This window comes from Echiichthys vipera, assembly GCF_963691815.1.
Source record: "Echiichthys vipera genome assembly, chromosome: 16".
In the NCBI taxonomy this organism is placed as follows: Eukaryota; Metazoa; Chordata; class Actinopteri; order Perciformes; family Trachinidae; genus Echiichthys; species Echiichthys vipera.
Window position 1 is genome coordinate 21,027,117 of NC_139841.1, and position 59,273 is coordinate 21,086,389.

At 40.6% G+C, this 59,273-nt stretch overlaps 2 protein-coding genes across 6 annotated transcripts; one reads left to right on the top strand and one right to left on the bottom strand.

The window, feature by feature from the left end:
* Positions 1-2,721: 2,721 nt before the first annotated feature.
* On the bottom strand, positions 2,722-45,734 carry LOC310958804 (putative E3 ubiquitin-protein ligase HERC1). Of its 5 annotated transcripts, none has more exons than XM_083929919.1 (80): positions 45,672-45,734; positions 41,759-42,761; positions 40,559-40,654; positions 39,851-40,033; positions 39,505-39,717; positions 39,211-39,309; positions 39,016-39,112; positions 38,756-38,899; positions 38,426-38,553; positions 37,492-37,636; positions 37,146-37,317; positions 36,821-36,955; positions 36,522-36,687; positions 35,668-35,793; positions 35,005-35,229; positions 34,667-34,819; positions 34,456-34,588; positions 33,929-34,132; positions 33,537-33,758; positions 32,899-33,072; positions 32,277-32,391; positions 32,024-32,141; positions 31,606-31,807; positions 31,175-31,475; positions 31,024-31,072; positions 30,902-30,947; positions 30,045-30,298; positions 29,252-29,449; positions 28,953-29,073; positions 28,610-28,850; positions 28,361-28,527; positions 28,078-28,230; positions 27,901-27,998; positions 27,667-27,762; positions 26,193-26,360; positions 25,844-26,083; positions 25,656-25,739; positions 25,022-25,247; positions 24,148-24,430; positions 23,078-23,796; positions 22,139-22,349; positions 21,280-21,449; positions 20,566-20,649; positions 19,543-19,729; positions 19,309-19,436; positions 18,958-19,163; positions 18,495-18,754; positions 18,272-18,324; positions 17,994-18,191; positions 16,876-17,041; positions 16,534-16,783; positions 15,679-15,907; positions 15,329-15,582; positions 14,242-14,369; positions 13,972-14,099; positions 13,616-13,843; positions 12,742-12,869; positions 11,206-11,405; positions 10,976-11,090; positions 10,717-10,848; positions 10,472-10,570; positions 9,957-10,130; positions 9,585-9,869; positions 9,403-9,468; positions 8,508-8,633; positions 8,273-8,411; positions 7,888-8,069; positions 7,617-7,772; positions 7,402-7,524; positions 7,171-7,273; positions 5,904-6,073; positions 5,657-5,795; positions 5,404-5,573; positions 5,068-5,237; positions 4,704-4,869; positions 4,514-4,590; positions 4,141-4,393; positions 3,880-4,032; positions 3,346-3,651; positions 2,722-3,251 (listed from the first exon to the last, which is right to left on the bottom strand). In XM_083929919.1, exons 2-80 carry the CDS (start codon positions 42,728-42,730, stop codon positions 3,066-3,068), a joined length of 14,364 nt encoding a protein of 4,787 aa, XP_083786045.1. In that variant the 5' UTR covers positions 42,731-42,761; positions 45,672-45,734; the 3' UTR covers positions 2,722-3,065. The 5 variants fall into 5 exon arrangements, with proteins under 5 accessions (XP_083786045.1, XP_083786049.1, XP_083786048.1 ...); XM_083929923.1 differs by lacking the exon at positions 21,280-21,449 and adding an exon at positions 21,980-22,005; XM_083929922.1 differs by lacking the exon at positions 21,280-21,449 and adding an exon at positions 21,980-22,008.
* A 2,139-nt stretch (positions 45,735-47,873) lies between these two features.
* esm1 (endothelial cell-specific molecule 1) lies at positions 47,874-49,515 on the top strand (the record flags this gene model as incomplete). The annotated part of the gene is given in 4 exon segments (XM_083929932.1): positions 47,874-48,002; positions 48,004-48,358; positions 48,839-48,982; positions 49,190-49,515. Coding segments are annotated over 4 exon segments (723 nt in total). The 3' UTR covers positions 49,285-49,515.
* Between the last annotated feature and the right edge of the window lie 9,758 nt (positions 49,516-59,273).

Genomic DNA, 59,273 nt, shown 5'->3' on the forward strand with positions numbered 1-59,273 from the left:
CAGTGGAATATGTTATGCTCATTCAGATGCAGAGAGGATTGAATGTTGTCGATTTTCTAAGTAACCTACTGTTTATTCACTGCATTGGTGTCAGACCTTTGATCCGTCTGATATCAGGCAAGTTTATTTCTGCAATTCAAACCGTATTTGACTCTCCTTTAACCCCCACTCACTGCTAAGTAAAGAATTAAAAAGTTCCTTACAGGGCCTGATAATTACCTCATAGCAAAAAGGTCTAAATCCGACAAAATAATGTTTATTTCAAGGATGTTATTCCGGCCAGGGTCATTTCGTTTGTGACTGTATTTGTGAGGCTCCCCAAATGACTTCTGCATGTACACACATTTGCAATACGATTAAATATAATATACCTGAATTCACACCTGACCTAATAACAACCAGAAGACTCCAGTTTAATTCAGCCGTATAAAATGCCTTGCCCTTTTCACATATTGTGTACTTGTTTAGTTGATAAATGGATGTTATAGGCCTATTTATATCTGCGAGGGCTCTCCAGAAAAAGCCTCCCTCTCTCAGCTGCAGGGCTGCTGACTGCAGTTTGAATTCTGCCATACTGGCCACACCGCACACAGGGAAGCAGATGGGTAATAAGGTCACAGTAGACGTACCTCTCACAAGCACAGACAAATTGCAGACGCACCAGCTGTGCTGACTCAGGACAACATTAGACTCAGGGGAATTGAATTAAGATCTCTTTTGTAATGAGGGAAGTAGTTGGTTTGTGTTTTATCAGTGAATGTAAATGTAAAAAAGGCCCTTAAAACCTATTCATTCCTATGATCCAAACACTGTTTTTCTACATAAACGTACTATTTTCTGCCAAAGTTGCAGCAGATGTAGAAAAACAGAAGCAGTTTTCCCTTATTCAGAGATACATCTACTTGATGAGCTTTTGTACAGTTTTGGCCAGACATTCATTGTTCCCAGACGATGTTTCTACAGGTGATTTCCTCCAGTTTTTCCACTAGTGACACCATGAAGTTGGCAGTTTCCAATACAATACCTCCTCAATCACTGCTTGCAATTAAATTTTATACAGGCATCCACGGTGTCCTGAGGATGACATGAATACCTGCTTTACATTATGTTTATTTCTAATTAAAGAATGTGAATGCTAACACGTTAAACTAGGTTGTTAAACGTTAAAAGGTTAGCATTATCACGGTGTGAAATGTCATTGATATCTGAACTTTATAATACCTCAGTAAATGTCCTGCATGTTTCAGCACACATAGTACTAATAATGCAACAATGATGCAGCATGTATTACCTGAACCAAAGCCAGTTTCTTAAATTGACAATCCTATGTGTTTCTTATTCCAAAAAGATGAACCAACTGGATGATTTCTATTTTTCTTTTCAGTCATTTCAGCACAGAAACACACAAAGCATCATTGTGCATTGTGTAAGAGATCTTTCTCCTGAAGAAGGCTCATTTTGGGCAGTAGATTTAGAGGTGGACTGACTACAACATTAGTGTTTTCAATTCGATTTCTGTTCTTACACTTCTTTAGAGTTTAAAAAGGCCTTTAAGTCTAAAAATGTCCTGAAGTTCGTCAGTGTTGATCAGAGCATCCATACTCTTCAAAAGTTGAATCCGACTGTGGGTACATACCTGTTCGCCTGCTCTAGTCCCAGTTTGTGTCCTTCTACTCTCATGTAATCCTCTCAGAAAAATGCTTGAGATGCTGAAAATCTGTTCTTGACCAGGTACCATTACCTCCGAATTACACACGCGGTAAGCAAACATGTTACAATGTTACCCACCAAGTTAGCAGTACACATTTTCCCAGAGCTACTCCACTTTAAATGTTATCTTTTTTTTTTAACCAGGGGTTTGGGCTATAACAATATCCCGCGACTTTTGAGCATCGAGGTGGTTAAACTCAAAATGATATTCAAAAGGCAGGCTTTTAATTGTGGGCTGTAGAAGATAATCCACGTACTTCTTCCTTTCTAACTTCTGACAACTACGGACAACTAACGGCAACAGTACAGCGACAGCCAATCAGATGGCAGCGTGGCAACACATTGCTTTGGGCATGCGCATTGTTGTTCAAATCAAATCAAATCAACTTTATTAAAATACATTCAAAATGTATTTAACAATACATGAACAACAAAGAAACAGCATGAAAACCCACACCTCCCTACCCCACAAATAACCACACAGAGATACACAAATGCACATACATAGCCATACACACCCACACACACTCTAGCTGTCACTGAGGAGACATGGCTGGGCACCGAGATCTGAGGTGAGGAAGAAGCTACCTTTGAGGGCCGCACACCGAGAGGATGGTCCATGTTTTCCCGCACTCCAGACACTTGAACCAAGCAAAATTTAAAACAATAATTATTCAATATTATCATTTTCCAATTATCTTTTCAGTCGGTGGGGCCGTTATTCATAATGTATTTACAAATGTTGATGTATATAAGGTATTTTTCAGGGGGAAAAAATCATCTTGGATGTAGATATATTTAAAAAAGAAATACAGGGTGGCCAGTGGCTGAGTGGTTAGAGCAGTCGCCCCATGTAAAGAGGCTGAAGATCCTCAAGGCAGTGGCCGCGAGTTCGACGCCAACCCCCTGTCTCCCCCTCTCTTTCACCCCATTTCCTGTCTGTCCTGGATAACAAAAGTCTGCCAAAGAAAATAATCTTTAAAAAAGAAATACACCAAAATCCTTATTTAAACACTCTTTTATTTTACAATAATACTGCCTGTGTGGGACAGGTCATTAAATTATTACATATTTTCAAACAAACAGGCACATTAACTTCTTTATTGTGGCTTATTCACCTATATTTTTTTAAATCTTATTTTGTATCCCTGTAGTTTTCATCAGAGTAAGCACTGTAATAATTACAACACCTTGCACAGTTGGGAAAACCAAAACTACACATATCTTTAAATCAACCAACATACAAACAGTACACTACCTTACAGGTTTGGCGAATAAAAATCTGTGTTCAGTGCATAATGTGTATGGCATGGGAGAAGATACATTCGTCACCAGGTTGACCACAGTTGGTCGCTTCAGTCCTCGGTTTCAGAACTGTCTGCTGGGTCGGTGTTGTGGGTCAGCATGTAGTTGTCCATGTCGATGGAGGGGCAGTTGTGGATGGAGTAACGCAGACGCTCAGCGAGGATGGCCTGGCTCGTGTACGGGGGCAGGCGAAACAGGAAGAAGCAGGTCTGCGCAGTAGGGAGGCCGTTGACGGGCTGAAGGGAATGACAGTGAAAAAAATAAGGGTGTGTACAATTAAAATGTTTGTTCTCCTGACAGGCTAGTTATTTTTGTTAGCGATGATCTCACCCTGTCAACCTTGATGATTTGGAACTTCTGTGTGATATCAGCTGGGTTGGAAGGCAACCTGGACCGGCCAGAGACGAAACGTAGGAAAAGCACTCGCTCCTCGTTGGTGAACTCCTCCAAGCTCTGCCAAAACCAGCCAATAAGCTGGTGGCTCTCGGTGATGTCACGGTAACGCACCAGCTTCTTCAGCATCTCGACAGAGACCTCTGGCAGGCCACAGACCAGCTGCTCCAGCTGCTGCGCTGTCAGCAGGGAGAGGAGGGGCACAGGGATGATGGTTGACATGCCCTCTCTGACTGCTGCCACCTGGACACAACACAACAACGTCAGCTTTGATACTTCTGAGGATGAGATAAAGGGAACAACAACAGCATAACAAACCATCTGTCTAGTGTGCACGCATGGAAACTGGTGGGCAGGTTGTGTTTATTACAATGGATGAGTTACAGTAGAGAGAAAAAGAGAAGTTTTTATTATACAACAATAACCCTAAGTAACACCCAAATCATTTTCAAACAGTTCACTCCTTCAAACCTGTGAATCCATTTCATGCAGCCTGTGGTCCAGAGCTCTCTCCACATATTCAGTCCGGTTGGCAAAGGTCAGGGAGATGTTTTGACCTCCAGGAACTACAGGTACCAACCTTCCATCTGCACTGTGTGCCATAAAGGAATCCAGTGGGATCATCTTCAGAGGGAGATATGGAAGGAGTAAATATGGGTTAACACTGAAAAAGCATGTGAGGGGTTGGGAAACAGCAAAAGTAGTAGGAGTAGGTGAACTCTCGCATCTCACCACGTGAAAATTATCCTCTGTGATTCCACTGTTCTCCAGGTGAAGGATGCCTTGGAGGGTGCGGTAAGTTAGCAGATCCACCTCCTCCAGGTCAGGCCCTCCCAATGGCATCGAGCAGAGCTGTTTCCACACCCAAGGAGCCAGATGCAAGTCTAGAGGTTTCTTGGTGCGGATAGCCACAGCCATGAGGATGCCCAGGAAGCGAAACTGGACTATGTGATCCTCTGAGAGTGCTGCTGGGTTCAACAGGAACCTGTGAGAGTACACAGCCAATGCTAGAGGTAAAGATTATTTTGGAAAATGTTGTTTTTTATGCTTCAAAAGGTTACTGCTTTTATTGGGGACTATCAAAAGATAACTACAAAATGTGCACCTGTCAGTGTTACTGCCCACATCTGCGAAGCTGTTGGGGGTATGAATCAGAAGATCTACAACACCAGACTGCAGCTCCTGGTGAAAACACATTGTAATCTGTCAATTTACAAACAGCAGAGAATATTTCAGGCTGCACTTTTAGCCACCTCCGTTGCTCTTGGACCTTTTCTGATTGGTTTTCATCCTACCTGGCACATCTCAGTGATGGTGTCATCAAACACTCCTCCGGCATCGTCAGCTCCCTCTCCGACAAGCTTGACCTTCCAGGCTCGTGATGGAAGCCTCAGCTCCAGAGGATTAAGGTTCACCACTTGCTTTGCAATCTGCACAAAAATTGGCTTGCTCGAACGGCCCCTGGGGGAGTGTAAGGGAGGTCACATCAATCAAAGTTTTGATGAACAAATACTATCAGATTTTAAACAAACTAAAAATTTCAGCGGTGGCCAGTTGAAAACGCAGCCAGTTATTTTGGTCACCTCCTGTCTTTCCACCATCTGACCCCTGAAGACATTCAGATTCTGCTTACGGACTGAATACCATGCTCATCCTTACCTTGTGGAAATCCGCTTCACAGTGATCTGTGGCCCATATGTTTTGCCCTGGGTCATTGTTCTGCCAATGGAGCGTACTAGAGGCAGAGTGTTGACCTTGGGTGATAGAAGACCTCTGAGATCACCCCGAATGATGGCTGTCGTCCCTGAACTATAGCGTGACGTGGGCACCTGGATTGAATGCAGGACATGGAATAAAGTGGGAGGAAGTAATTGAGGCATTAGAACGAAAAAATAACACAGTGAAGCACACAGAAGAGATGCATGAGTATTAGCAGGAATTCAATTATTTGTTCCTTACATATTAAAAAGGGCAGAAAATTGGATCAAAGATTACCGGATTCTTGGCGTCTAGGTTGAGCAGCCTCCAGGATTTGTACATGAGATCAGAAAAGTGATAGAGTACCCTGAGGCGCATGCTGAGGACATCAGGGCTGCAGTCTTTCAGAGTGTTGTACTGGGGAGGGACTGACTGGGGAAGGCCTAGCTGGAAACTTCCAGAGCCACCTGGAATGAGGACAAAACCTATTCACTTTAATGGATCATAGGTACCAAGAATACTTGTGTGTACTGTCAGACTGTGTGTGTACCTGAGTTTTTCATCGAGGTAGAGGGGGTTGTCCACGCTGAACTGTGGCAGCGGCCAGCAGAGATCTGTCTGATGTTTTTCCCCTGGAGGCTTGTTATGAGCGTGGGATCCTTCACTGGGTTTGAGTGTCCAAGGCCAAGCTAGAGCACACATATACGAGACAAGCCTTTATGGTGCTTCTGATGAGAAGTTAAAGCAAACTACAGATTGCCAAAATGTATTATTTTCTTCAAGAGGATGTTGGTTACCTGTCCCTCGCTGTTACAGCCCCAGGCATAGACGTCTCCGGTGGAGGACAGGGCGAGCACATGTTCACAGCCCACAGCAATGTCTTCTATGAAGAGCCCCTCCAGAGACGGCACCACCTGGGGGCAGGATTTATTCTTCAGCATGGAGTCTGGCAGGCCGATCAGACGCTCTGAGTGATGAACAGAAGGATGAAAAAGTAACACACTGTGTTCAAAAAATAAACCAAGAAAATAGTTTTATTGTTCCAAGTAAGTTGGTAAATTGCATACTAGCATAGAGTTCAGAAATTTTACATCATGACAAACAGTCCAAAAGGCCTAGGAAATGAATACGTTTCATGCTTACTGACCGCCAGAAGCAGTGCTTTACACTGAATATATTCTGTCTGGCATGCGCAGGTATAGTATTAATATCAACAAAGTCACATGTGACCTCGGATGACCCCCGGCTTGGGTATAAGTTCCGGTGTCATCCACCAGATCACTTCCTTTTCATCTTCTCGCTTTGCAGGTAACGCTCGTTCCTGCGGTATCATTAGCTTTAGCCACTTTCACCATTCCTACCTCTGAGGAATATCTGAGGGAGTTGCACGCATGCTGGAGAGACTCTAAGGGCGCACTCACACTTTCCATCCGTACCGTGCCCTGTTGCTTTAGGGTCCTTGTACCCCCCCTCCCTCTCCCCCTGTGGCTACCCCCCATCCATTGGGCGTGGTTTTCCGACGGACTCCCTCCAACTCATCGATATATATATATATATATATATATATATATATATATATATATATATATATATATATATATATATATATATATATATATATATATATATATATATATATATACCGGTGACTCTGTTGGTATGAGTAATGGATGACCGCCAGATCCAGGTCACTCAGAATCTTGTGAACCGCGAGAAGATTCTGTAGGAAGTGATCTTGTGAATGACACCGGAACTTATACCCAAGCCGGGGGTCATCCGAGGTCACATGTGACTTTGTTGATATTACTCAACCTGCGCATGCGCGAGACAGAAGATGTTCAGTGTTAAGCACTGCCTCTGGCGGTCATCGAGGATTCATAGAACCGTAGTTACATTAGTAACTTTCGTTTTAATTACCCACTGTGTCAGATTTTTAATAAAGACACTGTGGCAGACAGCAATACAACGGCAAACTATTTTACACTTTTTAGATATATATTAAAATTGTATTAAATCTTTGATTCAACAATATTTTCACAACAGCACGTTTACAATAAAACGTACCTTGCCCAAATGTGTAAACATGTCCATCACAGGCCAACGCCACAGAGAACTGAGTTCCACAACTGACCTTCTTCATTCCCTTGTTGCAAAGCTGCTCCACTTTCTGAAAATAATAACAACAAAAATATGATTTCATCAATGCTATGAAAGCACTCAATTCAAATGCAAACAAGTGAATATATTCTTCAAGCAACAGATTCAAAAGAGGGAATAATAAGCATGTCTACTTACTTGGGGGTAGTATTTTGCTGTAGAGGAACCTGTTCCCAATTTGCCATAATCCCCATCTCCAAATGCCCACACAACCATTCCATCAAGGGACAGTACTAGTGTGTGGTTGAGACCACATGACACCTGAGAAAGGTTACCAAGTTAGCTTTGTGCAGATATAGTTTAATAATTTTCTTCTGCACAGTGGAGGCTGTATCACCATCTGAGTTTCTTACCTGTCCCACATGATATCCTTCGAGGGCAGCCACCCTTTCAGGCAGCATCTTGTTGGATGTTGACCTTTGACCCAGACGACCAGATTCACCACTGCCGAAGGTGAACAGTTTCCCATCTGCTGTTACCACAGCTGAGTGCCGAAAACCACAAGCAAGCTGGGAGGAGAAAGTTTCAGAAAACATATATATCAATGTCAAACACCTCAATTTTAGTTTACTTTTGGAACTTTTTGTCCTATACCGTAGGAGTTTAAAGCAGGTTCATCTCTACCTGAATGACCTCTTGTCCTTGTAAGGCCTCTATCTGTTTAGGTCTCCTCTGCCTTTCACTGTTGCCGTGGCCCAGTTTACCAAAATCACCATCTCCCCAACTGAACACTTCCCCAGTCTCAGTCAGAGCCATGGAGTGTCCGTCAGATCCACAGGACGTCACCAGCTGAGTCACCACATACCCTGCCCACAGATCAGAGAGTTAGTAAGTACTCATAAAACTAAATATACGAGTAAGGCCAAAGTATATTAAATTTCAATACTGCAATTAAAAATATTTGTGTTTCCTTCCTTTTTGTTGTGGAAAAAAACATTGTTTGAGGCAAGAATGAAAATTCAAAAGCAGAACAGCTGTCTTGTTCTTAGGCCCATGATGAATACTGTACCTTGAAAAGCAGAAATGATAGTGGGGACATAGAGATCATCAGAATTCCCCTGGCCCAGTCTGCCATATTGTCCTTCTCCTACAGCCAGCACTGTCCCATTGGACTGGACCAGGAAGGAACAGTTCTGTCCGCACACAACCTGAATGACAATGAAAACACCCACAAAAGGAGAGAGGAATTAGACAATAGTAGCAATTAAGGTCAAATTCTGTGTCCTGAGTGAAAAGGTTGCTACCTGCTGTGTCTGTAACAGAGAGGGTGCAAGAGTAGGCATCATGAGGTTGGTTCCCATTCCTGCCAACTGTCCGTAACGTCCGTTCCCCCACAAGTATACCTCACTCTTCCCACCTATTTGCCAGTCCTAAGAAACACAACAGGTGATATTATTACTATAACTATTATAACACTTTCCAGTTAAAGGAAAATATGTCATTGTGCAGACTGACGGTACATTAAAGGAGACATATTATGCTGCTTTTCATGTTCATACTTGTATTTTGGTTTTCTGCTAGTACATGTTTGCATGCTTTAATGTTTAAAAAAAACCATTATATTTCTCATACTGTCAGTGTGAATAGATTTGTATTCACCCTCTGTCTGAAATGCTCTGTGTTAGCGCCCGTTTTTCTGGGAAACTGAGTGTCTCTGCATCATCATTGCAACCAGGTAAAGGCTACACCGGCACTTTCTCCCTTTATATGATATAGTTGTGACATCACAACCATACATAGGTCTTGAATGCTCCTTTAAAGACAGTTTGTAAATACAGGCTGTATGCATTTCTCTGTGGTTTGAGCATTTATACTTTGAATGAATGAATGCTTTATTTCAAAGATATGGAAAATAAATTACACTTGAAGCACTAGTCATTAAAACCCTTTGTATGTTTAAAAAGAAGTAGGAAGAAGCATTAGCTTATTAATTCCTACCCCTTCTCCACTTAGTATCTGTTACTATAGGTTTTCTTACTTCCTGTGTATCCTGTTTTTTTTTCAAAACAAACAATCACCAACAACACACACACACAGTATTTATATAGCAACTCCACCTGCGTTATTTAAAAAAACTTCTTAATAATATGGGATCTTCAAAGAGAAATGCGTACTGTCTACAGATGGCTAAGCTGTTACCTCTGGTCTGGTGGTGGCCCATGACATCAGCTGTTCATCCATCCTGAAGCTCCACTTACTATTGTCCTAGAAGACAACAGAGATGTGACTCAATAGATAAGGACATTGCGGACACTTGTGTATAGTGCAGTCAATTCAGATTTTTTGAAACAAATAGCACAAGGACGACTGCCACCACTCACTAGTGCCTTGGTGATTTCAGTGACATCCACCTCCTGAAACTCTGAAAGATTGAAGGATTCTGGGAAGACAGTACCGCTGGCAATAGCCTCAGCGCTGCGGACAGTAGTGGCGTAAGTTGCGAGCCAGCTCCATTCTGACGGGCAGGAGAGGGCATCAGGGCTGATGTGGTGTGGAGGGCATGGGTAACAGCACAGGTGTTTCTCTAAGGACAATCCAACAGTCATGGAGGCTAGGCTCTGCAGGAAGGCACTGTGGACTAGCTGGTCACCGGCAGCCACATGGGTCTGCATTAAGAAAAGGAAATTCAAAATCATGTCTCATCTGAGGCCCTAAAAATGACGCGAAAACAATGTTAAAACGTATATAGTGACCCGCTCATAGCTGAACTGCTCCTGCAACAGCAACGGCAACCTCTCCAGGAAGACGGCCAAACAAGGTGCCCGATTTAGACCCAGGATGTTCTGGCTTCTGAGGACCATACGGCAGGAGGCTAGCACATGATTTTGACTGATCCAGTCAGGGGTGCAGCAGATTAACAAAACATCCTGGAAAAAAAACAATGACAGAACACAACTGTTAAGAGACACAGACAAGAGGAAATTACACCTCTGGTAAATTTTGGGTACCTTTTTACAGTAATACACTAATAGGTTAACATTAACATTAGGATAGAATAAGAAAAACACTGTGATTCTCTGGCTTCCCTTAAGGAGTGGTGCAACATTTTGGGAAATATGCTTATTTACTTTCTTATCAAAAGCTAAATGAGAAGATTGATACTTCTGTATGCTACATATTAATTGAAAGCCAAGCGACAGCTAGCTTAAATTAGCATAAATAATGGAAACAAGCCTTGGAAATTGTAGTTACGAGTGATCGGAATTACCTTCGACCTTCCAAAGCAGACAGCTACACCCAAGTTTGGTATCCAGGTAGTACTGACAACTGAACCCAAACCTGTAACAGTCTGTAAGACTGAACCATCCTGCAAGATGCACAGCAAAACAGAAGGATTAAAACTCTGAAATGAGACTCCTTACAGATTTATGTTAGAATACACAACAATGTTTTAATTGTCGAGATCTTTGCAATGACATCAGGCCGCGCATGGAGTGAATGACGTTTTCTGACCTGTAAGGACCAGATGTTGAGCAGTCCTCCTATTCCTCCAGAGACCAGAGCCAGTCCACTGGAGCAAAACGAAAGCGACTTCACTGCCGTAATGTGGCCATGAAGTACAAACACACACTTTGCACTCTCCTGCTGTAAATAGAAACAGAGCTGAATGATTACATGAGTTAAAAATCAGAGGCAACCAGTCAAAATCAATTTAAGGGTATAAGTTTGACCAGAGCTGCAAAATGGAGATCTACAGCGGATCCAAACTAACCTTGACATCAGTGCTTTTCCCCTGGCCCTGGGAGCTGTTCAATATGTTGGGCAAAGATACAAAAGTACCCCCCTGTGGCACTGTCCAGACATGCACAGAGCCATTCTGACAACCTCTATTAAATGAGAATATAACACATATTAAGATAAACATTTAACAGATTGACCCTTCTTTTTCCCATTTCTTCCATTCAACAGAGAGAGAAAGAAGAATAACTGATTTAAACTCACGTAGCCACCATAAGCCTGGGATCAGGTGCTCTGCCAGCTAATGGGCACCATTCAGTGATGTTAACGGTGCTGGTGTGAATGAGGGAGTGAAGGGTCACCCAGGTGCCCCCAAAACGGCCCAGTATCTTCACGTCCTCAGATCTCCCCAAACAGAGCAGCAAGTGTCCTGTGGGGTCCCATTTTAGAGAACTCACACTATCCTGTAATATTAAGGGAGGAAGAGAGGGAGAGAGGAGTGGTCAATAAGAGAAGAGTGGAAAGTGATTCAATTTTGTGGACTGACTTGGGTGTGACTTGATGGCACCGACTCAGAGACCATGTCAGTGACCTGTGGACTCCCCCAGGGGTCAGTGTTGAGTCCTTTGTTGTTCATAATTTACATTAATGATTTATGTTCGGTTTCAAAAACAATGCACTTTATATTATTTGCAGATGATACAAACATACTTTGTTGTGGTAGAGATTTAAAGGCATTATTTGAAGCTGTAGAAAATGAACTGAAAATATTGAAGCATTGGTTCGACTCAAATAAATTAACTCTGAACTTAAAGAAAACTAAATTTGTAATATTTGCAAATCGTCCAATCAATGTGGAAACAAACTTAATTATAAACGATACAGAGATTGAACAAGTAAATGAAATTAAGTTTTTAGGAATAATATTGCAAAATAAGCTAAGTTGGAGAAATCACATAAATTATATAAAGGCAAAAGTCTGCAAATCATTAGCAGTCATTAGTAAGGTTAAAGAATATTTAAATGATCAAACGCTATATGTATTGTATTGTTCCTTGGTGCTCCCCTACATGACCTATGGTCTGGAGGTGTGGGGAAACACATACCAAACTAACACAAAACCAATCAGTTTGATCCAAAAAAGGGCAATGCGACTTATAAATAAAGCTGGATATAGGGAACACACAAATACACTTTACATCCGAAAAAAAGCCTTGAAATTCAAGGACTTGGTTTACTTTCGAACGGCACAATTTATGTTTAAAATAAAGAATAATCAATTCCCCATTCGGATTCAGAACCTGTTTCAGGAAAGGGAAAGTACCTATCTGCTGAGAGGGCAAGACGTGCTGAAAAAGCCCAGTGTTAGAACAAATGCAAAAATGCATTGTATTTCTGTTGTTGGAGTGAATGTTTGGAATGATTTGGCCATAGATTTAAAAGACTGCAGAACATTAATTTACTTTAAAACTGTTCTCAAGAGGAACATTATTCAAACATATGTTGATTGTGTTTCGCTGACAGCAGCAATAAATTAATTATTAGATATTTTCTTTTTGACCTGTGTGTAGCTGCTACCTAAGTTTATGTATTTTAAAGGGTAGGCGTTATAAGCTTTAGCTTCTGCCTATTCCCTTTTTTCAGACCTTATACATTTATTTTTTTTTTTTTTTTGTGTTTGTTACGAAATGTCTTTGTCTGAAATGTCTGAAAATAAACTGAAACTGAACTGAACTGAACTGAAGTACATACAATTATTTGTGTTTTTTGTTTTGCTCTGAAGTGTGTTTGCAGACAAACCTGAAATATAGACAGCACTACAGGCTGCTCATTCTCATAGATCTCAGTTTTGGCCAAAAGGATCTTTCCATTGGGGTATCCCACTGCAAAGGGCTTGTCCTCACTGTGCCAGGCGACACACTGGGGAGCTAGCAGGGATCAGAGGTGGGGATCAAGCTCTTTAATGAAAGTTTGTCATTTTAAAAAATAAAAGTTTGTCTCCTTGCTAGATGTGAAGATTGATAACACTCTCATATCCATAAGCTTAAAAATAAGTTTTTTTTACAGTTGATTTACTTGACCTTTAAATACAAATTTAACTAAAACTAGATACTTTTATAAAATAAATAATTGGTTAAAATCTAAATATAATCAAAATAATCAAATAATCTAATCAAAAATAATAAAGATATAATCAAAAATAATAAATAAAAATAAATTAGATCAAATGGGTTTGAATGCACTGCCACAACCTACTGGAAATGAAATATATATTCAACAGGTAAAAGTGCACCGCTATAATGGAAAGGGTGTGTTGTGAAACAGAAAGCGAGACCATAATTAGCTTTTCTTTTTTTAATTCATATTATCATTATCTTTGGAAGCAAAAATCATAATTGATCAAACGCCCAGACCTACCAGTAAACCTGCAACTTCATGTTTTTACATTTCTGTTTCTATACATTAAACAAACAAAATATCATATTTTAATTAGTGAGCTTTATTTGTGCTTTTTACCTTTGCTTCCAGACTGTATGCTAAGCTAAGCTAATCATCTCCTGGCTGTAGCCTTATTTTTACCCTGTAGACATGAGAATGATATCAATCTTCTGACATTCTGTTTAAGTAATTATGCTTTTAAACAGTAACAGTGTTTGTGTAGCAGTCGCCTCACCCTCTTTCCTGTGGCAATGGGTGAGTTCGGTGCTCTTTACATGCAGGTCTATCTGCTGCATTGTAACCTGCAGGCAGCAGAGGGAGCCATCCAGCCGTCCCACCAACAGGCTCTCAGCAGTTTTGTTCTTACAGGCTACTGGCTGGTCAAGAACCCACAAGCTGAAAGTCTGAGCCCAGCACAGGGCTGTGACCCGAGACAACTGAGCCTCCACATGACAGTGAGATCCTGTAAAATAACAATGAAATTCAATTTTTTGAATACTACTACTACTACTACTACTAATAACTACTACTTACTTAAAACTTCTTATTATAAGGCATCTTACAAGGAAAGAGGGAAAAAGCCAGACTTACCCCTGATGTTCATGATGGTGATGTGTTTGTTCTCTGGGGCGGCTAAAAAGTTTCCCCCTGTACTCCAGTATACAGGAGACATATGATGACACCTACCAGCCCTCTCACTGCTTGATCTGTCTGTTTTACTGGAGGGAGAGAGTCAGTGGAAGGAAACGTTTACAACTATAAGTAATCCCAGTTCAGAAACCCCTCTGTAAGATCTTCAGAAATGTCTTGGCCTGTAAAACCTTTACTGTACAAAATACTACTGAAACAAGCACACCAAACCTTGTGATGCAGGAGAAGGTGGTCTGTAACTCCACAGTGTTCTGGCTGATGCTCCACAGTTGCACCACCTTGTCCTGAGAGCATGTAGCCAGCAAACTCTGGTCACTGTTCCAGGAGCAGCTGGTCACCTGAAGGGAGCAGAAATAATGGAATAATTATTTGTCATTGTCATTTTACCTCTTTCTTATCGATGAAAAAGACGTCTAACTGACAAAAGAGGTGATCGCAATTGTTCACATGTTCAAACTTGTTGTCTGTTTTGTGTCAACGGAGCGTTTGGACCCGGAAATCGTATTTGAAAGGGTGTTACGTCAGACTATAGTTGGATAGAGGCTTGCCAAGTCCTTGCCAAGGCAACCTGGGCCCACGGACCTGTGCTGCATGTCACCCTCTCTCTCTCTCTCCCCCATTTCCTATAACAGTAATGCCAAACCAAAAACTTCTCATCAAGAAATGCTGGTCAATAAGGTTTCAGCAAAAAAGGGAAACAAATCAATAAATATTATTCTTTAAATATAAGTTATAATCAAGTAGGCCATTTATTAATTTTTAACAAGACCAGAGACCTGCAGATATATAAGCTATAGTTATGGGTTATTGGATCCACAAGTCTCAGCTTTCCAGTCATGCCCAATTTATTCAATTTCAATACCGTTTAGGGGGTTTAGTATGCAGAAGTGTTAAAACACTAAATTTTAGAATAATCGAAAATAACAAATTTGTACTGCATGAGAAAAACTGCCCGTTTTTTGCCCCAAAATGCATAAGATTGGCACAGAAGGACTGTAAAGGGGAAGATTGTAGGTACCCACAGAACCCATTTTCAGATATATTGTAATGGCCATGCCAGTTTTTCCCTCACCAACATTTTGCCTAATTTTGGAGCGTCAGTAGTAGATTCATTCTAGCTCTAAAACAGAGCCTGCTATAGTATTTACTCTAGAAAGACAGTGTGTTGGCTGAGATTGTCGGCATTCTTGTGGGTCTAACAAGGAGATGTATTTTGGTCAAGGGGGGTGGCATCTCCCCTCATACTCCCTCAAATTGCCTGCTGGTTTTAATGCAGATTACATTGCGAGTCCCTCACCTTGTTGTAATGTCCTTCCAACCTCTTGAGAGGACTTTTGCGTAAGTCGCCAGCCAGGTCACTGTATGTTTGGGGTCGATTAGGACTGTCCCTCCCTGTGGCAGCCAAAGCCTGCACCAGTTGATGCGCTGCCCACTGGCGGTGTTTACTGGTCAGCCTGGCAGACAGGACACATGCTGCCAATGCATTGGCCAGCTCCAGAGGGCCCACTCTGGCACTCAGGGACGAAGTAGACACCCCTTGGTTTCCTATATCTAGGTCACATATTTAGACAGCTTCTATGAATTAAAAAAATCACGAAATTTCAACCACTGAAATACTGTATTTAAAGATAAACTAATACTTCTCACCATTAGCATCATGTTCTGCCTTATCAGGGCTGTAGCAGTGAACACTCTTCTCAGTGAGCAGGGACACCAGATTTTGAGTGACCAGGAATGTCGGGGGCATTTGCTCATTGTAGTCCTTCTGTTGCTGGGCTCCCTGGGCTGCAGTTGTGAGACTGGAGTTCAGGCAACCTCTCTGCTGCGGGTCACTGATGGCCCCAATGTTCACCCCTGTAGCTGCTGCCATCAGGTCCTACAGGCAGTAATAGTCAAAATATATTTTCCACTTATTGGATCACAATTTCATCACATATGATTAGTAGGGCTAAACAATAAACAAAATGCTGATTAAGCCAGGGAAAGCTCTCTGTATTTCTCTGTATACTGGAGCTGTGGTGTCTGGTGTTTTTTGGCCAACTCCCTATTTGAAGGATGCCGATACAGCTTATTTGTACTCAGAACAAGTAGTTTATTAACACCAACAACCTTGTTACATGAGCTGTACACAATCTCCAACCGACGTTGCCCACTCAGTTACAGTTCTTTTAGCTGCTTATTCTGGTTCTTATGCTGTATATCCGTCTACCTGTATTACCTATTTCAGGGAGAGAGATTACAGCGCTATGACAGTGTTCGTGTCATCACTCTCACTGCCAGTGAGGAAAGACAAAATTTCTGCCGACCTAAAGTTACTCTCATTGCAGATATTAATTAACTGAAAAAAAAAATACAACAACCAATGATATCTAACCAGCTTAGTCCATTCTATTAAATACTGTACATTAAAATTATATTAAGTAAGCCCGAACAAAAGGAAGTATAATTTACTGATGTAACAAAAAATATATGAATTAGTGGATTGACCAAAGCAGACCTGACCTGAGTGCATATCTCCACTAGCTGCCTATAAGCAATAGGGCTGCTGGACACCACACTGCCAATGGCTGAGGTAAGGAAGCTGAGGCAGGTGGAGTTGTTGCGCTCTGTCTTCATCCCGTTCACACCTGACTGTGTGTCCACACAAGTGTGAGCTCTGCCCCCTGCTGCTAGAGTCATTAAGCGGACCAGGATACGGATATCAGCCAGACCTAAGGACTCTAGTCCGTTAGAGTGGCTGCACACAGATGCACTGGAGAGGAAGATAAAAGGGGACTCTTTAAACCACACTGAATTGGTGAAAAAAATATATATATCATAAAGGCTATATATTCTCAAACGTACCTGGAGGCAGTCTGAGACAGTGCTCTCATCACCATGCTGTAAGCTAGCAGAATCTGAGCTGTAGAGGTGACTCTTCTTAAAGCTTTTAGTCTATCGTGGGAGTCCCTTAGTGATACTGCCTGCTGTCCAAGGCTCAGAGAGATCTTGCGCTCAACAAGGGCATTCCCTGATGAGGAAAAACACATATACAAAGGTATTGCATTATGGTAAATCATTGGATAAATCCCTGATACATCTCGCTGAACTTGCATTTTTGCACACCATCTTGTGTGGGCATGCTCTGGATCAAATGGGGCAACTGGGGAGTGCATTGTGTGTGCTTCAGATGCCCAGCTATGAGAAATGAGTGGTGAGTCAGTAAGCTGCAGTAAGTTTGAGTGTGGTTAGATTCTCCTACTGCCAACAAGCACAGAGGGAATATGGATGTGTCACAATAAGGGGGCTAAATCTTTTATCAGAGATAAAGTTACAGAAACATTCACTGCAACATGAACATACACCTTCAGTCTTCGCCTGCTCAAGTGGATCAATGACCCAACACAGTGGCTTGATAGTGCTTATCCAGACACCTATACATATTTGATAGAATCACCAGGTATCATTAAGATGTAAAAAAACAAAACAACCTGTTAATAGCCACCTGTTAGATCTCAACTCAGCTGACATTTAGTTAGAGAGTCTGATGTTGCTATACTGCACGAATGTACCGCAGTACCCCCCTGCTCAAGCTAGCTGCACATCAGTAGTAACTGTCACTAGCATAATTTAGCGATCACTGTCAGTGAATATTCATGTATCAGATGTATCTCATGTGCCTCATACCAGATCTGGATTCTTCTTTTTGTTTTTTACAACCTGCCACACAACAGCTTTTCGGCATTTTTCTGTTTCTCCCAATCTTATTTTTAGTACTGCACTCATATACATCATAAAAATCATACATCATATGAAAAAATGGCCTCAAAGGACATCCTTTTTTTTTATAATCTTTGACAATTCTGTTTCAACTACAAAGATTTAGCTGGATTTAATATTTTGAGACACCTTTTAACTCAAAATAACTAAATTGCATTCAGGAAATGACAGGGCTTTGGTCTTTCTATACCAAAACATGATACCTTTTGGAGCTACTGCTCTCTTAGGGTCAGCTGAGCTGTAAACCAGGGCTCCGAGGGGATCTGGCTCAGTGAAGGCTATTGGGTCTGGCACCAGCTTCTTTTCAGTCAGCCCCAGTGGTCTCAGCAAAAGCCCAAAGTCCTCCAGTCCTGTCAGCTTGTCTGTGTCGCACTCATCCTGCTGGCTCATTTCCCAATCATCTGAGAAAACAAGCACCATTAATTTTTATAAAAGTCACTGTAAAACAATTTAAAGATTAAAATCGTTTAACCTTCCCTACCATCAGAAGTGCTGTCCAATTGGCCAATCAAATCTGATGTCAGACCTTTAATCCTGAAGCAAAAGGACAACAATGATAAATAACAGGCAATATAGCCAGTTTACTTTAACCGATTTAAGTCTTTATAAAAGTAAGAGAACAACAAACATTCCATCATTGTTGTTTGCTACAGTGTGTGTAGTGTGATGCATGTAGCCATCATTTCCTGTATTAAATACTATACCTTTCATATTTAGAATTTGGGTCACTCAGGTTTGCAGCCAGATACTTTTCCCTGCAGGAGCTGCAGAGGAGGTAGAATGGGAAGTTGGAGCCACACTCCCCTTTGAACCATACATCCACGTAGGCCCCCGTGCTGTCATAACCCTTACGTGCAGCACTCTGACCGCAACCTGGGTGACGCCGTTTTATGTGGTTGTTAAATTGCAGGGTGAGGGTGTTGCACAGCTCACACTTCACCATCTGACTGTGTTCTTCTCCGGCCTAAAAGAAGGGTGATAAGATACAAAGTGATATTTCTAATAATAAGGACGATGGGAGAAAGGGACAGGTTTACATGTCAAGCAACCTTAGTGATGACAGAGTGTGTGTGTGTGTGTGTGTGTGTGTGTGTGTGTGTGTGTGTGTGTGTGTGTGTGTGTGTGTGTGTGTGTGTGTGTGTGTGTGTGTGTGTGTGTGTGTGTGACCTCAACTATCTGGAGTGTGTCTATCTCCAAGCTGAAGAATGAAGGCGTGAGCAGGTCCTCATACGGTTCTTCATGGTATGGGTCATCCATGTAGCCCAACTCTGACTCCTCAGCGGAGAAGGGATGAAACTCCACCTGCTCCGGCCAATCACTGACCAAGGAGTGCTGTTGGTACAGCTGCGGGAGGGGGGTGGGTGATGGCAAGTCTGAAAAGATGGTGTTTGAAAAGTAAAATGCGTGGTTAGGCTTTTACAACAGCACAGGTTGATGACAATATTTCTATCAGGTAATAGAAGCTCTAAACCAGCATGTAGACATGTTTCTTTCATAGTTCAAAGCTGTAACTCTGACCTGCCCTCCGGAAAGAGGTCCTCTGACTTGGGCCTGAGCGTCGCCGGCGTGCTGGAGGAGGTCTGTTCCTAGTGAGGTGGACATCCAAGAAGTTCTCCCTTTCTATCCAGTCGAGCCCAGGCAACAGACTATAAACAAAATATCATGCTTCTACTGTTTGCATTGACAACAGTGCTAATAACATAATGTCTGTATCAAATGACAAAATGTCAGTATGTTCTTCAAATCCCTTACCTTTCATTGGGTTGACTGGTGGAACGCTCAGGACACTGTACTGTCTCTGGCCCATCCGGCGACAGGGTGTCAGGAGCACCCTCCGGTCTTGATGACTCAGGCAACTGCTGCTCCTCCGTCAGGGGGTGCTCCAGCATCCAGCTGGCCAACACCTCAATGGTTTGAGAGTCCACATGACCTGCTACATCTGGGAGGGACCACAGGGAAGTTTAACTGTCAGGGTTCAAAAAGAACAAATGGATCATGGAGTTTTGCATTTCTAATTTGTGTTGGACATCTTCACCAGATAATCATGCTTCTGTGTAACGTCTGAGGACAGACTGGTGCATCTGCTCTGACGATACAGAGTGCGTGACAGGGGTTAGTGTGTGAAATCTGTGAAGTAGTAAGTGAGGAAAGGCCTATAGTTTGACTAATTTGGTTGTATGTAATGTGAGTTTGTGATTAAAACAGGTGATGCTGAAAACATATTATTATATATACCCTTCAGTAACACATAAACTGAAACGTGACATGCGTGAGCAAAGAATCAGAATTTCTTCACCTTTACCTTTACCATGTGGTGAAAAGTCTTAGAAGCAGATATATTCTGTGTGCAAGATTTTAGTGAAAATTGGATTTGAATTTGTTCCTTTTTCCCAGGAGAAGGAGAGAGTAAAATCTGAAAACTATCAAGCAAATGGCATTGTTCCAGGAGGTCTCTACAGATAGTTTTGATGCAGAAAAATATGGGCTGTTTGAACACCCTACAAATCATGGTATACATATATAAACAGTATATAGTTTTCTTTTCAATTACCTCAATCGATGTCCACTGTGAGTCACAGTCACAACATCATGTTAATACATAAACCAATAATTTAAGAGTCTTCATACAATGCATTTATTCTATTCAAGAACTATAACATCTCTACTACAAAGGCTACAAAAGGGGCTGCAGCACACAGTGAAAGACAGATGTTTAAAATAGAAAGCACATTTAGCGAAAGCGTTAGTTATATCAGACACTCCACAAAGCAGTACCTGCTGCCTCCATGGCCCAGTAGATATGTCTCATAGAGAATCCCATTTCTAGCAACCGACTGGTGACAAACAATTGTGTCCGTTCTGGTGGTTGAGGAGAAAAGGAAAAGTACACAAAAAGAAAAGAAAAACAAACCCACAGCTCCATTTTGAAATGTTCATATGTGTACGGTAGTGAAAACTTTCAGAATAATAAATTATGTTCACATATTGTTCCCCTCCCCCCCAGTTTATTTTCCACTTTATCAGTTTACAGACTACAAAAAGCACAAAAAAATAACGGACGATGACATAAATGGTAGCGTTCAAGCATGTGCGGGCACAAACTGTGTCATGCATGCATGTAGTAGTTTAAATATCATATCTGTCCAATAGCAAAGAAAAAAAACGCATGCTGTTTTGAGACAAATAGATGAACGTATAAAACCATGCAAGATACAGACAGTTCCCACTGAGTAATCTACTCCTTTTACTATAACGCAGTTTTCCAATGACTTCAGTAGCATGTTTGAATATGAAGCTAGCATGGGGAAAAAGTTTGTTTAAAAATGAACTGACCTGCAGGACTGCAACGATTAGCAGAGCTATTCTCTTCAAAACAGTATGTCTCTAATTTCAAATTAGGAAAGACATTTAAATTAAGACTTGTTTTCTTTTCAGTGTACTGATGTTCGACAGCTTTTCCCCCATTAACGTCTCTGCGCTTGCTCTTACCCAGGCTGCTTCTGGCCTGTGTGCTGCAGGGACCTGGTTCCATGAAGCTAGTCTGCTGCTCTGTGAAGGCGTCACAGGAAGCAGAGCTGGCCAGGCTGAAGCAAGGGTGCAGCACAGGGGGAGCGCTAACCAGGCCCGTAAGCGTGGGGAACCGAGTTAAGACCATGTGCCTGGAAGGAGTGAAAATATATATACAGTAATAACACAGTGCAAGTGGTGCTATACTGCATCTGTTGAGTCCTGACCAAACATTTGAAATAGAACGTATCTGAAGGAATGAGGTGAGTTTTATTTAACCTGAATTTATACTTGGAGATGCCTGAAAATGAAAATAAACCAAGCACTTATCCTATCAATTATTTTAAGCTCAAAAAGCTCAAGGCCGTTATTTGTTGTTGTGGTGTCCACTCACATTCAGCGAAGGTGGTACAATATGTGATTTGTACAGTGAGTCAGTAGAGCTCAGTAGTATTCTTGTCAAAACTCTCCTCGCTGGAGGGCTTTGATTTTTTTTTCTGTTAGATTATATAGCACTGAGTCTGTTTGTTTGTTTGTTTGTTTGCGTCCTGAAAGTAAGAATAACACTGACACTGTCAGTGGACTGGGTTAGGAGAAGAACAAGCAGGCAGAGCTGCAGCTGAGGTTAAAGACAGTGCAGGCACAATCCTCACTCTCCTTTTTCATCAACACCCTAACTCACCCATTCCCTGGACTTCAGAAAAGCTGCTGCTGCCAAAAGATACAGGTCTGTAGCAATCAGTAACTCTAATGGTTCTGTCTGTGTTCATTCAAAATGTTTAGTATGAATTACTCAAGCAACTGTTAAATCATCATAATTATTAACTCATTCTATACTCACTGGAGGAGGCTGAGGGGAAAGAAAGGGTTGAAATTATCAAGGCCATCTGCCTGCAGGTTTGTTGGCAGAGAGGATGCCAGGTCAGTGTTAGAGGATGAGGCAGAGGCTCTGTTTGATTGGCCGAAGATGGCAGTGCCCTCTGAGCCCGCGCTGTACAAGGACACAGAGCTGGAGGATTTGGAAATGGGCTGCGATAAGTGGTGGCCAGATTCTACAAGGACAAGGGAGGGAGGAAGGTCAGGTCACAACCAATACTTTTTATTTTACTATATTTGTTTTAGTTTGACCTCGAATACAACAAAAACAAAGGTGATTTTAAGTCTGCCAGTCCAACTTCCCTCAGGAGAAGGACCGAACCTTGATTTTATGAACATTTCATAGCATTTCAACAATTTAATTTTAAAGCAATGTTAAGGTAGTGTTTTTTGCATACATACTACAGCTGCACTGATTAGCTGATCGACAGAAAACCAACTGGCTAATTCAACAGTTGAGTGTTTCAGCATCTCTGATTTGAGAATTTGATTACTTTTAATGTAAATAAACCGAATATATTTCTCAGTTACGGGCAGTTTTCATCATTTATTAAAAACAATTATTAATTGCAGCCTAAATGCCAGCCAAGACATTTCAGTGCAAAGGCCAGATTATTAAATAAGCATGCTGTGTAGCTAAGCAAGGCCTTATTGTCACTGTCTTGTTGATTTCTTAATTATTTCAAGATCACACCTGGCCAGTTGAAAACTAGCCCCCTGGCTATTTCTGGTATATTTACAGCAATGTTTATTGGTATGCACTGTATCTGAGAAAATAGGCAGAGTAAGTGCTAAATCCTAATTTTTCACTTAAATCTGTCAAAATACCAATTTTTCAAGTCTACAACTCTACAACACAGAGTAACTAACAAATATCTTTACTCAAATGAATAAATGTAGATACCTTTGTGTTCTTTGTCCTCCTGCAGTCTGTTCAGGGCTCCTTTGTAAATCATGACCTGAGCCCTTTCCAGGTCGACAAGAGACACGCTCTGTTTAATGGGACATGGCCTGACTGCCCACTTCACCATGCTCTGCACCACATACTGCAGCACTGATCTCAGCTCAGCACTCTCATCCCACTGTTTGCTGCTGGGCTTTGCTTGTTCAGGGTTTGTGCTGGAAACGGGACTAATTGAGGAGTTGGGAGGGTCATGTTTAGGCACCTGAAGCAAATCAGATAGCTTCTCACAACTAAAAATGACTGTCAGGGACTTCAAAGCTCCAATGAGTAGGTATGAGACTCTAACAGCTCTCAGTTCATGTGCAAAGGCATCCACTCTGGAGGTCTGGGGTGTTTGAGGAGGCTGGGGTGGTCCTGACTCCTGATGGTCACAGATCTTTGTGGCATCTTTGGTTGAGGTTGGTGACTGGAATGGGTCTGTCTCAACACTGTAATGCATCTCACTCTCTTTCATGTTGTCTTCTGAGTATTTCCTTTTGGGGTTGGAGGCTGGATGAGCTCCCAGCCATCCCTGCTCCTCCAGCAGTCCCATCAAATAAATTAGGTCTAACAACACTGTCGGTTTGAGGCCTCCGAGTGGGGTGACATCACAGCAGGATATGTCACAGGGCTCCAATGAGATGATCGGCATGTCGCTGGGTGACCAAGAATTCATGGAGCTTAGTTATTGGGAAGGATGGGAAGAACCCACAGATACAGCATGGAGTGACACCAGGACGGATTCAACAGGGGGGTTAATGGGTTTAAGAATGAAGAGGAAGAAGCAAGAAGAAAGTAAGATCAGGGGGGTAAATGATAAAAATAAATTAAGATGTTTGACTGATTACAGAGGAGGAAAAATAAACACTAACAGAAAAGAACTGTACAGAGTTATAGAAACACTGAAAGGACCAAGACAGAAAAAATATAAGAATCGTTTAATGGAAGTTGATGAGAATCCTAATTTAAAAAACACATGCAAACACATTGTATCATAAATAAGTGGGCATATGAATATATCATAGTAATACCTGACAGAGAGGTCTGCCTCCTCCCACTGAAGTTTGGCCAAGTAGCTTCCTTCTTTCAGGACTCCCAGCAGAATGGCCCTGCGCCCACTGGGCCTGTGAAGGCACAGGCCTCCAGCCCTGAGACCACTGTCCACTCCTCCGATCAGGGCCAGCACCGGCCACACTTCAGTGCAAAGAGCAGCCAGCTTGGCCTCCGACAGGGAGCGACAATGGGCCAACAATTCCCCCGTGTCGTCTTTTTCATTCTCCTCCTTCAGTCCCTCAAAGTCTGTGGGACTGAGGCCTTTAGGAGCATGTGAGACAGTGATGAGAAAACAAAGACTAAGATGTAATATCCATGAATAAAATATAATACACTTTTTCATCTGTTCTTACAACCAGCCGCCCATCCCTTAGTCCACTGCAGCCAAATTATGATCGACAGGGATTGCTAACCTCATATTTATTCCACATAATTGAAAGATAATGTGACCTCAGGGAGAGTACTGTATCTATTGTGACGAGGACATTCATCCAAGCCTGATGAAGGATGATGTACAATTTAGGAATACTGACTAGGAATAATGACTTTGCATTTTTTTGCACTTTCCTTATGTTCCTTATAATATATTTGCATACAAGTTTGGTAGGTTTATACTGTAAGATGTAAGATCTTTGTGGATTTCTTAGCAGGTCAGGTATCTGAGTTAAGACGCAGACCATGAGCCACAAAATTTCGTTGGTTTGTACCCGGCTAGGGACCTTTGTTTAGTTGAAAACAAATGAAGATGTAAAAGTTAACTGTGGTAGCAAACTGTTATAAAATTAGAAAAAAACAAGATCTATTTAAAAACAAGAAGGCTAAATGTACCTATAGGTGACCACTGCTACTCACCTGAACTGAAGCCTTCTAAGTCTTCCTCTTTCAGCAGGGGACCAATGAGTTCCAGGTGGGTGTGGATGTACTGGTTGATGTGCGAGTCCCACTGGTCACACTGATGGAGTCTACGGAGGAGTTGCACTGTTGACTCCAGCAGCACCGTGGTTCGAGGGCTGCAGAGAGGCTCTCCGGGAAGTAGATTGCTGGGCATGCCTCGCATCTGGAGATCCCGCAGTGACACCTGTGAGAAAAACACAGGCGTAAATTTTGTTGCGCTGCAAAAATGTTCTTGATATAAAAATTTTGTATGTGAATTTTCAGCAAAACTTCATGGAATAGTCAAGAAACCCGTCTCTATTTGCTTTACATGTTAATAGGCAAAATATCTACTTATTGTTGATGTTTGCTCACATTCACTCTGCAGTCATTACACTACACAGGTAGTTAGCAGTCTGTTCTCTTTTCAGTTATGGTGCATGGAGTTCCCAGGTCCCACTATTAATAAAATCCCCAAGGTGTTAGTTCTAAAATGTTTTCGTTCTTTTTTTACTGTGGCCGAATAATCAAAAATGTACCTACACAGGATTCAAAGATGGGGGACTTGCCCTGTGGAATAAGTGCCTATAGTATGCACAGCATATCAAAATACCTTTTCTCCAGGATTACTGCTGTAGAACAACACACAGGGGTACAGTTCAGACCCAACCACAACTTCAAATGCCAACTTTGGCTCCTAGCAGAAAAATCACAAACCCGCAGAGAGTTCAGTAAAAAAACAAAAAAAACAGTGAATATGAGTAAAAGCCCTGAATACTGACTGTGAATATTTGGACAGACCTTGTCGTTCTTGGCAAACGATATGGTGTGAGCCTCCATGTCCAGGATGCAGGTGATGGTGTCACCCTGGGTAAAGGAAGGAAGTGTTCGGACCAGTTCACCTCCATGGTACAGGTTGCCACTATAGGCACGATACAACCACATGTCAGTAGTCGTGTGGTGGTTGTGATCTTTGACTGGCCAGCGGGAGACACCAATGCATGTGCCCTCATTGCCTCTGTTCTCTTTAGTAATGTAGAACTGAGGAGATAAGTTTTGGTCAGTCTGTTAAACATGTTCTGTCAGGACATGGCTGATAAACCAATAAAGCTGAAATGCATGAGTTTTTTTTCTAGATACCAATCCTTACCTTCCAAATGAAACAGCCAGATGTGATGGCAGTGGTTGCCAAGCCATAACCTTTCCCTCCTGAGCCATGGGAGAGGATGTTCCCACTCTCCAAAGAACAGCAGATTATCTTGTGTGGGTCAAAAGAAAAATCTCCAATAGGAATACATTCATCATAGCTGCCAGGATTCTGCAAAACAAGAGTTGGAGAGAAGGCATAGTTTAGCAGCAATGTTCATCAAACGAATTAATAAATAAATTACATGTTGCAATATGCAATTACATGATATGAAAACATTTTGCAGTTGTTAAGTGTTTCACTTGACATAATTAGACAAAATCTATTAAAAACATGTATGTCACTAAAATGTAAAAATCCTGAAATACACAAGAATATATGAAGGGTTATAGATTTATAAAACAATTACTAGAAATAACTAACGAACTGGCTGACAGAGTTCCGTGATAAGCAAATCACATTTTGAATAGTTATCACATTATACTGGAGGTTAGATTTTATAGTCATTGTCTTTGTAACATGAAACTAATTAAATCTGCTGTATTTTTTCTTTCCTCTCCCACCTCTCAGCCAACCTCCACCATAAAGTACAAGCCCATCTGTTCTATCAAGTAGCCCCGCTGTTTTCAATTTCAATACTGCCAGGAGTGAATTTCACTTCTTTCTTAACAGGTTTCACATAATCTAAGTCTGGGATTACTGCATTCATTCATATTTGTCAAAACACAGCAACACCTTTTCTGATATTGTTATGAGGGTTATGATAGGCTGGTTATCTGAAAAACATTTTGAATTGTGATTACGCTGCGATGTGTTCTAATGTAGAGAACACAAAACTTTGGCCAGTAAGTAATTTATACCCTTTAAATTGTGTTTGCTATTATTTCTGCAAGGGTCTGCATGAGGACTTTGTGTAACTTTTACACACGTTTAGAGTTGGGATAGCTCAAAAGAAGAATAACCCTATTTTACTTGCACACTAGGAGACTGATCACAGTTAGTTGAAAGAGAGTATAAGTACAAAACTCACTGTTCTTTTAATGATGCATTTTATGCTGAGTTCTTTTTGTTCAATAAAATGATGCTGCCAATAATTTTCTTTCAGATTTCTTGAATTCAGCAATCAATTTTTTGTATTTTAGCTGTGAACTGAAAGCCACAGAAAGGCAGAACGGAGTACACGTTAAAATATCTGTTTTATTGAAAGTTATATCGTTTTGCAATATTCAACAACATTATTACATATTTTCCTCATATGCAGCCCTAGTATGCAGATTATTAGGCAAGACAGGCCATGAAAGCGCAAGGGAAATTTGTTTTACATAGTAATACACTGATATTATAGTGATTTATAGCAGTATCATACATAGGTAGAGGCTACATAGTAAGTCCATATAGTATTATTATTGAAAGAAAGTCTCATCCTATCAGTGAATCTAGAATATTAGTCCACAATTATATGAGACGGCAATTTTACCCCCTTTTCTTTTTCAGCCATCTCCTCGTGGTTCTTCTCAGCTAGTGGTTCCTTCCACATATAAACAGACATGAGCTGAAAGAGTTGTTTAACAATCTACGAGAAAACGGAGAAAAAGACAAAATGTAAGGGCTCATTATCACATTCACAATTTCAAACTCACATATTCTGAATGCATGAATGTCCTCTTGAACTACTTCACTTGCACGTTGCATTTGAATGTTTACATCATACCTGTTGAATTTGAACGGGTTCAGAACAAGCAGGTAGCAGTCTTTCTAAAACATGGAAGGCCAAAAGCTTAGTGCGAAGGTTCTGGAAGCATGGAGATCCTGAAGAGAGGACGTGGGAATTAAGAGGAGCCAAGGTGAAAAAAAAATCAATGCTGTTTTTCATCTTAAACGGTCTTACCTGAAGAGCACTTGTGTGAAATAATGGCCATAAGTGGATCAATCCATTTGACAAAAGTGGAAAGTCTTTTCATTACTCTTAACGATAGTACACGCCTCAAAAACACCAAGAAATCTGCAAGCTGAGATTCAACCACTTTGCTGCTTTCCACTCCTAAAAAAACAAAAATAGAACAAAAAAACAAAAGGTCTATTAAAAAACGGCTTTATAAAGACAATGCATGTTCTTAAAAAGTATATTTTACAGTGTGCTCTTTGTAGAAAATATTTCAGTGAAGTTTCACCAATTAGATTTGCGCTCTTGCTGCCGGAGTCCAGATCTGTTCTCTCAGCTGTTCCTCTCTCTGCTATCTGCTGTTGGTGGAAAGTATAAAGGATATTTTGGAGCTGCTCACACATCACTTCCATTAGAGCATGGGATACATCCACGGGCAGCAAATCCTCACAGGAGCTGAGAGCACAAGACAATTTGTTATTCAAACGTAAACACTAAAGAGTATTTTTTGGTTTTTATTTACACAAATAGTTCTCACCTTGCAGCCACAGTCAATATTTGAAGCAGGCGGGCACAAGCCAGTCTAACAGGTCCACTTAGCAGCATGGATCCAGATTTAGATGCTGCAAACCAGCCCTGGTTCATCATTGCACAGCTGTTGTTGGTCAGCATGGAAAGGATTTCCAGGATGCCACATTTGATGACCAGCACCAGGTCCACTGGTTGGTAGTCGAAATTCAGTGCAAACATTGTGGCTAGGAGAAGGTGCTGGCAGGAACCTGGGTATGACAGAAACGACATCTCAGCTGCATGCAAAATAAAATAAAAGAGTTGTACCAGGCAGTGGAAATTAAGATGTTGTGAAACAATAATGAACAAACCTGGATGTTCTCTTTCCAACAGGACCCTCTGTTTGAGGACACGGACCACCTGCTGGTAGAAGGCGTGGGCTGCAGATTGTAGCTCTCTCTGTGTATCCATAGAAACTGATTGCGTACCCGACTGATAAGAGGGATGTGAGGGTAATATATACAACAAAATGTTAATGTAGAACAAACAAATCAAATGAATACAGTATTTAGTAATTATCCTCTCTCCATCTGGCTTAAATTAAATATTCATGATTTCTTTATAGCTTTCCGAAACACAAACATTGTCATAGCATGATTATTCATTGTACCATGTAATGCTGTGTCTCATAATTGGCCCCAGAGTGAGAGTTGATGATTTGTGTTCCCAAAGAAAAGCATCCAGAGAGGAACTGAAGTTGCACGGAGTGCAACAATGCAGGAAACTGAGGGGAGAGGGTGAACCCACTGCTCTTTTCCTCCATCTTAGACAGGAAGGATGACATCTGACACAAAGCCTCCAGGCGCAACTGATCACAATAAAGGGAATAGTTGGCGGTTAGTCCTTAAATCATTAAATGCATTCAAAGACACAAATCATTTCTAGCACTGCATTTTGCAATTGCAGATTGATATTAATTTCCACCTATACTTGAGTCTATGTGGCCAATTACTTCTGCCATTACATTACTATAATGACTTAAAATGGACATATTATGCTCATATTTCAGGTTCATACTTGTATTTTCGTTTTTACTAGAACTGTTTACATGTTTTAATGTTTGAAAACACTGTTTTTCTCATACTGTATTCACCCTCTCGTGTTGTTGGCATGTAGCTACTTGTAGCAGTGTATGTAATGTGAGCACACAATTTTTTTCTCACAGGGATTACTTTTACATGTGTTACTCCAATATTTGAAGTTTGGGTTTTATATGACGATCCAACATTGTAACATTATACTGTATATATGACAGAAAAAAAAGGAAATGCATAATATGTCCCATTTAAAAACACCAAAAACATGAAGGAAACCAATAAATGAACAAATAACTGCATGTGTTACAGGGTGTTCTAACTCCTCTGCAGTTATAATTAACTGTGTGCAGATAAAAATCCTATTACCTCAGCTCTGCGTTGCTGCTGCAGTATAGCAAAAGCAATGGCCCTCGGATCTGCCTGACTAATAGTCTGTCCAGCCGGCAGTATTGGTGAGGAGGATGACGAGTGGATCAGGCTTCCGCAGACAAAGTGGAACACCTGGTTAAGAATAGGCAAAGTGTTGTTTCCGTAGTGGGACATACTGGTGGTTGGGCTGATACACTGTCGCAGGCGATCCCAAGCGTCTTTCATGATACCCAGAGAACAAAGAGGTAAGCCTGGAACAGACAAACCGAGAAGAATAAGTCTTTTCTGATAATATCTTTCAACACCTCTGACGGAGTTAATCATTCACTTTCTGTGTGTGTGATTTTTCTCACTTACAAAAAAATCAAAAATTTCCAAAGTTGTGCTCAGAGGAATTTTACAATAAGAGACTAATTTAAAAATGTTTTTCTAGATGCACCCTTTCTGTCACGCTACAGTTTGTTCCACTGGAAATAATGCAGACTTTAAGTGCAACAATTTGTGCTGACCTGAAGAGACAACTCTAACTTTGTTACAAAATAAGATTTAAAGCACACAAATGATGATGACACATTATTAAAAGTATTATTTGGACATTTTGGGAAATAAGTGTATATTCACTTTCTTGCAGAGCAGCAAGGCTGTAGTTGTCTGTTTCCAGTCCTTATGATAAGCTAAGCTAACTGATTGCTGATTTAAGCCTCTTATATAGGAAAAAGATACAAGAGTGGTATTGATAATTTAATCTAATTCTCTACTAAACTCTTCCTTCAGTCATACACTGAAGGGTATGACTTATTTTAAAAGATGCACTAATTGAAACACATATTTAGGAGTAAACATATTCCACCTACCCATTTTATTCTTGGAAGATCCCAAAGAGTTTTTGGATTGGTCAGACTAAGTAAGACAAAGACAATACATTAGCACCTATAAAGAGGCAAGGGGCCAACTTTTGGTACAGCACAAGACTCACCTGTTTCCGGCCATCTGCAGCCATCGCTAGGAATTCTGCCGTTGATCTCCTAAAAGTGGGATTGTGCAGACAGTTATTAGAGAGCTTAGAGAAAACTCAACTGCACTAAAAAAATATCATAACAAACACAGCTACCTAACACAAACTCTACCTTGCTCCGGTATTCATAGCCTGGATATTCTCCCTTTCGCTGGGTTCCACACAAGCAGGCCTGACCCCCAGCAGGAGGAAGAGACAGCGGGACACCACCAGATGGCAAGCTGCAGGGAAACCCAAGCTTTCGTCAGATTCCCTCTGCTTCTCCCACTGCTGCTTGAGATCCAGCTCCCTCTCTGGGCTGACGGGGCTCTCCATGCTGCCGGGGAGGGTGGAGGTGCCAAACGATTCATACACTGTCACGTTCTGCTGTACTTGCATGGCCTCCCGGGTGGCCATGAATGATTCAAGGACTTCTGCAGAGACAGGAAAGACACATGAGAATCAGATGTGTGTGTATTTCTGTCTGGGCTAGTCTTCCCCTGAAATTTTAAGTTACAAATAAAAGGAAATACATTTGAGCAGACATAGATATACATTTCTAACCTGTCAGGTACATACGACTGGTGCCAAATGTGTCCTCCTCTGCAACCACATCCTGGTTGTGATTTGCTGCGGGGGGTGGGGGCACCTGCACCTCTCGGCTGCAGTGACCTCCTGACTGTTGCTCGCGATCCTGTCCCTCCTGCTCCACCGAGGGACCTGGCTCTTGCCTGTCTTCATCAGGACTTTGGGGAGACTGAGTGGTCTGCAATACAAGAAATATGTTAAATCATTTTTAATAATTTATTTTATAATTTTTTTTTAATATAGTAGAAATATAAACAAACAAATGTGGGTGCAATAATTGTTAATATTAACAGAAGAAAACACAAGTTTTGCTGGAATAGTTACATAACAAATATTAAAATATATATATTGCATATAAAATTTTCTTTAATATTTGTAATTTTAGTAAAGGTACCTGTTTGACAGCAGTCTGCACCTGTGACATCTTTGGAGAGTTTTTATGGGCCAACAGAGTGCTCCTGATTTTATAAACGGTTTCATAAACCTCTAACAGCATCTCACAGGGCTCATATCTGTGTCAAGGGAATTGGACAGATAAAGCAGATAATTAGCATTGCTCTGCATGACGGTATGGACCTTACACAATTATGATTCAATAAAATGCACAGGAACATGCATTTTAGTAAATAGTACATTGTGTTACTGACCTGTCCTGCCAACAGGCCTCATTCTGCAGTCCAGTGTGTTTCAAAAGAGCAGCCAGACTGCAGCGACAGACGGTCTGCAGCAAACAGTCGCCTGAAGAACCTCCACTTTCCCATTCTGCTCTCACGTCAAAACAACAATAAGAGCTCAATTACAACAGCGTCACAAAAAGGAAAAACACACAACCTGAAATCTATGGTGTATTATGCAGTAATTATCAGAGCAAGTACATGTATACAGATGCAGATTATTCCTAATTCCGCTGTTTAAACAAGATAGATAGTTAATTTTCACCTGCAGGGTTTCCCCTTAACTACACTAAGTAAACTACAGCTACAGTGAGGCGGTTGGTTAGAAACTTAGATGTAATCATATTTTCAAATCTCCAGTCAGCTTTTAGCACAGACTTACATAGGACCCTTTGGAATCTATGTTCTATATATATTTTTTTTTTTTATCTTTAAACGTCACCTCCATGTTAGGGCCCTGCCTTAATGCTGCCGTCAGTCGGTCGATGACCCGCACCGAGCCCCCGTCAAAAAAGCCACTTGCCGCCGAGACTAACAACTTTTCTAGAGTAAACCCTGTGTGTTTATCTACATTATATACTTTCAAACACACTACCTTTGCTGTGAGCATACTCCTCCATATTCCGCCACAGTCCACCTGCAGGTCCTCTGGAGGATCCCAGCACCAGTTCCAGCAAAATCCTAGTTTCCTCATTCAGATTGAGCTCTGCCAGCCTGGCATCACTACTGCCCAGCAGCACCACCTCAGTCAGCCATGCCATGCTAGTGTCTACAGGACAAAGAGTCACATGGCACATAGATCAAGTGAGCCATTGAAAAGTAAAGTTAATTAATACATTTGCATAATAAACTTACATCTAAAAAGGTGCCCTTCAGTTAATCTCTGTGGTCTCATGGTGTAATATGTATAAACTATATATGTATATATATAGCTATATAAGGTAAACGTGGTAACTTTATTGTTTGTCATCCCCTTCAATCTACCCTTATGTTTCTTGTCTATCTCTTCTGTCAACTACCTAATGCAATTGTAAAAATTACTCTATACTGGTCTCCATAACATCCTCTTTGTCCATTTGCAGACAAGGTGGTTTTATTATTAGTGGTTCCGAACAGAATGTTGACATGTTGGTGCAACATTAATCGGGGGATGAAAAGCAGTTGGTATCTATTTGCAAAAACATTGGCTTAAATTAAAGCATGGAGAGCAAGCAGTAAAGTGTGTTTTCCTACCCAGCTGTTCAAAGTCCATTTCAAGCCCGTTCCTGAGGAGGACATTTGATAGCCAGAACTCTGATGTTTTCTCCTGAAGTGAGGGTGGCGGGCCTTGCAGCATACCACCAAGGCAACGGCCGACTGCCAACGCTACAGACCGTTCCAGATCCAACAGCCAGACCCACTTGCATTCCTCCTCCTGTTGCTGCTGTCCAAGGCATGTGGTTTCTTCACTTGTATCTGTAAGGGAAATCCCTTGTCTTTGTTAAACTTTTAAGAAGGACGTTAAGTGTAAAAATGGGCCATCCTTTTTTCTTTTTTTTTTTAAACGGTGTGTTACTGCTGTTACCAATTATAACAATAACCAAGGATGAATCAATGGGTTAAGCGTTGATTAAACTTCCACTGACCTAAATACGTTTTCTGAGCCTCCTTCCCCAGTTCTTGCTCCTCCAGGAGGCCTGTCTCTGGCAGCAACCTGTTGAAATCATTGAGTTGTTCCAACAAGGCCAGTAAATGGCTCAGGAGGGGTTGAACTGTGCCCAGGGGCAGCAGAAGCAAGGAGTACATTACTTGGCACAGCAGGCTGCCAGCCACTGAGCTGTACAACACCACTGGGACAAGGGTTGAGACGAGAGAGGGGGGGTTAGAGTGACTGATAAAAATAACTGAGAAATACAGACAGACAACAGATACAGAAGCAAAGTAGGAGATTTGAAGACTTTGAAACCGAGATGGTACATCTCAAGGGGTTATTCCTAATTAATAATTTCCAACATTGAATAATGACAAAAAAAGACAACATTATTAGGGAGGGAATTTTAATAATTTTGTGAATAAAAATAATCTGCAAACAACTCCCATAACAACAAAAATTATGTGGGAGAGTAGAGTAACTAGGTTATGATGACACAATGTCAACAGCCATTATTCTTACCATGCAGCTTATTGATGATTTGTTTATCTAAGGAACTCTCCTTCAACAGTTTGGTGGATCTCCTGAGTGTCTCAGCAGCACAGGGAAGCAGCAGGTAAAGATGCTCACGAAGCAACGTTACACTGCTGTCATCCTACAGAACAGCAGCAAATGCAAATATATGAGCTTTAAGTAAAATATGAGTTTGAAATATATGTAAATATTTATGTACCTCAGGACTGGAATGGATATAGCAATGGCCAAGCAGGTGTTTGTGAAGTCCAGACAGCAGCTGGTGGAAGTGACAGGGAGGATCAGTCTGTCCCTGGCTATCACTTGACAGCTGCTTGTCACTGTTTTTCTCCAATTCCCCAAATGCCCTCTCCTGAATGAACACACAAAAACAAAAAGCGTGTGGAGTAGTAGGAACATCAACAGTAGGATCATCAATAAGAAAACAGGCAGCAAGACTCAGAAAATACTACATTTGCCCATAAGTCAAAGTTGCAGTCTCTCCCCAATTCAACACACATAAGACACAAAGTCGCACCAGAGACCTCTTCTCCATACCGTGTAAAAGCCTATGCTGAGGAGCAGTGTTCTGAGCAGCACCTCTGCTAAGTGCAGAGGGTCATAGGCCTCAACAGAGCTGGATGAAGAGGGAGGCCGGGCGAACATAGCGGGTGTCACAGGGTGTCCCAGGGTTGTCACCTCCCCAAAATGGCTGTAACCTAGTAGAGACGCTACATGGCTCTGGTCCTGAAGGCTGCTGAGGACCATGTCTAACTGCAGACGCTGTGAAAGATACAGAGGAAAGAAGAAGAGAGAATAGTTTGGTATTTGATCATATAATGTGAGGTCAACAAAAACATCTCTGCTGGGAAACATAATTTCATAACATTCAACACATATTGCCTAGCAACACTCCAAGTAGTTGATGTGATTTTGACAGACATGCTGTTTGTTAGCTTCATCCATCCACTCATTTTATAACCAACTATCTGGATCAGAGTTAAAATGAAGAAAGCTATGCAGGAAATGAAGAACATGTGTCCTTTTTAATGCAGTTTAAATGTAATAGTGCGTTCTGTATTTACACCATTATCTATAAAGCATTCCTGAGTGATAATGTAATGTGTTTTTTGTGCACAAATTAAAAAGAAAACACACTATTTGTAATTGGCACGACTATTATAGGCAATGTTTAAAATGGAACTTAAGAGCTCCACATACCTGTCCTTTAGTGAGGACATTCAAGCTCTGGGGGCCCTGTGGGAGGAGGGAAAGGAGCAGTTCTGTTCTTTCCCTCAGTGGAGGAAGCAGCAGAGACGCACCAATGGACAGCGTGTTCAGAACTGCCTGAGGATAGACAGGAATGTCAACCCAATATGAAGACACTTGGATATCAATGGTTAGCACTTACTTCAAGCAATAGATTAAAAAAATAAGCACATATATGCTATGACAACCCCAACACATCAATTAAGGCACAAAACCGTTCTTATTAGGTGCGTTTCCACTATGGTCGACTTCTCTGAATGAGTCTATCTCACCAAAAACGCCCCAAATTTGCATGTTAGTAACTCAGGAGGCCATTTGACCAAGTAGAAAACGGCAGGGCCTCTATTGTCCCCTGAGATTTACCCGATTGCTGATTGGAACTAGCTTTCAGTGGGATGTGACGTGTGGTAGTACAGACGCCACAACAACACAGCAAAGTAGAGTAGACACTTTTATCCAGCGGTGTAGAAAAACGATCTGTGCACGGATTCTGGATTGAATTTCCGACGTCTGTCAACAAACACGCCTCGAATATTTAGGGTGGGTTTCATGTTACTTGTACATAAGTTGAAGTTGTGAATCATATGGGCCACCTTAAATCAAACAACTATTCTGTAGTTCACACTAGTAGGAAGAGCGGTGTGTCACTGTATCACTGAACAGCTGATCGGCTGATCACCGGCTAATGAAAACACACCTATTATTTCCATTCTTGCACCTGCAGACAACACCAACGATTCTTCCTGACATAACTCAGCATAAGAATTTTATACATAGAATCTAGTAGGAAACAGCCTGTTGTTTACCTGTTGTATTGAGTCTGGCATATTGGTATCTATGAGCCGGAAGAGCAGGTTTCTGAGGGGCCTACCCTGAGCCCCCAAAACCATGGCACCAGTGCCCCCAGCATGGGCCAAGGACAAGTGGATGGAGAGCAGCTTCATGCACAGCAATAGAAAGTGATGGTGGTCCCTAAGGAATATATGGAGAGAGCATTAGGAGTGTCCGTTAAGTGAATAGGAGGGAACATCAAGGTGCAGGTCCAAGGTATGTCCATGTAATGGGATGAAAAAATAGATTCTACTCATTCTAACTGATTTCATACCTTTTAGATACAAATGGGGCAGGGGGTGTGTCATCCCCGATGCCATCACAGTAACTTTCTAGGAAGTTACGCAGGTAGGTGAAGGTACTCTCTTCCAGGTCGACACAAAAGGGCCTGTGCCACGCCACCAGTTGTCTGGAAAAGACCAAGTCACTTAAAAAGAGCGGTGCAAGCACAGACATGTCAGTACTAATAAGACAGGGGGATGAGAAAACAACAGTTCAGCAGTATAAAACAATGCTGAACAGTCAATTGAAATGTTGCAATGTAGGGAAAACCGAATATATCTAGTAAACAGTTAGTTTCAGACGAGATGAGGCTTTACCTGTCGGTTGGAACAGCGGTCCAAGCCAGGCTGTGAGAAGTGCCAGCAGTGATTTGCTGGATTGACACCCCCTCTAGACCAAGCACTTTCTTGGGTTTGGTTATTGGTGTGGAAGTGTGGCCTTGCCCACACTGGCCCATGGTGTTGTTCCCCCAGGCATACACTTCATTCTCTGATTCAAAAGGACAACATTACAGTCAGAGCACAATCACAATTTGAATATCCCATTGAGAAACCTGTAAAAATGATAATTCCTACCCCAAATTAAAAAATGATTCTGCAAGCAAGGTTAAGATTTCTTTAAACTATAAACATCTGAACACCTGAGCTTTAACTGTTTTCTTACCATGCGTCAGAGCCAGGCAGTGGCTGTCTCCACATGAGATATCAATGATCTTGGTGATACTCAGGTCTTCTATGAACCTGGGTCTCAGAGAGGTTGTCTCAGAGGAACCACATCCTAGACACGAGCCACAGCCCCACGCAAACACCTAAATAAATAAGAATGAACACAAATTAGGGGCGGGAGATATGGCCAAAATCTTCTATCACGATATAGGTAATTTCATGTTTCCAAAATGATATATATAATAATAACAATAATAATATAATAAAATATAATAATAATATAATATATAATGCTATGCGCAATATAGCGCGTTTTCTGGTATTTCAGTGAATAAATAGTTTATATTTTAAGAACTTTAGTGCAAAATTTACATAATGTGCAAGGATCAGAACGTAAAGCGGTGTCAAAATGACTTCAATATTGCTGTAACGCAGCTCAGCAACTGTTTTTTTAACATCGCAACAGAAAGTATATATGATAAACCTATTTTGCGATTTATATCTGGGCACCCTACTGGGTGATACGACAATTTTGATAGTAAAAACCAAAACCACAGTTTTTAAATATTATACCCTCAGGAATTTCAGATAACCTTTTATGATAGTTTGAGTAAATGTGCTTATTATTGTCCATTTAGACAACATAATTGTGTATCCCAATATCTAAACATATTATTTCTTCACGATACGATTCCATTGAAAGACAATAAATTGTCATATTGAATTATCCAAAATGTACTTTATTTCCTTCCTTATTCATCTTTGTATTCCATTCTTGTATTTAGGATGTAATAAAACACAAAAACATTATTTGGACTAAACCTATCAAGAATTGATGAATATTGAGAAGCTTTTCATAGGGAGAATGTAGATTGAGCTGAGTTAGCTTAGCTAAGGTTAGTTGAAAGCTGACCCACAGTGCGGCATCTCACCTGTCCTGCAGAGGTAAGAGCCAGAGATGACTGGCTGCCAGCACACACTTTCCTGATGATGAATCCATGCAGGGCCTCTATGACCTTGGGGCGATAGACACGATTGGTGTCTCCATGACCTAGTTTTCCTGCAAGGGTGAGTCATATCTGAGTACCAGCATTAGTTCAAACCTGCTACTATAGTACTATTTTTAGTTGAAAAAATGACAGTGTGTTTTACTTCCAAGCATTTTTTCTATTCTGTATAGACAATACACATGTGATTTACACCAGTTAACACATAACTGCATTATGCATTATGGGCTTGAATTAGGCTGCATGTCAACATACCATTGTCCCCTCCCCCAAAGGACCACACAGTGCGTCCGTCCTGCGCCACAGCAATGGTGTGGGAGCTGCCGCAGGCCACCTGCCCTACGCCGCTTATGTCCTTCACTAGTGTGGGGACGTTTCGACTCTGACTGTCACTGTGACCTGCTCAGGTGAGAAACACAGTACAACAGAGGTTGCTGCTAACATACCAGAGAAGGGGTTTTACTAAAATTGTTGAGGCAAGTGAGCGCAAGCAATTTGAGAAACAAGGTCTGTACCAAGTCTGCCAAAGTCGCCTTCTCCCCAGGTATAAAGCTCTCCGTCATTAGTCACAGCAGCACTGTGTCTGTAGCCAGCAGACACACAAACAACAACCTGGCAGAGATACCATAATATATGTTAAATTATGTTAAATCCCACAGCTTTTCAAATATGTATGTATATGAATAAAGCAGCATTTTCTGTATTCTTACTTTGCCAAACAGCGGTCCTTGTATGATTTTGGGATATTTTTGTGTAGCGCTGTTGCCATGCCCCAGTTTCCCATATTCTCCATCACCCCAGCTGAACACCTGAAATAAATATTTTGAACATTTTAGAATTAATTACAAAGAAAGATAAGAATATGTCTGCCAATTAAAATCTCACTTGAGTGAGTGTAAATCGGGATTCTCACAGGCTGTTGTTATTTTTACTGATTTGACACCATTTTGTAACCAAAATGCAGACCTGTGAAATGTGGATCAGTAGTTGTTATGACTGGTTACCTCTCCCTCTACAGTGATGGACAAAGTGTGACCATCAGAGCCCTTAGACGAGGACACTTTCTTCATGTTCCTATGTGGCTCCAGCACAAGTTTCTTGGGCATGGACTGGTTGTTGGAGTCCCCCAGGCCCAGACGGCCATAGCTGCCTTTTCCACATGCTTTTACTGAACCATCTGCGGATACTGAGAATGTACAGTACTGGCCTGCCTCAATCTAAGAGAAGGACAAAGTGGGTAAAAGTAGGGACATTAAATGATGGGATTTAAAGTGGCATAATAATATTCTGGATAATAATGATTATTTTATTTTGGAAAAAAGTTATTCCTATCCTAATGGGTAACCATACCATTTGGGCATCACTGAAGCCCTGTGTCAGCTTCGGCAGCAGGATTTTCTCCAGAGTTCCCTCTGCCAGCTGGTGGCTGCTGTTGCTGCCCCACACATACACCATAACTGTGTCACTATCTGAACCAGGAGCAGCTGCATCAGTGCTGCAGGAGCACAGGCAGTAGGATGCTAGGTTACAAATCTGCCAAAAGGGAGGAGAATGAGGTCCATAAAGTCAGTTAAAGTATAACAGTTCCTAAAAGAGGGTAAATATGATGGTTGACGAATGGTTAACGGCCCCAAAAGTGAAGCCAAAACCTCTGGATAAGCCCCTGGTGGCTGGTTGCAGTATAAGCCATACATCCCACCCCCTTCATGTTTTTTGTTTTCACAAAGATGGTTTCTGTCATTTTGATTTGATCATTTCGATCACGCTGATGTTTGTTCAAGTGTTCATTTTTCTGGTTTTAACTAGATATTTGATGCTATGTAAACAGGGTGACACGTCATGACTGACAGACACGATCAACTCCCAATTGGTCAGGCTGGTATATGGACGGGAATTAGATGACGATGCTCCACTGCCCAGTCCCTACTGCACAGATTCTGGTTACAAATTACAAGATTGCGGCACCCCCATACTGGGATACTTTGGCATCACTTTTGTACAGTGGGAGGAAGCAGAGACGTGTCGTACATCTTTATATACAACTAAAATCTCTCTTACCTCCTCAAACAGGCAGAGCGCTGCCTGAGAGAGTCGACAAAGACCATCTGCATCTTTCTTCAGCACCTGAGTATTGACCGAGTCCCCACGGAAACCCTGGGAAAAAACAATTCTGTTCAGCCTTCAACATAATGTACGTTTATACTATAACCTGTGACTCAATGTGTGTGAATATAATGTTGGTTTGGACATACCATAAATCAGTTCTATTTTTACATTTCTATTTTGCCATTATGCTCACATTCTTTCTTTACCAGAAGAATATATATTTCTATATCACAACAAGAAAAGCCTCCTTTCAAAAACAGTAACAAGTCACTGCATGAAAAGGAGGCCAAAAATTTAGATTCTAGGCCTTAGATGTGGATCGTAAGTGTGTTTATATTGTGTGATCCCTCTGGGCTTTCTTTAGCTTTTATAGAGCTCTAAATTATGTGAAGGGAGGGCAAAATCAATCACAAGGTTGTTGGCAATACCCAGCTCTTGTCATTTGTCCAGAAATATTGCAAAGCTGATTAGCCTGCTAAAGCATGACTCAATACCCATACAGAGGGAGGCCAAGAAGACTGGCTCAATCTTAATCCTTATCTGCAGACTAATGCATCACTCCAAGCTTCAAATGAGTCTATTCAAATAAAAAAGAGCAGCCTGCAGTACAGCAGGGATGGATGTGGCAGTGAGGAGCAGTTTTCAGTGGGTTTATAAATGTGCATGCCAGCTACCTCATATCATTTGTGAACTAACCACAATGCATTAATGTAAAAGTCAAAGCAGAACAAACACAGACAATTTTCAATAGACAGTCATAATGAGATGTCAATATATCTGAATTCCTTTCACGTTTGTCTTTCTTTATAATGCATCCATATTAGAGAACACGCTGTTTAAATAAATAAAAGTTAACATTTCCCATACAATCAGAGCTGTGGTGATTACTTGTGACCATGATCAGGTTAAAAACGAATAAATCCAAATAATTGTGCGATGTAAGGGCAAAGGAATATAAAATGAGTTTGCATGTAGACGATAAACTTGCAACAATCTAAAAGTGCACACATCAATGGTGTTAATGACAAAAGTCATGGATGAGTAGAGTTAATAGAACATGCAGTAAAAGGAATATTACTCCAAACACACCAGAAAGAAAACTAGAATGCAACAACAGACAAAAAACAAAAAGATACAAATTTGAATATATACCGAATATTGCTTCATTTGGAGCAGCGTTTGATGGATGACATCAAAGCCCACACCAGCTGAGTGCTGGGAGCTCAGTGAGGAGGAGGAAGACAGAGTAGAGGTGGATGAGGACATAGAAGCAGCCAAGGATACCTCCACCCACTCCAGCAGAAACTTTAAAGAGCCTCTCTGCATGGCCAGGCCAAGCAGCAGCTCCAGCGCTAGCCTCCGACCAGTCGGATCCGCCCCACCAGTCCCACTGCTCACTGAGGTCTTCTTCAGGAAATCTGCGACCTGTGCCAGGCAGTCCAGCCCAACTGACGGGATCTTATTCTCATTGGCCAGAGAGAGTGGTGGTAGAGAAGTCAGCACAGAGGACGCTGTGGCAAGCACGTCATTGCAAAGCACCGATTCCGGATGCACAGAGGCTGCGTATCTCCAGTTCTGCTGCAGTAACGAGAAGAGCAGACTCAAACCTGTCCTCACACCCATCTCTATCAGAACATCTGTACCCGACTTGACTTGGGATGCTCCTCCTGGCAGGCAGGGCTCTGAGGCCAGCTCAAGTTGCCCACATTCGGTGCCACTGTCTGTGGACTGTGAGGGCAGCTGCACGCGGAATTTGTCATGGTATTTGTTGTGAAGTGCGTAGTAGATCCTCTGGAGGACTACCAGCCTGTGGTGGAGCCCCAAGGTGTAGGAGGTTTGCGTCAGCATCCGGTGAGCCAGCCATCTCTGGCTGTGAAGCAGGGACGACAGGTATTCTTCCTTCTCTGCTGAAGCACTGGACTCACACTCAAAGTCTGGCAGGCGGGGGCCGACGAGTTCTTGAACAGGCTGGGCCAAAGTCACCACTTCCTTGTTGTGAAGGAGCTTATTGTAGAGCACAGCAGCTTCATACCTCCTGGCTGTCTGTACACTGTCTTCAGCTGCCCAGGAGCTATTAAAGTGCTCCTGCCACTTCAGCAACACATGGGTCTGACAAGGCACCATGTCTGAGCATTATCTATACTCTGATATACACCTGAAAAACAGAGAGGGAAACGTGATTGAAAGAGTTAATGATGCCAATATGTTGGCAGATGTATAAAATTCACACTTATCATTCCCACACACTTGATTAACATAATGAAATGGCTCTTTTTTTTTTAAATCTCTCTCATAAAATTTAATTTACAGCTGAAAGCCAATGTTCTAATGCATTTTTCTGCCAAGTAAATTCAGAGTAAGGGTGTCAGCTTTCTCCTTAGTGTTGGAACTTTTCCATTATACAGTACATCCAGGTTTGTGGCAGAGGCCCAGTGGGTATCACTGAAATAGGTCAGCTCATCCTATGATAACAGTCAACCAACACACCCACATTAACCAGAGACTTCAGTCTCACAAGCTGTAATTCGACACAATTCAAAGGGAAGTATTTGGTATTAACATTTAAAAGTATCTGTTTCGTTAAAACAAGTAGCTCAAATCATTGGTAATTGGTTTGGTTCATCCGACTGTTAAGTCTGACGTGACGCCCTTTCAAAATAAGACTTCCAGATCCAAACGCTCCGTTGAAACAAAAAAGACAACAACGGCCTAACGTGAACAATTACCATCACCTCTTCCGACAGTTAAACACCTTTTTCATCCATAAGAAAGAGGTAAAATGACAATTACGTTGCTTTTTTAAAAACTCAGATCTGTTCAAACAAGGGGGAACACGGCACTGCGTTGTGGAAGAAATAGAGGGCTTCGACCTGCTTGGACCCGGAAATCATATTTTGAAAGGGCGTTACGTCACGACTTAACAGCCGAATAGCTATAATATCATAACTAAATACAATGGCTATGATATTTAAGTATTGTGCAGAATTCCGTATGACTCCGAGAAATAACCTTGCCGTCAGACAGAACGTCTACCTCTCTTCTATTTCTATTGTAAACCGTATAAAAGAGTAGATTTGATACAAGCATAAGCAACATGTATTTGTATTATGTGCTACAATGACCCCAAGATAAGTAATTCCTGTCAAGCAACACATACACAGGTTGAGGACAGACTAACTTGTGAAATCAGCTGTTGAATTGTAGAATACAAATCTCCATACTCTTGGGTCATGGGTGAGACCCCTATGATTAAAACTTGTACAAAATCACGATCCGGTATGCGTGAGAGAATGCTAGTTACAGGCTGCTAAACATGTGAGCATGCCCCCAGAGTCTACAGTCATCTCTCTTGCCTTGCCTGAGGCCTGTGGGGCTATATGGTTTCCATTCTGGCCAAAAATAACAGCGAGCATTGATATAGCAATGGGCTCTTCTGCTCAGACAACCACCAGCAAGCAACCAGCAGCAATGTAAGGCGCAACCATCACTGATTACAAACTATTAGGAATTGTAGGACATAAACGTTAAAGACACTTTTTTCTCTCTCTCTTTTCCCCTGCTGACTGTATTTTATCAAGCACCCATATAGCTCACCAAGGTTATTAATGACAGATAACAAATTGACCCAAATATCCCGGCAACTTACAAGTAAGCTATACAAATAAAATTAATATAAAAGAAAAATATAAAGGGATAATCTGTAGGCCCAGAGGCTAATTATAAAACCATTCACACATTAAAATTCAATATAAGTAATATTAGTGGGGGTGTGACATTTTACACAAAGTGTATCTGAATTTGAGACCCATGTTTTTTCCTTAAACTATACAGATCAGCTGAAGTAACACATGCTTGCAAGTACAGTTATTGTCCTTATAGATTATTGTTTTCTATTAGTTTTCCTATTCAGCGATTCATTTTTTATGTATAAAATGTTCAGAAATTGGGAGCATATTGTAAAAAGTGAGATTGTCAGGTGCTACATAAATAGTGTGAATGTATCAAAATGCTCAATCCACAGAGAAATGCAGCCCGTATTCAGAAACTGTGCCTTTAAACGAGCCTTCAGGACTTCTGTACGTATCTACAGTGCTGTTACAGTCAGTCACTGTCTGTGATGGCGTTGCAGAGACACCGAGAGTACAGATGCAAAAGACCCAGAAACAGTGACCAATCAGAGTGTACTGGAGCGTTTTCAGGATGGGGGTTTAAAGAGACAGGCGTTTCAGACAGTGGGTAAAGACAGGTATATTCAGACAGACAGTATGAGAAAAACAATGTGTTTTCAGTAGCATGAACCTGAAAATGAGCATATATGACCTTTAAATTCACAATGAAAGATGACAGAGAGAAGCTCTGAGATGTCCTAATCCTCACTTGAGTTTTGCTAATGTAATAATGAGAATATAATGTGGCCAAGATTAAATATTTCTGCAAGATAGCTGGCTTTAATCTACAAGACAGTGAGAAGCTTTAAGACCTCCATCTACCATCCCTGCCTCACTTTGACTGAAGTGGCTGAGGCTTATCCAGCAGGGGTTTGAAAATCATTCAGGATCAGCTGGAGGAAGTTACTTGGCCAAAGGACGATTTGGGGCTGCTCTGTTGCCAAGACAACTTGACCACAATACGCTATTCCGACAATGGATGCATGGATGGCTGTTAATCAAAAACCTTGCTATGCTAATTTTAGCATTGAATATAATGCATCAAATGTTATTTATTCCCCACAATATGAGCTACATAATGTCTGACAGCAGCAACTTAATTATCCAGGGGGGGTAACCCCTGTCTGACCCGTGTTACAGACGAACACCGGTCACATTATTATTATCGCATCTGCGGTGACAGCTGAGCTAACGGCTGGCTGCAGTGCAGTTGCTATAGTCTCCATGGCTGCTGTCAAACCCGACCAAGCCCCTCCGCCTGACAGTTCTCAGCAAAACACTCCTCGTCAACGTCGAATTAAAATGTCAACATGTATATAATAAAAGAAAAATAACTAAATACAGCGCATAGCCTACATGTAAGTTATTTTCCACAAAAAAATAACGGTTTGCGTTACCTGTCCCGTCCCGGTGAGGTCTCCCTTGGACGTGAATATCATATCAACCTTCTCCTCTTTATGCCTCTTCTTCTTCTTCGTCTGCTTGAGGTTTAATCGTCGCTCATGGCAACCGGGGCTGGGTGACCGCCATCTTGTGTTCAGAGTGGGGGAATCACCGTCACCATGTTTTTTTTATTTCATATTATTATTATTTAGTTATTTAATTGTTTGTTCTTCTCTTTTATGTATTATTTTATTTTCCAATGCTCTTGTCTCTTGTGACTTTATGCTTTTGACAATTTATTGATTTATATAATGACAATTACTGCACTATAATGTGTGAAAACTACTTAGCTCAGGTGAATTCAATCTCAATGTGCAATAGTAATATTTTTCCTCTGTGCCTTAGTGTGAGTTTAAAATATTGAAAAATTCTGTATATATTGTTCCTGTTATTCTTATTTTTTATATTTCCCTGTATCCCTTGTTCATATTTTTCCTAGATTTTCTACAATTTATTGTTTCTTAGTGGTGCTTCTTTTATGTTTGCTTTCCACTTTGTTCCCCTTTGTGGTACTAATAAAGGAATATCTTATCTTATCTTAATGTATGCATGTTGAGCTGCATTATTTTTGCATGAAAGTTCATCCATACACTAAGTTTATTATTATTATTATTATTATTATTATTATTATTATTATTATTGTTGTTGTTGTTGTTTTTATTATTATTATTATTTTCTTGCAGACTGGACGTCAGCCAGATGGGTTTATATTATTTTACACCAGAGGTTCTCAAACAGGGCTCTGTTGACCCTTAAGGGTCCTTGATGGAGTTCAAGGGGGTCCCAAGAACAATAAGGAATAGTTTATTTCCACTATTTAAGAAGTGAGTCCCATGTGATTAAGTCGTGACTATTTTACTATACTACTATAGTTTTCACTTCCTAGGCACTGTGCATTCAAACTTCTGTCTTATTTGTGCCTGGTTAAATCAGTCGTACACACAGTACTGTCCATTTCCTATCTGTGGACATGTTGTCACGGTGTTTGTAGGTGCAAAATACCACCTAATGCATTGTTAGCAACTGGTATATCTAAAGGTGGCTAAGTTGGCAAGAGTCCCCCCACCCTGTTAAATATAATTGTTTTCCTACTGGGGTCAATTAAATGCAGCATTAGCAGGAACCACAGAAATAGAATGAGAGAAGGATGGACACTGAAGCGTTTGCTGGGGACATTTGACTTATTCAAAAGAAAATTGCTCTCAGCACTATGCGTTGACCATAAAAATAGAATGAGTTAGCCCGCTACAACAGTCACCATTCTTTGCAATGGCGACGTAGGCTACACATAATAATGGCTGCCACTCTGACCATTGCTGTGTTGACTTGAATGGGAATGCCCCTTCTATTCTTATTCTATTTCTGTATAGAGACTACTGTTATTCATGGTAGTTTAACTGACTTTTTCTTAGTGAAGCTTCAGGAAGCATTTTCTTTAGTTTATGAAGCCACTAGATGGAGTTCTTGGTTTAGAGACAAAGGGCTCGAGGACTGGCAATTTGTTATTCTTTCAACCCTTTGTATAACAGTGAGTGCCATCTAGTACTACTACTTCCCTGCAGTACATATTATATACAATAGCGTGTTTTATTTTTAATCAGTTCCTTCTTCATACTGTTACAGTATTAAAACAATAACATGATTAAAAGACTAGTTTGCAGCTCAGTAAACAGTTAGACAAGTTATTCTATAAATGTCAATGACGTAATGTTATTTTCTTCTTTTTGCTTCTTTTTGAGGCTATAGGGGTGTTAAATAAACAAAGCGTTTTACCTTTCATTTAATTTTCACTTATAATAGTCACAAGGCCTATACATTTATTCAGGAAAAATTGCCTCAGTATGTCTTATGTGAGCCTACAAGATGATTTCATTGCACTAAATGGATGTATCTTAAATATTGCCAATATCATTTCCAATCAAAGGATGTTGTGACTAAAAAAAACATCCTAACATCAAATGGGATTCTTCAAAGCCGAGTCGGTCACGAGGTTTTGGGGGGGTACGTCAGGCACTAACACAAAAACAAACCAAAGATAACTTATGACATCAGGTCACACGCATTTCAATTCCTGGATGGCGGTCCAGAGTTAATCCCACTTCCAAGCCGGATTTCTAAAAAGGGGGCTGACTGGCAAAAAGGACGACAACACCGGAATGAGGAAATTGACGAGGGCAAAGCCTGCAAAACAAAGTTGTCCATCGCTGATAACCATACAACCTGATGAACCAGAGGTCACTCCACTCAAGTCTCACAGAGGTGGTCCGCTTCTCTGTCGCGACATCCAAAACAGACAGCAGCCCTTCCACGAAGCTCTCTACCCTGCATCCAGTGATGTCTTTCCTCCTCATCACAGTGTTGTCCTCACTCATAGTGCGAGATGCTGAGGCTTGGGGCGCCAATGTCAAGTACGCGGTGAACTGCCCCGACAGATGCAACGCGGAGCGGTGTGGCGGGACGCAGCGGTGCACACGGACGGTCCTGGATGACTGCGGCTGTTGCCAGGTCTGTGCAGCCGGCAGAGGGGAGCACTGTTACCGCACGGTGTCGGGGATGCACGGGGTGAAGTGCGGACCGGGATTATTCTGCGAGTTCTACAAGGATGAGGACGATTATGGAGACGAATATGGGATTTGCAAAGGTATGCACACGTTTGAATGTGCCCGCATGTGCTATTTCTGCCTGTATGCTGCGTTTTGAATATGTGATGCTGTGCTGCACCAAATGCAGTATCCGACTATGTTTTTTCAGTCTTTTAAGCTCTGTTTATTGAAATGTCACAATTAATTATTGTTGTTCCATTCATTTATTCAATTCGTGAATTGTGCAGACCTGTGCTTCCTTGTTTTAAATATAATTTAACTTGATGTTTAGCCCATTAGAGGCTTGGAGTTTAGACATCCAAACATTATTGTTCATGCAACTACCCCAGTTTTTTTGTGTGTTTTTTTAAATCTATGACACATTTTTCTTGTAAGTGATTATCATTATGTGGACTATGAATATGAGCCTGTAACAGTAAAGATTAGTGAGCATTTTAGATCCATTCAGGACCCTTTCCCCCTGCTTGTTCTGCAAGGAAAAGCAGAATACTCAAAAATAATGTTTTCTTTCTTTGCAGACTGCCTGTATGGAACCTACGGGGTTGAGTGCCGCAAGACATGCAACTGCAAAGGTGGCATATGTGACAGGGAGACAGGAGCTTGTCTCACCCTCAAATTCTTTGCCAAAATCGCCAGCAAGCTCAAGACTGAGCCTCAAGCAGGTAAAGAATCATAAAGAGTAAATGAGCAATCTTTATTCTAAGGGGTAACTCCTTAGAATAAAGATTGTCATGGTTTTTCTTTTTTGTAAATGTAAATTCTCAGTGGGCTAATAGCAGTCAAATGTCTCACTAAATGGACTAAATTAAACTCTGAAAAGACATGTCATTTGTGAATTGAAATATTCATATATTATTTCCCTCACACAGGGGGAGAGGTGGGCTCAGGAGAAGTCAGCACTGCCCAGAGCACAGATCAACACACGGACAGATCCAACGCTCCGAAGCGGCTCAACCCTCGCTGACAAGTGCTGACAAGACTGAATCTATTCAGTGTAAATGTAGCATTAACTTATAAATGAACTGAAAGATATATTTTATTATGTTAAACGATGAAAAACTTTTTTAAAGCAGTTGGAGCTTTTATTTGGTTTGTCTGGTCCTTGTTTGGCACAAGCATCGTTTTTAATGAAATTTGCAGACTATGTTATTTTCTGTAAAATCTCTGTCATTGTTCTTCATCTGTTTCTCCTGTAGTCTGTTCTCATGAGCTTCAGTGTAGACCTGATTGTCTCATTCAGTGTGCCTTCATACATTATTGGGTTTTTTTGTACTGTATATATGAAAAGTGGACATGGAAAATATCATCTATATGCCACCAGCCAATGTAAAGAATGCTCTTACAATAAACCAAAGTTATCACAGACTCTGATTCTAATTGCCTATTTATCTACTTACTTGATTTGTGATGCATGATTTGGTACAGTAATTGTATAATCTGGTTTTATTATGTAGTAATCAATCATTTCAAACTAGGCATTTGCTGATTAATATTTCAGGAAAAAGCGTATGGCATCTAAAAAAGTGGAATATACAGTCTATCTGTGAATGCCATTCAATTCACAATACTGTGACTTATCTGCCAAGTTACATAAAAGACACAACAAACAGTCAGCTGATGGAAAAGATGTATAACGATCAAATTACCATTTATGTAAAATGTGTAAAATCATTTTAACTAGCAAAAGAGAGCGACAACGATTAAAGAAGTGAGTCAAAAGCGTTACAAGGTTTGTAGCAAAGCCTTTCTCGCATTGTCTTGGCTGTATACTTCAATCTATTGTCATGTTACTGATACTTACATTTATCTGATGGTCTGTTCTTGCTGGAGTTTTTTGTTATTTTTCTTGGTGCATCCTTCTTTAGTATCATCAAGTTGATCATCATCAGACAAAACACTTAGATTAAAGTAAAGATGCTCTGGTTTTTACTACTTTAATATGCTTTACTTACTTACTGCTTTGTTAGCTATTTTATTGTAAATACATGGTTGTATGAATGCTGCAGAGACTAATGTATATCAGGCAGATTCTCTATAGAGAAACTTGATTAATGTCATTTATGATATTACATCCCCAGGAGGACTGAATTCATATACCAGTTGAGGGAACTGTTAAGTCCAATGGGAAAAGAATTTGTCATAAAATGTCATACTAACATATTTAAAGTTGCCTGTTTTGTGCCTATCTGAGTCTATCTAAGTGAAATTAAATCAAATGCTGGCTGATTCTGAGAAAGGAGCCTGAAAAGGATCTCTGACGTGCACTTTAGAACTTGTGTGTGCTCTCAATGAAGTATTTCTAGAATAATTTGGCATGTTATGTTGTACAGAGACACAAAATAACGAATGCAAATTAAATTCTAAGAGTTCTGTGAAAAAAGAGAGGAGGCATTGATATTCTCAGGAAGACATTAGAAAGATTTATTTATGAGAGGTTAAAAAAAAAGCGTCTCCGTATAAAATAAGTCTGGGCAGAAATATGTCTTCTGAGTAGAAGGAATTCTTGTTTCCCATGATGATGAAGTGATGCATCCAAACACAGGAGCAGAAAGTGCTGAGAATTTTCGAAGCCTCCTTGACTCTCAAGTCTAGGAATGGCCTACTTTCTCAACTTCCACAAATGGCAAAAAATATTCTTTGTTCCCATGCAGAAATCATTTCTCAAGATATGTTCTCTACTAATAGCATACGAAGAACTGCAGAGCAAAGACGCAGTTTACTGGCTTTACTGACGGACGGGAGAGAGTTCGGGGAAGTTTCAGCCACACGGAGACAATTCTCAGTTTAGCTTTGTCTATAAACCTGTACTAAAATACAGCCATTCAAGACGGGAACATATTAGTTAAAGGGGGGAAAAGTCGTGTATATTTATATTTTGAATATTTCTCAATGTCTTTCTCGAGAAATGCACGTTACAATATATAATTTCCTTCCTGCAGGAAGCCATTCACAAAAGTTGTTATACAGAGAACTGAAATGAATCATTTTCCTGTGTGAATGAGTGGCATGCCAGTATTCAATGCCAAGTTACCTTAGAGGGAAAAAAGTACTTCTGCATAAAGAATTACAGACTATTTGATAAGTTTGTGAATTTATAGAAATCTTAAATCTTGAAAAAAGTAGATTTAATATGAGTGTAAATGTGTTTACTATCAATTTGCATTATTGCATTATTTTCGTTCTAAATGTAGTACTCAAAGTAGTTTTGCTTATTCGTTGGATTTTATCTTCATGGTTGAATTAACTTTTTATGAATCACTTTGGATAAAAGCGTCAGCTAAATGAATGTATATTTACAATACATACATTAATCACAGATGCATTTAGCAGTAAGTTGCAGCCATCAAATCTTTCTGTAATAGATTATTTGAGTTTGTTTTACATGTTGTGAATGGACTGACTTGTTATACTGTGGTAAACGTTTAAAAGATTACATGTATTCACATGGATTCTACGATAAATGCACTAATTTACCACAATGATTCAATTAAATATGGGTCATCTTTACGGATGTCACTCGTGAGAATGAACCCTCAGGTCACTCATGAGCAAACATAAGTGACGCTTTATCAGAGGCAGATTTTCTCCTTTAATATGTCACCACGACGTATTAAAGTGCAAAACATTTAATGGAGATCAAAATCATAATCAAACATTTAGGCCCAAGCTGCAAAAATAATCCTGTCCCAGCTAAAAATATATCTTATTAGCCTCACCTCTGACTCCTACGGGTACAAAAATGTTTTCCAGTATTCAGCTTGTTTATTTCCTGTGCTTCCTGACACCTGTGAAAATGGCCCTTCTTCCTGTTGTTGTTGTGTCTGTCCAGGACAGGAATTTAAGCGCAAGGATTTTTTTTTTCTTTTTCTTTTTTTCAGGAGACACTCTTGAAAAAGCTTGGAATTTATAAGTGACACACAAAGGACACTTCTCATTCACTTCATTTAATTGATATTAAAAATAAAATCTCCTAAACATCTAAACAAAAACAAGCTTAAGACAAACTTTGAACTTGAATGTACTTTTAAATCATATATAAATGAGTGACCAAGTGTTATTGTGTCACTATAATATTTTCTCAGTCTCTTCAGTAAAAAAAAGAGGGGAAATTAAGAATTAGAAGGAAGAAGACAACACGTTCCTTCAAATTTTTACCTTTAATTAAAGTGATTGATAATTCAAAAGAGTGCATTATTGTACACTAATGTATAGTTGAATTCAAATACATACAAAGGATAAAGACACTGCAGGGATGAATCTGCTCAATTCAAGGACAAGGTGACGCACACACACAGTGATGCAGACAGGTATGGGAGCTCTGTCTGCGAGGGCCGGAGTGTTCAAAAGTACTTGGGTCTCAAATGTTTCTCTCAGTCCCCTGAGAACGGACAGGCCGAGGCCTCGCAACCAAACAAAGGACCCTGGAAAATAACAGGAAAGCGTTGGTGAGAAATACCCTTTATCTGACTCCCTGAACACGTCACTGCCGCCTCTGCAGAAACAAAGGTGCGCGAACGGAGTAGTAAATAACACTGATTTACTGCAAATAGATGTTCTGGTATTTACAGTTTGGCACGGCCTCAACAGGTTGTTTATTGTAGCTGTAGAATGACAAGGCTCGATGGAGAGACAACACGTAAACACTGTGAACAAGGAAATTAAGTGGTGAGATTGGCTTTTGAAATGTACCAAGAAGCAATATAAGTCACAGGCTGATTGATAACTCTTTGGCTCCTTTAATCCAGGATTCCCCACTGCTTTTTTTAAAAACAGTTCTCCTCTCACAGTAAACGTCTGCAGCCTTGACCTCAACGACCTGACAGATTTCTGACCCCTGGAGGGATTGTCTTGTTTCGTGACGATGTGATGTGTGGAGGAACATGTTAGTATAGGTGGCCAGTCCCAAACTGTCATATTTATGTAATTGTAGTACTTTAAGTGTGGTTTCCTGGTGGTTTCTTTTCGATCATGGTTAACTGGAGGGTCTGGGTTAAAAATCCCATCATGCTCTCTGTGACTTTGTTTTGTGTTTTTTAAATAGCATGAAAACTTTAATTATTACCACCACCACGTCCTGCTATTTACAAAATACTACCAGACATATAATAATAATAATCAATTTGAGACTGTTGAGTGTAGAATATCATCATATCCACACGAGGCAAATTATAATTTCGGACTCTATTGAGATCAAATCTATTGAGAGGATGTTTTCATCTTTCAGAAAGTAGTTTAAAGTGTCAAGTGTCTAGAAGGACAACTATTTGACAAAAGGTGTTATAATAATATAAAGGTGTTCCCTCCACGGACTTCAGATGGTCCAAAACTCTGCAGCCGGCCTCCTCACTCACCCTGTCCCTTGAACACATCCCTCCCGTACTCTCCACTCTCCACTGGCTCCCCATCAAACAACGCATCACGCACACACAAACACACACACCTGTCTGACCTCCTCATCCCCCATCGCCACTCTCAGGCCCTCCGATCCTCCTCTACTCTCATCCTGACCGTTCCACCCTCCAGACTGTAAAGCTTAAGCGACAGAGCCTTCTCCAGATCAGCACCCCGACTTTGGAACACTCTTCCCCAACCCGTCCACGACTCTCCCTCACTCCCCACATTCAAATCCCGCTTAAAATCCTTCCTCTTTGCCCAAGATTTTGACCTGCCCTACCTCTAACCAACTTCACCCGTCCTCTCCCCTCGCCTTCCCCCTCTCTTCTCTCCTCAGCCGCCCCCTCCCTCTCTCCCCGTTAGACCCACCTGCATTGTCCAATCCCTTCTCGCCACCATTCCCCTAACGTAACTGTCTCTGTACCTGCTCTGTTTCTGTCTGTACTGTTATTAATATTATTATTATTATTATTATTATTATTATTATTATTATTATTATTATTATTATTATTATTATTATTATTATTTATGCCACATTCATTATTGCTTCTGTCTACTCTTATGCTGTCGTTGTTTGTCCTGCCCTTACTGTCATTACCCCTTTCTTGTTTTTTTGTTTTTGTTTTCATATCATTGTAATTGTCTTTGGGTCACTGAAAAGCGCCATATGAATAAAAGGAATTGTTATTATTATCATTAATGGTTGATTGCACAGTTTCTTATGAATTTGTGAACAATAAGACAGCTCTTCTAGATAAATGCAATAGTCATTAAAGTACATTTATTAGCCTTTACTTGAATCAAACTGCAAACTTGACACTAAAAAGGCTTAAATTATAGTAAATATTGATTTGGGGTTTATTTTATGCCTCAGAAAAAGTTAAATTTAAACCATAATCATTTAATACAATTAATATAAAGAAGCTGGTCACGTCAGAAACTGAAGGTTGGGTCAGACAACTAAGACATCTGCATATTCCAGGCAGTATTACTGAAGGTGTGAGGCAGAGGCAGGCAGGATTTATGATGTTTCATTTGTAAGAATTTGTACTTCAAGGTTACACCATTATTATACCTGCAAGAAAGGTTTTTGCACTTGTGCACTAAATCAATAATACAGTATAAACATCATATAATATTAACTCAAATCTCGGTTCAGTCCTGTGAAATAAGTAACACTGTGTTTAGTCCAGAGCAGGTTTTTGAAATGCATGTTTCTGCCTCTCTTTGTGCTGTGACACACAGACCTCTGGTGGCTCTTTGATGGTATTGTATCATGTAGTTATTTTGCATTTATTTGCCGTTCAGTTTGTCTTGAAGCTTTGACAAATGCTGCAGCAAGAGATTTTACTCTGTTGTCTTAATTTGGGTTTATGTCTGTCTATTTGTCATACGTTTGAATTTTACAGGATTAACACAATGAAAATTATAGGCTACTGTCATAGTGCCATTCATCATAATACAGATAATGTATTGAGATTCAATTGAAGGCAGTAATGTGTGGGCAGAACTTAAAGGATAAGGACAAACAGCTATACATGAGCTTGTTTAAATACCTAATCCAAACATTTTAGACGCCACCAGCAGAGAGCAGTGCTGCATCAAGAAAAGGGAGGAGATCTGATCTGTGGCGTGGAGGAAATCTTCTGATTAAATTAGACTAGTGCTGTAGTAAAAAGACTTTCTATAAGAGCAAAGTAAAACTACTGAGTAACTGAGCACTGAAAATAAAGAATCATTATGATGGCAATAGCTGGACGTAGCTACTGAATGGACCATACTGGCATATTGTGCAGCATGAGAGGTTAAGAGATGTTTGTAGTTCATGTAAGTCAAGATTCAAGATTCAAGATTCTTGAATGGACCATACTGGCATATTGTGCAGCATGAGAGGTTAATTTATGTTTGTAGTTCATGCAAGTCAAGATTCAAGATTCAAGATTCAAGATACAAGATTCAAGATTCATGATTCTTGAATGGACCATACTGGCATATTGTGCAGCATGAGAGGTTAATAGATGTTTGCAGTTCATGCAAGTCAAGATTCAAGATTCAAGATTCAAGATTCAAGATTCAAGATTCATGATTCTTGAATGGACCATACTGGCATATTGTGCAGCATGAGAGGTTAAGAGATGTTTGTAGTTCATGCAAGTCAAGATCAAGTCGTTTTTTTATTTCAGTGCAGCAGGAGGAAGGAGGAAGGTCGGTGTGTTTGCACTGACCTCTAAAACAACAACTATCAGCAAGTTAAGAGGATGAACTGTAACCCTCCTACTCTTACTTATATATCTTTCTGTTCTAACATTAACAATCTTACTCATGGATGATGTTGACGACCTCTTGCTTCTTAACATTGCTTTTTAAAATTAAGATTTTTTTTCTCTTTAGCATTTTATGCTTTTAAAGATTACAGAGTTGACAGGAAATGAGGTTTAGAGGAATAAAGGTTGACATATAATTAAAAAAAAGGGTACCTTCAAGTGGTTTCAGTCACTACATACTTTGAGTTGTTTCGATATTAATGTGTAATAACTGATTTGGCCACTTGGAGGCATTGGAAATGAGCTGTAAACACCAAACTGATATGTAATCACCTAATTTAAACGGACATTTACACATCTGGCAACTATAAAGAAACATTAAGGTTAATTTGGAGTCTTGTTTGTAGACTCCTTTCCCAGCAGTCAAAGCAGGAAAAGCACAGGCTCCATTCCCTTACGTGTCACTGTAAGCCATGTTGGTGAGTGAGCATGCACAATAAAGCTGTAGTACAGGCTTCCTAAATGGACTGCAGCCGTCATTATTGTCATTGGTTCCACCTGTGCTTTTCCTGCTTTGACAAGTCAAAATTTCTGCTGTATAAAGTGTCATCCAACCATCTGCTAGGTACGTTTGAAAGCTCCTGCTCTTTTTCAAACAGTTTCCAATGAGGCCTTTTCAGATGGTTCTGTGAAACAAACCAACTGAAACGTCAGGTTACAGTGTCATCCCAGTCCACTGGGAGAGGCTTTTTCTCTGTCTGCCGCAGGCCTCCAGAGATTTTCATTATCTTCCCAGAAGTCACCAACTGTCCAAAACCTCTGACTGCAAGGCCATGAGAATAGCCGGCTCATTTTAATCCCTGAGGCTTCCTCTATGAAGATCCATCCATTCTAGACGCATGAGTTATCTCCTATCGGATAAGGGCCCCCAGAGTATCTCCTGGGAGTAGATGCAGCTCCAGTTTGTTTACAGATGGTCACTTCTCACGTCACAAGGTCACAGTGTTTCATGTTTAGCATTCCACGTCCTGCAAATATAATAAAACATGCTGAAGGATGGCTGAGGACAGATGGCTCAGAGCCTACTGTTGTATGCTCTCTTTGTTTAATCTATTAAGGCTTTTCATAACACCTAGAAAATGCATCCTCTGTGTGGAGATTAGATTTATTGGGAGAAATGGATTTTACTATGTTCTCAATGTTGACCGAATATTAATATCTTTGCACAGCTTCAAAAATAATAATAATAAACATGTAATTCGATTTCATAACTTTTGTGACAACAAGTAACAAAGAGGACTGGAGCAAAAAGTGTTCTACCAAGTACGGTCAATGATTACTGTGCATAAGTGAGCGCGGGTCACAGCAGTCAGTAAGAAAAACAGATCAGTTCTTGCAAGCACTGCACATTACAACCCTGTCTCCTACGAAATTACATTCCCAAACTGCATTCTCAAATATGTTCCAAGGTAAACCTTTTATCCTCCTGGATTATGGACCTTGTAAACATCATGAAACAAAACTGCTTTGTTAGGTTCAGGTTTAAAAAAAAAAACACTAGTTGTGTTAAAATAGATGTTGGGTTCATCTAGAACTCTGGTTCCTAAAGGGTCCCAAGATAAATCTGAAAGGTCTCAGGATGCAAACAAAAAAAAATTGTATTTATTTTTTCTGACTTTTTGCTAATTTGTGCTTGTTTCATATATAGTACTGGATGCATCAACAGTGACGGGGTGTTTCAAGTCAGTCACAAAGGTTAGAAACCACTGGTTTAGAAGACAAATAGTATTAAAATGTACTATAAGAAAAAAAGTTTTACCAATGTTATTATTATGCAATCAATGTAAAATTATAATAAAGATAGTAATAATAATACATTTTCAAACCTTTCATAACATAAAAATGTAGCACATATAAGATCCTGATGACTTATTTCAGGTAGTCCTGCATTAGGGAACCAGTTAAACATGGGAAACAAAAGTGGAGAAAGGTTATCTGGCCTAAATCTTATCATGGTCTGGGTCAGTTTGAAGCTTTGGGCAGATTCATGTACTGCCGCTGCCTCTTTGATCAATCATTTGACAGATGGCCCAAGTGTAATGTTGACCTCCCTCCTGCCTCACTGCTGTAGATCAAACAGATCAATAGATGATGTGTTCAGACTGACCCAACACTCGAACCTCTAACACCTCAATAACCCAACCACGATCACGTTGGTCGAATCTACCCCAGCCATTCTCATATTCTGCACCGTATGTGAGTTTGTAAATAATCTAATTCTCCTCCTGATTTGATTTTGAGGAAGTAATTATTGTTGACACATCAGCCAGCCTCCTACATAGATTGGAATTCCCCTCCCTTATTAGTAATGAGTACATTTTGCAGGACCAGGGGATGTGGACGACACGTGCCTGGGATACATTAAGAATATTCACCAGCAAAATAAGACTATTTTCCGATCTGTAAAATGCTGAAACATGCAGGGTACAATTTTTATTATCGCCACAAGACAGATGCAGAACGTTGACACAATTGTAATGCACTTTTTTGCTTGTCTTTTATAAAACTACATAAAAACATAAACCTCCTTCCTCAATTCTTCATCATCTGCATTGAAGTGTCTTCATTTTGTCTGCAGTTTTTTCTCTCCAGTGAACTCTTGTTTTGTATATAATTACACATACTCACTTAATTTTCATTTTTAGAGCTTGCCTGACGACCTGTCGCCATGGGGACCTGAGAAAGTACATTTTTTTTATTTCATTTTGCCTGCCCTCTTGTCATAAATCAATAGTCTGGTGATGTCTGCTGATGAAGGAGGTTGTGAGGAGTCAATAAGGAGCTCAATGATTGCATGACTGAGCGAGCTAAGGAATGTAAGACACTGTAATTTAGTGAAACCTCAAATGCCTCACATACATAACTACAGTATTAAGGCCTTACCTATGATATTATCTCCATTTACCGTACACATTCATCATTGTTAATAGATGAAAAATGCTGTTCTTCAGAAAGAACCTCTGCAAGGCTCTGTGGAATAGGATGACATTTTAGACCACTCCCAGGTAAACAAGATGCACTTTCCACTGTTGTGTATACAGCTGGGCTTGCACCAAAGTGAGGACACTGTCACTGAATAAATGTTTGTAGAGCTGCACACGCAGTCATTTGTATATGACATCTTGAAGACGCCTTAAAGCTGGGGTAGCTTTCTGTGTTTGCATGCTGAATTACTCACAGATGATAGATGGGAAACACAGGATTTATATTCGTAAATTTGGGAATTTCTTGGCTC

Excerpts from the sequence above, each read along its gene's own strand:
- LOC310958804 (XM_083929919.1), bottom strand. The coding sequence starts at position 42,730 with ATGGTGCCTTGTCAGACCCATGTGTTGCTGAAGTGGCAGGAGCACTTT. Across the intron at positions 19,164-19,308 it reads GACCTCTTTCCGGAGGGCAG|ACTTGCCATCACCCACCCCC; the intron begins GTCAGAGTTACA and ends CCATCTTTTCAG. Across the intron at positions 7,525-7,616 it reads AAGGATATCATGTGGGACAG|GTGTCATGTGGTCTCAACCA; the intron begins GTAAGAAACTCA and ends AACCTTTCTCAG.